At 49.4% G+C, this 71,419-nt stretch overlaps 1 long non-coding RNA gene across 1 annotated transcript; it reads right to left on the bottom strand.

Moving 5' to 3' along the window:
• Window positions 1-34,953: 34,953 nt before the first annotated feature.
• Window positions 34,954-44,677, bottom strand: LOC116581284. The gene is made up of 3 exons (XR_004281987.1): window positions 44,520-44,677; window positions 35,217-35,336; window positions 34,954-35,130 (listed from the first exon to the last, which is right to left on the bottom strand). It is a non-coding gene; the product is annotated as an uncharacterized LOC116581284 (long non-coding RNA).
• Window positions 44,678-71,419: the final 26,742 nt, after the last annotated feature.

The raw sequence follows: 71,419 nt of genomic DNA, 5'->3' as shown, positions 1-71,419 counted from the left end.
CAAGACGGGATGCTGCTGCTCCAAGCACCGGGTCCTCACTCTTCATGCTCAAGGCAGGACAAAGGGACAGTTGAAAGAGCAAAGGGTCTTCTTTACTCATGGAGGATAATCTTTCCATAGAGCCTCCCCTACACCTGTCTCTTTCATTTCATTACCCGTATGGGGCCTCGAGACTGCCCAGCAGAGAACACTAGGAGGTCATGTAGCTGGCAGCCAAGAATGGGACAACATTTATGGGCCTAAGCCGATCATAGTCCAGCTCTCAGAGCTCACATGTCACCCCATTTAAAGTTGGGGTGCTAGCAAGATGAGAGGAAGGATGGATGGCTATAGACTGGCCACTGGCTTCCGATAGCATACAGAGCCTTTCTCCTTGTCCAGATACTTGGAAGCTGGAACATATTATTTGCATAGTGGCTGCGTGGACTGTGGACAGCAGGTACCCCCAAGTCTCATCCACACAGCGACTTAAGACCCATCACTGACACTATAGAACCATTGGTAGAACGAATCCCAGCTCCTTCTAGCCACATTCATTTGCCATCCACCTTCTCCATGGCTATCGGGGACAATGGGTCTCTCTTCTGTGTGCCCAAGGGGTGTGGATGGGAGCCCCAGGGGACTGGCCAGATACACAGCCTCTGTGGAGGAGTTCCGGCGTAGAGCTAGGAGCTGATTTGCAGCCATGCATAGAGAATCTGCTGGAGGGACTTCTTCCCCCCGTGTTCTCTCAATAATAACAATAACAAAATGCTATGCCAGCTCCGTCCTGTGAGATGTCCTTATCTATTAATATATCTCTAATCGCAAGTTATATCGCATTGTATCCTCAGCGTCCGCATCATCAGCCTGACAAAGCATTGTCTGTAAGATGCGAATCGCTGACCCTCATATTGAGGCCTCTGGGGCAGATGCCTATTCTGGTCTCCATTTGATAATGGCCTTGGAGTCCTGCATTTTGTTTCTGCCCGAGGTGGCACTGCTTGGCAGGATGCACACGTTGACCTCAGTGTCTATTAAAAACCACGGCAAGGCGGAGGCTATTTTATTCTTTTTCCCCATCGAATCTTGAAGCATATGGAATTCTAGCAGCCATGAAGGATTTTCATATTTGGGCTGCAACGCCACAGGGGAACTCTGATTCAAGTGAAAACATTGCCTTTTCATCAGTGGAAGTTTTAATTGAAAAAGATGCTTTATCTGCAGCGTAGGTAGTATTAGGATATGCTGTGTATTTAACTTTTTTTTTTTTTGAAGCAGTTCTGTGCACTTGGGATTAATGAGGCAGAAGCAATACACTTCACAGCCATGTTTCTCTGTAACACGTACACACAATTGAACTTCATTGTCTACATCATTCGTAGTAGGGGCCGTCCCAGTTTGAGCCCAGCGATGCCTTTCTGGGACACATCTGAGGACATAGGAGACCTGGAGGTCGGGGTATGGCCAGATTTGTGTTCCAAGTGGGCAGTAAGATGGAAGGACGCAGGAGAGACACACCAAGAGCAGCAACAAGGGTCACGTGGGCAGCGTGGACAGGGAGCAGCTGGAGAGACGGGTAGCCATGAGGGAGAACAGGTACGGCATCAAGTTCATTGTCCAGTCCAGGTGTGGTGGGGACATGGCCGTCCCCTGCGCAGTCCTTTCAAGTGCTCTCTGTGCTTAGAAACTAAAGGAATAGATAAAAAGCGTGGATACAGGTAGACCAATGCGGAGGACAGGACAGAAGCCCCAGTAAGAAGTTAAAGATTTCTTTTACATTTTTTTTTTAAACTGGTTAGAATTTAAACCAAGAGGTGATAAGTCTGGTAAGAGTTAAATGGGTCAAACTAAATTAATTTTTTTCCTTTGATTGCTGACTCTGTTCTAATGTCCATCTCATCTCGATCCTCCCTCTCTTGTCTTGCCTTTTAAAATTTTTTTTTGCTATTATATTTCCTCCCCCGAGGGTATGCAGAGAATAAAATAAACTCTTGATAAATTAGGTGCTTTCCGCTTTAGGACAGTAATTTTCTCATTTAAAAAAAAAAAAAAGGGATATCTGGGTTTCCTTGAATAACCAAGGACAGCTTTGAACCCTTCCCCCCAACCCGACCCCATAAATGCATATAGGTGCCTATAAAACATTTGCATGCCCTAAGGGCGAGGCGCATTCAGGGACACTAAAAACCCCCTGTCCAGGGACTCAGGTCAGAAGCTTGTGTCCGGTCTGAAGGAATGTGGACCAGGTCATCCGCGGGCAGACATCTTTGGGGCTCCTCCCCGCCTGGGATATGTGTGCGGGCTGGTGCCCGGCACAGAATGTTCCACAAGCAACGGCAGGAATAAGTAGAGCAAGGCGAGTGCCAGGGCTTCTGTCATCTCAGCTCAGGGAAACGGCACCATCCCGAAAGCCTGAAGGTGGCCCAATTAGCATACAGTAATTAGAATCGCTGCAATAATGCTGCCTCTTCATTTTCTTTTGCGGGCACCATGGAGGTAACTGCGTTCCGGACTGGGTGGTGAGAGGCAGCAGATACAGCAGACTGTCCGCACCCCTTCCCCAGCCGACGCAGGGAGAGAGCCGAGCTCCGTCCTTGTGAGGACAGGGGAGGAGGCAAGCAGCAAATCCAAGCGGGGGAGGACTGAGTCCAGCACGTGGGGGGCGCTGCCCCCCTCTCCTCGGCAAGCAACCAACAACCCTAGCCTCCTTTCCTTGGTGAGGCTGTGTGATCCCCAAGAGGAGGGGAGTGTGTGGTGCAGGGCGGGGGATTGAGGTTGGGGTTGAGGGGGTGTCCCAGAGGTGGGAGACTGTGTATAGATGGGGCCTTGGGCATCTCCATTCTGGAAAGGCATCCTTGCCTACCTGGAAGGGAACAAGTGTCCCTTGGAGTTGGCGCAGAGTCTAAGTGACATTGCCACGAGAACGGATAGCCGGGTACGTGCACGCAGGCACCAGGGGCCCCAGAGCAGACACCTCCCAGAAGGAATGAAAATTACAAAAGCTGCTGCTCTAGGATGTGGCCTAGATGGCCTGCATCCGAATGCCCTGACCCCAATTGGGTCCTGCACATGATGCTTCTCAGCTGCGGTTTGCAAAAGCTTGCAGGTCAGGGCTGAACGGGCTGCCCTGCGGGTGAAGCCCAGGGTGGGCTCACCTTGGCTGCTCCCCACTTTTATTGCCCACCTGCCGGCAGGCTGGCTGGAGGCCCTCTGGGACCCCAGCCTCACTTTCTTCCTTGGACCTTCAGAGTTGGCCTGCTTTGCTTTCACCTCCCAGCCGGTGGCTCAGCAAGTTTCGTAAATTGGGGGAGCCCGTGGCTGATGAGGGAGCATCTCCAGATCTAGTACTTCTAACATGTTGTCTTCAGGGAAGACTTAGTGCCTTATCCCTTAAAACACAAAGCCTTGTCCAGGCACCTCTGCTAAAACAAAACCAGGGAATAAAGCCCTTGGGTGTGTCCTATTGGTTTGTGCGTGATGGACTCCCACTTCCTCAATAGGACATTTGAGAGCCTCTGTGATGACCATGAGGCCTGTTCCCCGCTTCTGTTCTCTATGACATCACACCCGCCCCACACTCCAGCTGCCGAGAGGTCCCTGGTGCTTCGTACATCCTCTCGTTCCATCTTTGGTCACAGTGTCTCCTGCGGGCAAGGCCCTTCTCCTCTAGCTACTGAGATCCTACTTTGCCGTGAAGGTAGACTCCAGATAGCTCCCCTTCCATGAGGATTTCTGGATATTGCATCCTTGTCCCACGTGTTAGTGGTGAGTTTTTCCTCTCTCACTTTTATTGGTGTTATTTCTTGTAATGCCTCCTGTATCCATCCAACCATCCGTCTAAACACTCATTCATTCATTCAACCCTCCCTACCCCTATACATCCCTCCACCCACTGACCCATCCATCCCTCCCTCCTCCATGCATCCAACCATCCATCCATCTACCCACCTATCCATCCCTCCCCCTATCTGTGCATCCATCTATCCACTCACCCACCCACTTATCCATATGTCCATGCGTCCATCCATCCATCCATCCACCCACCCATCCATATGTCCATGCGTCCATCCATCCATCCATCCACCCACCCATCCATACGTCCATGCGTCCATCCATCCATCCATCCACATGTCCATGCGTCCATCCATCCATCCATCCACCCACCCATCCATATGTCCATGCGTCCATCCATCCATCCATCCATCCATCCATACATCCATACATCCATCCATTTAAACGTTTGTTCATCCATCCATCCATCCATCCATCCATCCACCCACCCATCCATATGTCCATGCGTCCATCCATCCATCCATCCATCCATCCATCCATCCATACATACATACATTTAAACGTTTGTTCATCCATCCATTCATCCACCTACCCATCCATCCTTCCCTGTATCCATGCACCCATGCACCCATGCACCCACCTACCCATCCATCCATCCACCCATCTGTCCACTTAAACATTCATCCTCTCACCCCTCCCTACCTCCATCCAGCTTCCATCCACCCATTCACCCATCCGTCCATTCTTCCTCCATCCATCCCTTCACCTATCCATCTAAACATTCACTCATCCTCTCACCCTCCCTACCCCTATACATCCGTCTACCCACTCACCCATCCAGCCAGCCAACCATCCACCGTCCACCCATCTGTTCATCCTTCCCTCTATCCCTGAATCCATCGACCCACTTACCCATCCACCCATCCCCTCCGACCTCTGTCTGTCCATGCATCCATTCAGTCCAGTGGTTCAGAAAGTAAATGCCATGGCCTAAGCTGGGATCTGGGCACAAGCATACAGCCACACACAGCTCCTGCCCCCACATCGAGCTTACAGTCCAGGGGGAGTGAGGCAAGAGGAAGAGGAAGCAACCAGAGGATCATGCAAAGACTTCATATTTAAAATTGAAGATACAGAAACAATGAAACTGTGTCTTTGACCTGGAAGAGCTCTCAGTCTGATGGAAGAGACAGACACATAGATAATGATCTCTCAGACAATATTCTTACTCCCATCGATAAAGTATGGATAAAACGTCATGGATTTGCAGATGAGGAAATGATTACTTCTGCCTGGAGATCCAAGAAAGTCCATGAAAGAGAAAATCTATGAGCTTGTCTTAATGCGAAGAGGAGCAGCTTTTAGGGTGGGCCGGGAGGGAAAAGATCGAAGCCTTCCATGCAGAAGAAACAGAAGGGCCAGTGTGTCTGGGAGACAAGCCAGTGGTTTGTTGTGGCTGGGGGATGGGATGTGTGGGCACAAATGCCTTTTTCATAGGTCGACCCTCAGCCAGCATGTCTCCTTCAGACCGTGCCCCAATTTGTCCTGACATCTGTCTGTGCTGCCTGGGGCCCTGCATGGGGTGGGCAGCCTTCTCCAGCCAGGGGTATGTTCCCTTGCTTGGAGATCGCCTGGGTCCTTCCCATGCACCAGAGGCACTGAGCCGTGATCCCACAGCTCTCTGACCTCCACGCAATCCCTGTGGTGGCCCGCCTGGGGAGCCACAAGTCTAGACAATAGGAACAGCTTTTAATGGGCACGAATGTCCGTTGGCTGCTTTTCTCCATGGGCCTTCCCCACCCCCATTTTTTTTTTTTAAAGATAAGAAAACAGAGTTGCTTCTCCTTAAAATGTGAGATCCAAGAAGCTGGGTGGATTCTGGCCCGTGTGCCTTGGAAGGCTGAGCCATCTGTTGGGGTCCTGCAGTTTGGAGGGCCCGTCCCCAGTTGGCTGCCCCCATCCCAAATGGCCTAATTCAGGCAGGAGGTACAGCAGAGAGCTTTTAACTACAAGTCAGTGTGGAGAGATTTTCACACCAAATGATTCTCTCTTCCAGGGAATGTGCGATTGTTTAAAGGGTGAGAGTCAGAAATTCTTTCATAGTAATCTGGGCCTCGCCTCCACCCAGCAAAAGAGCAGTCTGGGAAGGAATCTGATGCATTATCCCACAGCGAGGCTAGCTGTTTTGTTTTTGCTTTTCCAAATAGCTGGCCTGAAATTAGTCCCGGGAAGAAATCTCTGTTTTCACTCTCATCCCTTTCTGCCTCTTGAAGGCAGGAACCCTGGCTTAGAATGACCAAGAGATTACTGTGTTCAGACACCAGGCTAAGCATTTACATACATTATCTCACGTGGCCATTCTAGCAATGCACGGGGGAAGGGCTGATGTGGTTCCATTTATAGCGGTTGGTGCAGGAGGTCAAGTTGCTTGCACGAGATGTGCACCGACTTGCCTGATATTTTCCATCTCATCTGATCCTCTGTCACTTACAGAATGAGGCGGATTTCTCTTCCATCACAAGGTTGAAGACAGACATCCCAGGCCTGCCTCACCTCACTTCTTCTTACAGGTTGTTTTTGTCTTTGTCACTTGAGCCAAATAGTTCAAAGTTAGCTAGGTCCGTCCCTTTTCTGTGGATGTGTCCTGGAAGAGCATTATTCTTGGTTGGGTATGGTATTTCAAGTACGTTTAGAAACACAGTAAAGTAACTGTCCTCCCTTATTCTGGACATTGTGCTCCTATTAATGTGGCCATCCCAGCATTTGAGGAGTCTGTTACAAACAGGGCAGGGCTTCGACAGAGGTGGTGCCCCCAGGAGGAGAGCTCATGGCTGCCAGGAGCCCATCAGGAGTACCGTTGACTGGCTGGTGTCTGGCTAGAGTCCATCGTCTCCTGACTTTCCTGGGGAAGTCTGTGGGCTGTGGACTGGGCCAGATCTGAGTGGTTCTACCCGTTACTCGACTCTGAACTTGGGTGGGTTGAAGCCTCAGTTTCTTCCTTTGGCCAGTCTTGGGCCAGGTTTAGTAGTGACCGATCACCGCGGGGGAAGCGGGAATCAGACGAAGTATGGACATCGCTATCGTTAATTCCTTCTGTGGATTGGCATAGGGGAGAAGTAGCTGATCTCTGACTGCTGGGCTACCGCGGCAAGTGGCGTGGTGCTTGGTGACTCGTCACCAAGTACAGTGAAGTCAGCGCTGTCTCGCGGCGGTCCTGCTCAGTCCCGTGTGGTGAGGGCAGCTGAGCAAGGCCGATTCGCCTGGAGGGGTTGTGAACAGTCACTGCCATTTCTGCCAGCAGTGCAAGGCACAGAAGCCCACGATGCCACAGAGGGGAATGCAAATGAGGGAGTAGACGCAAAAGTGCTTTGTAAACTGTAAAGTGCAGGGCACGTGTTGATTGTTATTTGCACGCGACGCATTCTGTCTGTGTCGTCCGTGAACCTATTAGATCAACATTTAAGACTGTCTTGGAGAAGGCTACCATATGCTGGCCAGGCTGCTGGAAGCACTTGTAGCATATTTCTCAGAAACAAATGGCTGAAAGCCCACGGTCTTTACTGATTTACATCCGCAAGCCGTAACTCCTTATCTCTTTTATGCGCCTAATATCATGATGTCCGTTTGTGTAATATATTAGCCTGGCTCATCTTGATGCCGGGTCCTAAACGACTAGAGAGGGAGTGTTGACTTGTGTCCGGAGAGCCCATTGGGAATCCAGGTTGGTGGGCTCAGTCTTACCTGTTCCCCGGCCCTGCAGAGAGAGAGAGAGAGAGAGAGAGAGCCCCGCTCTGCTTCTCTGTAGGGTCCCAAGGATGAATCATTTATGCTATCAAAGTTCTTTGCGATCCTTGGATACTACATAAACGTGCAGAATAATCATTATGAATTATAAGTGAAGCAGACGGAGGTTTTAAATTAAATAGCACCATTGTGTTATTTTTCATCAGGATTCAGAGCAGCCGACCTTCCCAGCAGAAGTAACTTAGATAATTTGATTCTCTCACTTAACCAGGACTGATCACTGCAGGGATAGAAATTAATTTCTTGAAAAACAGCTGCGGGTTTTCCTTCCCACCAGCCTCTCTCAAAGCTTTGCAGACGTGGTCATAATGGAACCGTGGGACAGGTTCCACTGGGTGACTTGTTAATCCCGCGAAAGCTCCAATAACTGCTTCTGCAATCTTTGGTTTGCATGGAAGACGGTCAGGACACATGAGTGTCCCCTGGGCAGCGGCCATCGTGGTCCCATCCACCCACATCAACTTGAATGTTTAGCAGGACATTAAGCCAAACCAAATGGCTTGGGGCTTTAGGAAAAGGAGAGTCTGTCTAGCTGATCCTTTGTTTGAATTCAAGCTTTCCAGATAACCCCAGAATGGGATACAGTTGGCCTCGCCAGGATCCACGATTTGTCTGCTTGCTGGGGAAATGAACAGGAGGGTGACATGTGAGTTGAATTCAACCTTTAGGGGTCTGTTGACGGATTCTGCAGAATGCGGTAGAGCGACAGCTTGGTGTTGCGAAACTGGACAGAGACTGGCTATCGGGAGGATAGGAAGGAGGAGGTACAATCAGGACAGAGAAGCCTAGGCAGACCCGGGGGGAGATGGACACTGGTATTGACTGAGCACATCCCATGCCCGTGCTCATGCTTGGGTTCTGCCACTCTTTGGCTGTGTGATCTCAGGAAAGTTACCTAACTCCTCTGAGCCTCACATTTGTCATGTGTCAAAGGCAGTGGAGTAGGTTCTCTTGAAGATCCCTTCTTCACCAGGTTCCCTGAGGCGATCTGCAGGTCGACGCATAGGAAAGAAGAAGATCCGAAGTTCCTCCGAAGAGGATGGGCCTTTAAGGGACATCAGTCAGCCTCCGTTCTTGCTAGCATTGCACCGTATTAAAATAAGGCCTCTATAGGGTGTCTTGGTGGCTCGGTCAGTTAAGCTTCTGACTCTCAGTTTTGACTCAGGTCATGATCACAGGGTCAATGAGCTCGAACCCTGTGTCAGCCTCCACCTTCAGCACACAGCCTGCTTCAGATTCCCTCTCCCTCTCTCTCTACCCCTCCTTCCACTCCTGTTCTTTTCTGTCTAAAATAAATACGTCTTAAAAAAAAAAAAAAGGCCTCCTTGCATATTCCCTTAATGTTCCTCCCTCTTGATTCTTAGCCCTCAGCTCTCCAAGCCTTCAGCGAGAACTCGGGTGTTCTGAAGCAGGAGTGAGCCTGCAAAGTAGAAGGGAAAATGGCATCTGTGGGTCAGTGAATGGAGAATATTCCCAAAACTTCAGAATTTGGGTCTCTCTTTGCTTCTGGCATCGAAGAAGTATGTCAGGAAGGCGGCGTGTAAAGAGGATGGCTCTATCCATTATAGGCTTGAGGACAGTCCCATAAAAACATTGCACATCAAGGTTAATTAACTCCTATTCCTTTAATCCATCTCTAGCTACCCCGATCCAATCCTGTATGGAGTCCTTCTGTGGCTTCTTTCCCATCTTTGAGGTTGCCTTGAAGTTAGCATCCCTGGTTTTGATTCTATTTCAGTATGACATCTTGGTTACAGTTTTGAAGAGGGCAGGAGAGGGTAGAGCATTTGTGGCCAGGATGGTTAGCTTTTCCACCAACACTGGTGTTTCCTCTGCCATAAGTGACTTCCCAGCAAAGGCTACATCGCCTAGCCATGGCGTCCAAGTGAGACACAAAGTAGAAAGAGCCTGGCTCCCTGAATCACTGCATGGAGGAAAGCCTTGGAGGTCTGACTACCCAGAGACGCTCCTGCTGGAGAGGCCACAGGCTAGAGTTTGGGTCACCAGCCCCAGGGAGCAGTCAGCATCAGTCATTAGCCATGTGCGTGCACCATCTTGAATGTCCCACGTAATCAAGCCTTTACCTGCATGCAGCCCCAGCCGCATCGGATGGCAACCACATGTGCCAGAAATTTCTAGGTGAGCCTTTCCCAGGTTTGCAATCCCCCAAACTGTGAGCAAAATAAATTGACTGTTTGAAGCTGCTAAATTTTGGGGGTGATTTGTTACTCGGCAGCAGTCATCAGGACTTGGAATGTGATATTGAGTATTGTAATGGTGACAAAGAGCCCTTAGGTAGGATGGCTGTACTCTGAGATGGCTCACGGGGGAGGAGGGTGTTCTCGGTATGACAGGGGATTCGGTGTTCAATGTACTGTCCATGCTTAGCGGGCGTGAGAGCCCTGGCCTCCCATCAGAGTGACTTTGGCAGCGGTGACTCAAATTTCTCTATCGACACCTACACTGACTTGAGGTGAAATTTCAGGGCTTTGATTGACATCTTGTTTCTTTCCACTACAAAATAAGCTAATTTCTTCAGTCTCACACACAATTTCTCTGAAAAAAGTTATTGATTGTCACAGCGCTCTGGACTGGGCGATCGATGCACACCAGTTCAGAGAAAAAGGCATGATGGATGGGAATCCCATTGAGTGCTATTCTACTTCATGATATGCTGTGATAATTCAGCTTTCGGAAAGTGGTGCTTGTCTAAGAAGCCAAATGCAAAAACATGAGGGGATTGAGCGTCGTGATACGTGGTCATGTGTTTGTGGGTTGACATTGAGGCTTCCTGTAATAAGAGGCATCAGCAAACAAAAGACTGTCGTGTCAGAGAAAACCCAGGTTTTCTCAGAGAAAACCCATCTCGGACAAGACACTTAACCTCTCTGAGCTAATTTTTCCCCCCGATGGTTGATGATAAGCCAAGGATAAAATAAGGAAGAGCATATTGGCATTCTAGAATATCTAAGTGGGAAGGCACATCTGATCAGAGCAGGCAACTGTACAAGAAGAGTCCAACATTAGAGTGGCTTAAACAAACTAGAACCTTCTGTCTTGCGAGTAGAGTAAAGGCAGTCTGGATATGGTCATCTGGGGCTAGAACAGCAGCTTCTTGAAATTATTAGGCTTGTGTATGACCCATGCCTCATGTTCCCAGATAGCGGCTAGAGCTCCGGATATCACGTGTGCGTTCCAGATGATGCAATGAGAACTTCAGTTCTTAAGAAGGAGAAAGGAGAGAAGGGTTTGTGGGAGAAAACCAGGAGCTTCTGCCACCAGGAAACACCGGAGAGCCAAATACATCCAGTTTGATGAGCAAGTTACATCTGAGAAATCTTAAAACATTGAATGTCTGGGACTCAGAGAAGGGGGTGGGAAAGTTATCTGGTATACTACTAGCTGAACCCTGGAAATGTAGATGCTCCTGAAAAATAAGCTTTCTTTTGAAAGGTTCAATTCAGTTAACATGATCAAGAGACTTTTTAAAAAATAGCAACCGAATAAATTCAGAATGCTGGCGACCCACTAAGCTCATTTTCAAAAGTCGTTTCAGACCAAGCAAGTTCAACTGTTTTCCTTCAAACCGATCTGTGCAGGTTGATACAACTCAGGTTAACTTCCATTCTGACCTTCACAGGAAGGAAGCGTGGGCTCACTCCTTGTTGGTTAATAAAGATCCTCGGCATGATTCTAGAGTAATGAACTTGGTAGTTTGGGTGTAGGAGGCTGGGGAAGGTTTGCAGAGAATGACTCAGAATCACTAACACATTTTTACAAATTGTGACCCTATCTGTGTCAGTTTCCCAAACTGGGTTGTATTAGAAATAATGGGGGTAGAGAGCATGCATAGTTTAGGGAAAACATTTTCTGGAAGAATCCCACCCAGACCTTTGTGTTCCTGCCCCAACTCTGCATAAAATCTGCTGAGGTAGGATAAAGTAATCATCATTTGTAGCATCAAAATCACATTAAGACCGTAATGGTTCTCACCAGACTGAGATGCCCTCACAGCTGCTGCCTAAAAACGGGGAGTAAGTAGCAGGAGAAGGTAATCTTGGGTTCAATGGCTCTGGGACCCCACAGAGCAATCAGATGGTTCTTTCTGGATAGTTGTTATTCTGGTCACCTAAACCAGGGCACGCAGCAATGGAGGGTCCGTGGCCCTTCAGAAGAATATCAGTCTACCAGGACACCTGGGTGGCCCGGTTGGTTAAGCGTCTGCCTTCAGCTCAGGTCGTGATCTCAGGGTCCTGGGATCAAGCCCTGTGTTGGGCGTCACGATCAACAGGGAGTCTGCCTCTCCCTCTCCCTCTGCTCGTTCTCTCTCTCTTATAGAAATGAAATCCTTTTTTAAAAAAAGAATATCAATCTACCAGTGAAAATTTTATTAAGGTCGATAGCGAGGAAGAGGAGAATTGGGGCAGAGCCCCTGCCCCCAGGAAGCTTCCAGCCCCAACCGAAGCAGGTGCAGCAGGAGTTAACCAGAGCTGGGACTGACCCTGCACAGCTCAAGATTAATTCAGAAACATATTCTACGTGGATTAAGTCCATAAGGGGTCCTAAGGAAGAGCATGAGAGCACAGCTTCTGGAGAGAGCACTTGGTCCCTGCTTCTGCGTGTGGGTGAGGCACAGACATGATTTGCTCACCAAAATCCCTGCTCCCTCTTCCGTGTCCTCGAGGCAGGGTTTGCCTTTCGCTGAGAGTGGGTGACCAGATCTCCCTGTACTTTTCCTGCCTGGAAACTTACAAGGTGGGAGGTAGGAGGCGAGGACTCTCTGAACATTGGCTTTGGAGAAATGGCTGAGTATGTCAAAACTCCCCGCCCCCTCCCAGTTCCCTTGGGGCTTTGTTAGAATGTTCCATGAACTCATTTGTTCTGTAAAGAGGGAAAAAAAAATATCCACGTTGGCGAAATTGCCCTAGTTAGCGGAGTCAACAGCTTGATCCCAAAATGGGAGCACCCCTGGGCGCCCCTCTCCCTGTGGGGGGGGCCTGGTCAGAGGCCCAGAGGCTAGCTTGGCTCTGGGGTCCCATGGCCCTCCTTTTCACCCTGGCCCTGCTCCATAATTAAGAGCGATCTGTTGCTTAACCTCTCCACCCCTCGGTTTACTCATCTGCAAAATTGGAGTGGTATTAATACCAAGTCATAGATCTGTGGGGCGCCATGTTTCTTAGGTCAGTGCCTGGTGCTCAATAAATTTAAATCGCCCCATTATTAGGTTTCTAGCTGGGTGCTTGCGTAATGCTCTGAATGGTGCTAAAAAAAAAGAGTGTGGAAAATGGGATTGGGAGGTAGGGAAGGTCAGTATTGAGTTTGGGTGTTTATTTTTTTTAAGTTTTTGTTTGTTTGTTCCTTTGTCTTTTTGTGGTTCACCTAAGAAAGGCCATAGACTTCATGATGGGAGGTAATGAGTGAGGGGGAAACGGAGTACTGTGTGTTCATAGCAACTGTTCTACGCTGATGTGGTTGTAGAAGGTGGGTTTCAAGATGGTCCGCCACGCTTCCCACTTTCTGGGGCATAATTCCCTCCTTTTGAATGTGGTCAGGACCTGAGTGTGATGGGATAGCACTTCCGTGATGATGCTCATTTGTACGGCAAAAGGAATTCTGCGGATGTAATTCAGACGCCAAAGCCGTTGACTTTAAGTGGTCGGGAGGTTATCTGGGTGGGCCTGGCCTAATCAGGTGAGCCCCTTCAAGGCTCTGAGCCCTTTCTGAACTGAGAGCGACTCCATGCAGGTCCACGTCTCTGTTGCTGGCTGAGATGAAAGAGTCACATGGCCAGGGATGCATGCAGCTCGTAGGAGCTGAGAGTGACCCGCGCTGACAGCCAGGAAGGAAATGAGAAGCTCCGTCCTACACCTGCCGGGAACTGAAAGTCAGCCAACAACCAGAAGGTACTGGATGGGAGATTCCTCCCCAGGGCCTCCAGCCAGGCACACAGCCAGCCAACACCTTGATTTTGGCCTTGTGAGATCCTGGGCAGAGAACCCACCCGTGCCGTATCCAGACATCCGACCTAAAAAACAAACCACTGAGAACTCATAAAATCATGCAGTTTCGAGGCTGCCGGGTTGGCGGGAACCCGTTACGAAGTCCTAGAAGACGAACAGTGGTCATAATGAACACAACAAGACTTCAGACTTCCACAGCGCTATTAGCGTCTTATGGCTACTGTCACAAATCACACAGGCTTAATAGCTTAAAACAACATGAATTTATTATTTTAACATTGTGGAGGTCAGAAGTCTGGAATGGGTCTTCAATCACAGTGTCAGGAGGGCTGCGTTCCTTCTGGAGGCTCTAGGGGAGAGTTTTCTTGCCTTTCCCGGATTTCAGAGACCGCCCGTGCCCCTCGGCTTGTGTTCCCTGCCCCCATCCCCGAGTCGGCAAGGGTTGGCTGAGTCTCCTTCCGTCACCCGTCACAGCACCCCAACGTTGACCCTTCTGCCTCCCCTTCCACATCTCAGGGCCCTTGTGATTACAGAGGAGCTGACTACCAACCTTAATTCCACCTGCTGCCTCAGTTTCCCTTTGCCACGGGGACTCACACAGGTGTCAGGCATTAGGATGGAACTATCTTTGAGGGCATTGTTCTGGCTGGTATGTCAGTCATGGGTTCAAAACTCCATTTGGCTATCTCCTGACTGTGCAACCCAGGGCAAGTGGCTCGACCTCTCTGTGCCTCCTTTCCTCATCTGTAAAAGTAGCTCAGTAAAAGTTAACTGTGTGCAGAGGGTTAGAGAGCCAGGGGCGCAGGCTGGTTCATAGTGATTAAGGGGCTACTCCGGCCATCCCTCAGTTTTCTGTGACAGCAGGTAACTTTCGATAATCATTCTTCATTGATTCTACTGTTTTATCTGTTTTAGTTGTGTGTGTCTGTGGTTTTTTTTTTTTTTTTTAAATGATGTATGACCCCAAGTGATCACATTATTTAGGGAAGTTTTTACTGTTCCTCTGTATGGTTCTACATGCGGTTAGTCAAACAGCCATATAAAAACCCCTCTCTTTATGTCTTTCTGGTTTCCCTCCAAGCCCTCCCCCTGGCTCACAGGGACAATCCACTGGGTGTCCAGTCCAAGTTACAGCCCGAATGCTCTGGTGTGTGGGGCAGCTGCCTCGCCTGTTAATTCGGGCTCGGGACGGAGAACACTGGTGACGTTGTTCAGGTTAATGATGGAGGGTTAGGCACCAGGGAACGGGAATGCCATAAGGGCGGTGTTGATCACTTCTGTGGTGAACGTGGCTGGGACTCGGGAGTGAGGGCGAGCCGCTCCAAGGTGTTGCTTTGTGTCTCCTCGGTGAAAGTGGGGGCTGGAGTTGGGAAATACTGTCAGTTTGTTGAAAAAACGATGGCGAGGCTTCTCCAGAGGTCTGCCTTGGTGAAGAGGTCAGATTTACAGTGCGTGACACCGAGACACGTCCTAGCTCTGTCGATCATGAGACACCGCGTGTTCATGTGTGCATGCATGTGGGCACACGTTAGCAAGTGGGAAGCAGGAGGTCATCACGTGCTAACGGAGGGCAGTCTCACCAGCTGTCTGGTGAGTCAGACTCAGACGAGTGTTTTGTAGTTGGCCCTTTTAATGATGGCAGCTTACTGTAGGAGACACCTGCATGGAAAGTCCAGCTGTGGAGAGCGAGGTCCTCATGACTCGCCATCAACCTGATGTCCTCGATGTCTGGTACCTGGCTCCAGACCCTGCCTTTCAAGTCCTGCTTCTGGCCCCGTGTGTTTTAGGAGCCCATTTAAACATCCCTTTCTGGCTTCCTTAACGAGGACCTTGGATTATTTCTGCTTGTTTCTCTGGTTTTGTTTTTTTCCTTTTTTTTTTTTTTCTCTTTCCTGCGATTTTCTGTAAAAAGTTCCCTATCTTAGCTTGGGCTCTGGTCCCACACTGCCCGCACTAGCCTTAACCTTATTCTAGAAGGGGACGATGACTTGGTCCTGCCTTTAGAATTGAGTGTCTTCATCAGGCAAGGCTGGCACTAGAGAACAACATCCATTGACAGTCACAGGGAGGAAACCAGTTCCACGGATGGAGCATGAAGGGGGTGTGGCAACAGACACATTAGGGTAGCTGAGTCCAATGACTCTGGTCGCAAACTGAGGGTGTTCTAAATAAGTGGCTAAGAAAACAGACGGGAGGTCTAATAGCAAGAATTCTAAGTGATCTAAACAGCGACCCTCTGGTAACTTATCCACATCATGTCATATTAGTCAATCGAGGTGCATGTTTTTTGCTCATTTGTTAATTTTTCACTTACTCATTACTTTTGATTTTCAGCATGGGATTCTGCTCCTAGTTAGGACTGGAGTAGAAGACTGGCCAAGTGGGAAGGAACAAGGCTGACCCATGCTTGAAGGAGTGAGTTATTGGATGGTTTATGAGAAGGACATAGAAATTTAAGGCGGGGAACACTTCTTGGGGTGCAGGTTGGGAGGGGCTTTGAGTGCCTGCAGACTCCCTCCCTGTGTCTCTGGCTGAGATTTCTTCTAGAGCCTGGGGTATATGTGGTCTTCTAGTGATGGCCAGTCAGACTCTACCGTGGGAAGGGTCAAATAGGGGCATTTGGCTGGGCCTGACGAAGAGAGAATGTGGGAATCCCATGCTGGATTCTATTATGTCAGCAACGATGTGTTAGGACAAAACCTTCCCAACCTTCACCCCACTGTCATTCAATGGGGTGAATTTGTCTGTCCACAGAAGTGAAATGGCACTAAACGGGTCTTGTTAGGGATTTTGAGACTACGGCAACAGCCCTGGAGAGTCTTTGAGATGAGCGTCTTTGCAGGGTCTTCATTTATAAGGATGAGTTACCTTGATTCCAGTTATGTTGAAGTCAAGGCAGGAATCGGGGGCTGGGGGGGTTGGAGTTGAGGGAAGTAGTAACCCTGGGGTGGGGTTGTGGCTTTGTAGGTTGATGGACTTCACAGGAGAGGCTCAGGGGACTGGCATCTCCATGGGGATAGACCCGTTCTTTGTTCACTGCTGGACCCGGAGGGTCTGTAATAAGCCAGATGAAATGTAGCCATCCCGGAAGGGCCCCACCTTACCCACCACAGACCCCAGCTGTATCCACAGAACACCAAAGCAAACCCTTGAAATGTGAAGAATTTACTCAAGCTCGATTTTTTTTTGATGGGGGGGGCGGATAGTGTGGAATACAACGGATGAAATCACCGAAAAGAAAACCCTTTTCTTTGAAACACGAGTTACCGTGCGTGTGTGTGTGCGTGTGCATGTGTGTGTGCGTGTGCGTGTGTGTGTGTGTGTGTGTGTCAGGTCTAGATGAACAGCAGTGGCAGAGGGAGAAATTGGCTTACACCGTTGATCGTCGGAGGTGGGGGAGATAACGGAATCGTCTCGGAGGCTTTGATAAACTTCACATTCCCCTAAGGTATTTGCTGGGAATTTTGCGCTTTCTGTGGTGGGGGTGGGCGTGTGTGGGAAGGTGGAGGGGGAAGGGGAGGCCAGAGTGGGTGTGACCTCGCCCCCCCACCCCCGACATTCAGCTTGGCCAGCCCTGAACTGGGAGGCTCAAGCCACAGACATTGGCTGCTCACGGTTCTGGAGGCTGAAGTCCAAGATCAAGGTGTCGGCCCATTCCGTTCTCGACGGGGGCTCTCTCCCCCGCGGGTAGATCCGCCGTGTCCTCACAGGCTGAAGAGAGAGGGAGCTGAGGGTCTCTCTCTCTTCTTTTAAGGGCACCACCTTCGTGACCTGATCTAAAACACAACCACCTCCCAAAAGCCCCACCTCCAGATGGCCTCACATTGGAGGTCAAGGCTTTCATATGTACATTCTGGGGGGACCCAGATAGCCGGTCCATAACACCCTCCACGTTGTGAACCACCGTTCCTCATGGTGTGTGTGTGTAGGGGGGCGAAGTGCTTTCCATTTTTGTGCAGAATTGATGAAACCCTCGGTCGTTTTGCCAAAGGGAACGCAGGGTGCGTGCTCACCTCCCAGGGACGGCGAGGCACCCACTGAAGAGATTCCTGGCAATGATTCCCGCAGGGAAACTGGGAAACATTATTTACCATTCAGCATAGGCAATGAGTATTAGAAGCTGACTTCTAAATTTAGAGATGATTCATGTAATTTGGAACAGCACTGTTTCAAATCGCATTAAAAAACCACAGCAGGTGGCCCCGAGTGTTAAAACATTGTTTGCATTTTTCTGGAAGGAGACAGAACTTGGGAACCCTGGCTGCCGGTTCAGGGCAGTACAAGGACACGGGAGCTGGAAGAGATGATGTGGGTTTAGGAGAACTGCGCCAGCTGACCTTGACCTCCACAGGCTTTTTTTTTTTTCTTCTCTGTTGTTTCAGGGGGTCTCTTGAGACCATAGAGGATTCTGCTCATCTGTACAGCATGATTCTGTTAATCTCTTATTCTGTTATGATAACGAAGACACCCAAAGAGAGGAAAAGGTCTGTAGGACAATGAGACAGAGGGTTCATCTGACTTTTCGTGGTAGTAGGGGGCGGGTTTGGGGGGGACTGTTGATTAAAGCCGCCTGTGTTCTTGGGTCTGTTTTCATTTACTGTTTCTAGGTCCTTTTCCGTGTTGTTGAGCGGTTGTGGTTTTTGGATATTTGAGATGTTAGGGGTGGGGCAGGGAAACATCGCTGCGGCTTTCTGGCAGGACAAAAGGTCTGGGACCTGAGCAGCTAGAACTGAGTTTCAGTGCCAGTATTGTCTTCCCATTTAAGAGAGCGCTGTGTTCCTTTTCAGCGGTGTCTCCACGGTCGGGGACCAGACAGCCCTTGTTTAGGGAGGGGTCCTGAATAATGGGGCCTTTAAACATCCTCAGGAGAGTGTTTCCCAAGATTCTTACACCTGTCACACCCTTAAAGATCTGGATGCAGTGTTTTGAGGACCTGGGCACATGTCTCTTGACATGTTGTCTCTTTTTTTTTTTTTTTTTAAGATTTTATTTATTTATTTGACAGATCACAAGCAGGCAGAGAGACAGGCAGGGAGAGAGGAGGAAGCAGACTCCCCATTGAGCAGAGACCCCAATGCGGGGCTCGATCCCAGGACCCTGAGATCATGACCTGAGCCGCAGGCAGAGGCCCAGAACGCTGAACCACCCAGGCGTCCCTGACGTGTTGTCTCTTGACAGCTCTTCAGCCAGGTGATTCTGGTCCACACCCCGGGCCAAAATACACATCCGTAAAGGACTGGCTTCTGGAGGCAGAATTTGCTGTAATCTGAGATGCTGTCATTGCCCAGAATGATGTGGATGGTGGCCGAGAGTTGGCTTCACCGAACTCTTTACTTGAAAAGTAAATTCTGTCTCTCACATCACTGCTACGGGGTCATCTAACGTCTGTGTCAGTCTGTGCCGAGAGGGAGGGAATTGAGTGACTCCGGGTGAGAGAAGAAACTGTTCTCCGTACGGATCGGGAATCGGCAGCTCGTACCTTCCGTCCACTGGCAGGACGGGCTACACCGTGTGCAAAATGAAAACGGCGGGGTGGGGGGGGTTCCCTTGTTCAAAAGTTTGGGGTCTCAAGACAGCAGAGCGTTCTGCCAAGTGGCCAAGTTCAGGGTCGTCTTGATGGCGGTGCCCTGTGTGACTCCGTAGCAGGCACGGCCATGAAGCTAGTCCTGTCCACTGGTCCTTTTCATCTTCTGGATCCAGGTTCTCTCCTTCTCTGACACAAACCTTGTTCACGTAGTACCAGGGATTCACAAAACAACTGGTCGTTTCCATTGTGGGAGGCAGAAGTCGTAGCTAGAGCCCCGTCGCTTGTAAGGTAGAACATGGCTGTGGGAACACGTGTGGAGCTGGGGCGACTTTGGCTAACGCATCGGTAGCACACATCGCAGAGGAAGCTTTCGACAAACGTCAGCTGATTTTGCTCGACGGGAACGGTCACTTTGGAGGAAGAACAGTCTCTGCAGTTGTAATTGAATTAAGGACATTGCGAGGAGCTCGCCCTCACTACCCGGATGGCGTTAAATGTCCTTATAACAGCGGGATGGAGAAAAGTTAGATAGAGGGAGGAGGCAGAAGCAGCGGGAAGGCAGAGCCCACAGAGAGATGCGGCCACAAGCCGGAGGACGCCTTCCTGGAGACGCCGGAGCTGGGGGAGGAGGGAGGCTTTCTCTCGTGAACCTTCAGGCGGAGCGTGGTCCCCACCAGCACCCGGGTGTTCAGACTTCTGGCCCCCAGGGCTGTGAGAGAATAGATGCCAGTTGTTTGCGGCCATTTGGAATGGCAGCCGTAGGAAACCAAAAGTCTCGGAGATCGCTTCCGGAGGAAATGGTCTAAGAACCAGTGACCCCAGGGTAGGCGGTGGGAGATGCTGACACTGTGCCTCGTGTCCGTCCCGCTCCACTCTGAGTCCCCTGAAGTGACACAGAGAGTTCCTGTGTGTGATGGTGGAAACCCCTCCCCCCGCCCCGCCCGCCCCAGCCCGACACTCACAGGCCTTGCTCAGCTCCCCGGGGGGCCTTCTCTGGGGTCCTGGGGACTTGCCCCGCCTGGGGCTGGGGCAGCCCATGCATGGGGTGGGGAGATAAGTCGATGTGTATCCCTTGAGGGACTCAGTCTAAGGAGTGTTCCATAAGACAACTTGGAAAGTCATGGCTGGTGGCCCTCCAAGGTCACAAGCTCATACTGTCCCCTTCCTTGACTTCTCTCCCCTTGCTGCCTCCCTGTCCCCTCCCTTCCCCACTCGGCCGTTCCCTGAGAACACCTTCCAAGTGAAGGGTCTGTCTCCAAACCCTTATTTCAAAATCTTCTTCTGTGGAGGGGAATCCAGCCTAAGACACAAAGCAACAGAACTCTTAGTGATCGTGGTTAAGGTGCATGTTCATGAACACGCATGTGATCATGTTATCAGGCACCATGGAGGGCGGGAGACAAGAATAACCGTGTAGACGGTCTGGTAGCTTCATTCCCTTCTCGCGGCCCCGGTGAGTGCGGCTCTGATCGGGGAAACACTGAGCATCCCATCTGAATTCCAGGAACATGATCCGAATCAAGACCCCTTTGGCAGAAAAGTTAACGCTTGTTGCCAAAATGCAAGTAATGGAAACTTTGAGCCTTCAAACAACCAAACAAAGTTTCATTTGATAACGAACTTTCCCAAGTGCCCATCTAGTTAATTTATGTGGTTTGGGGTTGGTGGGGGAATGATAGGCTTCAAATATAAACTGAGAGAACCAGAGAGAGCCTCTGGAGACATTTGTGAAAATCTGCTAACTTGAATATCCCGTCAGTTGTCCTGTTAGCGGCCCTGGCAAGGTCTGAGAGCCCACGTGTTGCACAAATGTACTCTTTTAGGGTGATCTAGATGTGTCCCCAGAGGGAAAGGTGCCTCCCTGGTGGGATGGTGGACAAAAGTGCCAACTTGTTGAGGGCAACAAATGGGTGAATTAGTTTCTAAGTAGAGACTTACCATCAGTCACCCCCCCCCGCCCCCGCCGCCAGCTGATCTTAAAATAGGCAGCAAACCTCACCAAGTCTCTATGGACATCTTTTTTGGTTTATTCACAAAGGCGCTTCATTTTGAGTTGAGAAACAAGAATTCTCCCAACTTTCACTGATGGTTTGTTTTCCTTCCTATTTGAATAGCTTCCATGTTGTGCATGTAAGATGCTAAGCCAAATCACTGCATGCAGGGAGTAAATGTGCCCCTGCACACCAGGCAGCCCCTTGATCCTGCCTGACCTGAAGCAGGCCTGTCACCTTGCGCCTGGAGCTCTGCAGAAGCCCCTGCCTGCCTCCAAATCTGGCAGCGGGACATCTCCATGAGGATATTTGCTTTGCTAAAAGCTGGGTTTTCACCTTCGAGATGCAGCTCTCTTAACCTCTCCGCACCTGTGACTCCCACCTGGCAGGGAGGACCTTCCTACAGATGTGCACATTCAATCAGGGAATAGTTCCACGGTGGTTTGGGAACAAGCAAAGCACCATATCCGTGTCAGAGACTCGCTTAAGTCTTTTATTTTCATTCTGAGGATTTCTTTCTGCGGTTGCTGTTGCTGCTGGTGTAATCTGAGAGTGCTTGGGGGATGCCTGCGTTCGCGTGCGATGTGGCCATGCGCGGAAGTTCCCGTCTTTTCCTGCTCATTGCATGGTGTGAAAACAAAACAAAACGAAATGAAACATTGTATTTAACTTCTTAGGCATTTTCAAGGTGTGACAGAGTGAAATGTGGGCTAACTTAACAATGCACTCTTTTCTTGGAAATTGAGTTCTGACTAGGCAGGCAGCTGGTCACTAGTCACATGTAAAAATCAATAAGCTGGACCAGGATAAGTGGGTTGGGAAGAAGCGTTTCGTGTTCCCTAGGTTGACTGGCCTGGCGACTTGCATTTAGGGGGTTGCTGCTGATGGAAATGTTCCTCCTCTCACTCCTACCCAGCTCCCAGGGGACGTCCCCTTTTCTGCCTGGAGTAGTCCCTTTTCCTGACCCAGGTATCCAGGTCCAACGCCTTCTTTCTCCTCCAAGCTCCTCTCCGGAAAAGACGGGACCAGCACGCTTTATGCTGAGATGCGAAGCTGGCCCAGCTAACTGCGTCCGGTCCTAAAGACGACGAGCATTTTAGAAAGATCACCGTCCAGGTGGAAATATTGGATGACCACTGAAGTAAGTTCAGATACAGCCTTGGAGACTTTTGCTTTGGGCTGGTCTGTGCTGCTGGGGAGGCAGACTTGGAGCCCATCACAGAGGGGGCTCTTGACCCCCGTGGCCTGTGGCTGCTTGGTTCAGCAGCGAGCGGGGTCTTGCTTTCTCATCACAGCCGCGCCCAGGGACCTACATCCTCTGTGGGCTCTTTCCTGGGCACGTCCGGTCCACAGGGGGAATCCCCAGTTACCACGCCAGTTTCATCTGGGGCTGCCTGGAGCCTAGCAAAGACAGGGACTGAACTATGTCACTGTCTGGAAACTCCCGGAAGCCTGACTCCTTGTCATAATTCAGTGTGCCTTGTTGGCAGTTCCGTAGTTCAGATGATGGGGGTGGGGGCGTGGGGGGTGGGGAGGCTAAGCAGGCGGGAAGCAGCTGTTCTGGACTTAACAAAGATGAACGGGGATTCGACTGAGGACGAAGAGGTGATGGGAACCCGGGGCCGAGGGGTGACCAGGCTGCCACGTCGTTTGTAATATCAGAACCAGGAAGGCCCCTGCCAGGGCTGTTACATGGCAGGCTGGGGAAAGCAGTTTTCCAGAAACCTTAAGAAATGACAGGTGTGAGTGAATGACCAAAATTCCTGGAACAGGGGTGCCTGGGTGGCTCAGTCGTTGATTGTCTGCCTTCGGCTCGGGTCATGGTCCCAGGATCCTGAGATCAAGCCCCGCATCGGGCTCCCTGCTTGGCGGGAAGTTTACTTCTCCCTCTCCCAACTCCCCCTGCTTGTGCTCCCTCTCTTGCTGTGTCTCTCTCTGTCAAATAAATTAATAAAATCTTAAAAAAGAAAAAAAGAAAAAAAAAAGAATCCCTGAAACAGGTTCTCGGTTCTCACCGAGGGGATTCCTCCTTCAGAGTGGGAAGTGGAGCCATCTTTTAACACGATTGATGATTTTTTTCTGGTTGCTTCTCCATTGTTCAACTATCTGCCCGTTCCTTTCAGCTAGCAAATACTCAGCTGATGAGTACATCTATGTACGTGTCAGGTCTCCTTCTGCAAATAGGGTCTGACTGGGGTAATCGGGGGATTGTAGACCCCAGTGGCCACACACTTCATAGATGCAGAAGAAACTAAAATGCAAAGGCGTGATGATAATGGGTTCTTTACTGCCAAGATCCCTGAGACGTTCTTGGCTCAATGGAACCTGGGGCTCAAAGTAAATACGTGGCTCTTCCGTGGCAAAGTAGCTGGGGACCTCAAAACCTGTGTGTCAGGAGTCCCATCAGTTAATTTCTGGCACGCAGTGTCTGAGGGTGAGCCGTGGCCAGCAGGAAGAAGCTGCCCTTGCTTCAGCCAAGCCCCTGGGGCTGTGGGTCTAGCTGATGTGGTCCCTGTGTCCTTGGCTACCTGTTTCCCTGGTTCTGTTAGGGTGGCTGCTGCCTGTTGCTGCCACACACTCCCCTGGTCCCCAGTGCCTCAGCTCCCCCTGTCAGGCCCCAGCCATGCCCAGTGGGCCGGCAGCCCCCCGTGTTACTCTAAACAACTTTAGATACCGTGACACATGTACCAGCACTACATGCCTGTTAAGAGCACAAGTTATGAAATCTGGAAGATGCCGTTTTGTATCCTGAGTCTGCTGCTCCAAGTTGTGTGACTTTGTGCAAGTGACTGAACCACTCTGAGCCTCAAAAGCTTTTTTTTTTTTTTAAATGTGCAAAATGCGTTTGACCCCAGAACATACCTCACGGGGTTGTCGAGACGATTAAAGGAGATCACGCATGTACAGATGTTAGAACGGTATCCACTTCCTAGTAAAGGCTCAATCCGTGTAAGCTGTTATCACATCATCAGTGTGGTCGATGATCTAGAATTCCCCATCTGTGTTGCAGACACAGAAGACCAGAGACACATTTCAGATCCCTGAGAGATGAGTGGACAGGATGAAGAGATTCTGTAGCCTGTCGTGGGGAACTTTGGGAATATGCAGAAGAAATTACTTCAATCGGATTGATAATAATAAATGTGATCTTCAACACCTGACTTTTTCTTGCCGTTCCTCGGGACTGAGTCTGAACCATGGAGAAGCCATAGAAAAGCAATTCTGAGTCAACAAGCACTTCAAGATAATAGCTGACCTTGTTGAACAGAGATAACAATGGGCCCTGGCTCATGGGATTTTTTTTCAGGGACTTAGTAACAGATATTATGCTCTTGGCATGGTGCCTGGCACTTGGGTATCGCTCAGGAAATGTTAGCTGCTGTGATAATTATTATATGTAGCATGCTTTACAGTTTACAAAATGCCTTTGTATCCTGAAGTGAGGGGCTGGGTGAAGCAATGATGCTTCAGGACCATGAAGATGGTTGGCCCAACAATGTCTCCCAAGGTTTCACAGGTAGGTTTTTTTGCCATAGTTTTTTTTTTTTTTTTTGGGAGAAACCATTGGGTTCCCATGGGTTTTTTTTTTTTTTTCTTTTTATGGATTTTTTCTCTTATTTCCTCCTCACAATAGCAAAGTGGAAGATCTTTCACTCCAGAAGAATCGGACCCATGTCCCCAGATAGTGGGAAACACAGGACTGGCGTGTAATTTCCAGCCAGAGAGGGCTGAAGGTGCCATGGTCTGGTTGGCACTGCCCCCCCACTGCACCTTTCTGGAAGTCAGGGCAAAGATCGGTGTGTTCTGCATATTCTAGAGACATCTAGAGGCCCCGATGCGGGTTGTAGCTTGGAGCTGGATTAAAAGGAACCTGGCTGGAAGGACACAGGGGTCCTCATAATGAGAATCTGAGAGGCGGCAGCCAGAAGTCAAGAACCTGGCGGAGAGAACCAGAAGCTGCCAGCAGGAAATGCTTTGACTCTGAGGAGGGAGCTAAAGTGTTCCATGGGAGCAACTTTGAGAAAACCCACTAAGCTGCCCCGTAAGGCAAGAGTCAGCTCTGGACAGCCTCCACCGGCAGAGAAGCAATACAGTATCACAATTGGACCTGCCTCGCAAGCTTTCCAGAACTTTCTCTCTGCTGGACACCACAGGGGTTGGAAGTAGGGAGACCGTATCCCTGACTGTGCAAAGCAGAACATTGTTGGAGGGAAAGAAAGCACTCTTAGTAACCCTGGTGGGCAAGTGGCATAAACCGGATGCTTCTGGGCAAACCGTGCGGCCATCCTGAAGGGGGAGGGGGCGGAGGTGGAGAGAGCTGGTCCCTGGGGTTCCAGCCGCTTCCCTCCCCCGCCATGCATCTGAGTTTAAAACAAGCGCCCACCCTCCCCAGGGAGGAGGAGGGGAGAAGCTGCCGTTGAATGAAATCTGGAGCTTTCTTACGCTCAACTGATACTCTTCTCCGGACTGATACTGGCCAGTCCAGAAAAGCTCCGGAACCTCTGAAGATTTCACACAGTGACAGCAAGAGAGTGACTCCAACAGGCAACACATTGCAAGGGAGCATCGCGCAAAAGCGCAAAAGCAAAGGTACTTTAGGAGTCCATCTGGTAAAGAGTAGCCCTTTCACTGGAACACTGGGGGGTCCGAGGTCCATAATAATGGGGCCCATTTAATAGGCGAGGGTACCGCGTGAGAGCCCGTGCTCTTTCTGCCACCCATGTGGGGTTCCTATCATTCCATCCTGCCGTTGAGCATGCATTTCTGTGCATTGGCACGGTCCAGGGCACTGGGGTAGGTACCGGGAGCCCCTCAGAAGGGTTGCCCTGGAGACAAGCCCCGCCCCAGGCAGAAGGCTGGCTGAGACAACCTATGCTAATGTTGCCGTCCCTGGGTGATTCTCATTGGGTGAAGCGCTGATGTCATCCCCTGTTCTCCAGAAGCCCGTATTAGCGTGATTTTTAAATTAGGAAATCTGTGGTCTTTTCCTTCCTTGGCGAGGCCTCTCAAGACACAATTCTAGAGCTTCTGCTCATTTCTGTGAATGTGGTTTGGAGGGAGGCGTTTCTCCGGTGCTCACTGTTCTGTTGCCCTGGACCACGTGTTGAAACTTGAACGCCAATGGTCTTTGTCACCCCAGGGAAGTTAGGCAGCTGGGACCGCTTTGGAGGGTGGGGGGGCCACGTGTCACGTCGTTCGTTTTGTTAACGAGCCTGCTGTGTTCAAGGGGCTGCTTCATTCTGACATAATGGGCCAGAGATTGAAATTGATTTCCAACCCAGCATGGTCCGGGAACATCTCCGAGCTGCCTTTTGGGATCTAATCTCTCTGCCCACTTGTGCAGAGAGGTTGGATGTCGTTTAAATGGATGTCAACGTGTTTGTCCTTGACGGATAAGCTGACTTAACGAAAGCTTCAAGCTCAGCATAGACCACCGGGCGATCGGCTCCCGGAGAAACCCATACCACTCTGGCAACATTAATAGGAGCGCAGAGCCCATCCAGGGAGGTGATGGGCTCCAAGACTCGTCAGCCGGCTTTAGCTTGTGCCCACTCGGGGATGTAAACAAGATAATGTCCATTTAGAAGAGGGAAAGGAGCCCTGGGAAGGATCTGGGGTTTGAGCGGTGGGGGGAACGTTTGAGAGGCAGGTACCGAGGCTTCATCTAGCCGGAAGGGAGAACAAGAATGATATCTTTGAAGTTTAGAAGGCCTGTTTGAAGCTGAGGGTGTAGGTTTTATTCAGTGTGTCTTTGGGAGGCTATGGGTAGGAATCATGGGAAGGAAGATGTTGTTTTCATATGAGGAAAAGGGTTCTAACTGTCATTGGAGTATTTGGCTTGAAGGGGTCTGAGGCCTTCATGCCTGGGGTCTGTGTTGAGCCCCCTTCTTTGCACTGCCCTACACAAGGACACACAACAGAGGGAGGGTCTTTGGCTCAGGGAATTCACCTGGGCCTCATCTATCTACACCCGCTCTGGCCGTCCTTGGGCACCAGCCCCCTTCATTCTCAACAGTCTCATCTTGGCTCCTTCTCAGCCCCTATTATAGGCATCTCCTTTGTAGTAGGTCAATGAGTTCCAGAGGTGGGCCACTGAGGGCTGCTGCCACCACCTCAAAGCCATCAGGGATACAAGCATTCATCCTTCTGCCCCAACAGCCTCAGAGCCTGATTTCTACCTCATGGTCGAAGATGGATCCTTGAGGTTCCAGCCATCACATCTCCATCCCAGGCAGCAGAAAAGATGAGCTGACAGTTTCCTTATACTTTTGTTCTATCCCATTAACCAAATCTTAGGCCGGAGAAAAGAATTTTTTAGTCCGAGGTACATTGCAAAGAAATGAGAACAAAAAGGAGACATCTCCAAATGTGGAGACGGGCAACTGACATACACCTGCTGTGATTCCCGAATGGCCCAGACCCCTCTCCTGAGCTCTAGCCTGGTGTCCGTTGTTCCCCATGGAAGCTCCACCTGGATATCTCACCGACATCCCAGAGCCTCCCCACCAGGCTTCTCTCTTAGGTACCTCCAACTCCCTGTTATGCAGACCACACCCCGTTGTCATGGCGATGCTTCCCTCACTCTTCCCAAAACCAAATCACTCATCCAGCCCCAGACATGTCCCGGATCCATCCTCTTCTCCCCGTGTTTCCTGCTTTAGTCCACACCACCACCACCTATAGCCTGATGTATGGGAAAAACCTGAATGGGACCCTCCCTGCTTAAACAGCGCTTTGTACTAGATTCTCTGCCATCGGCCCGCCCTGCAGGGTGCCTCGTGAGCACGCCTCTGCCGACCCTTCCACGGGGATCTCCACCCTTCCCTGCTCCTCCTTCTCTTGAGCTGCCAGGACCCAACCTCGAGTCTTGTCTCTGAACATTGTCACTTGCGTTTCTTTTGCGTGTCACACCTCTTCCTCCTGCCCCTTTCTGCTGTTGATCTGACTCAGCCCTCTTACTCATTTGTTAGGTCTCCCAGTGAAAGTCACTTTCTATTTTTTCCTAGGCTACCATGGATTTTTTTTTTTTTTAAGAAAGAGAGAAAGGGAATGAGCACAGATGACAGTGGGGAGGGGCAGAGGGAGGGAGAGAGAGAGAGAGAGAGAGAATCTCTCGATGGGGCTCGATCTCCCTGGGGATCCATCTCATGACCCTGAGATCAAGACCTGAGCTGAAACTGAGAGTCAGATGCTTAACCCATGGAACGACCCAGGAGCCCCTAGGCTAACGTGTATTTAACACGGTGGGGTGGTTAGCATCTCTATGGCTTATCCCATTTTATTTTTCTTTAGGACCCCAAGAAGTGAAAAACTCTAACTGTTCATATTTTGCATAGACGGAAATTTGGGGTGTAGGTGACGTACGAGCTAAGTAGCGCATCCAGGAGTCAAACCCGGTATTTTGCCATCAGAGCTCTGACCTTAGCACATGGACATTTATGTGCCTCGCAGGAAAGCTCCTGCTCCTTCTCCTGTCACAGACTCTGCTAAGGGCTTGTGACACGGTCCCGAGGCACCCTCCCCCACCGCCCCCTCCATCACATGCCTTTACACTCCTTGGCACCTTCGTGGCTCCTCCTGTCCCTGAAAGCCCGCCTCGCTGTCTGCTCGGGATTCCCGAAGCATCCCCCATCTAGGACTCGGTGCCTGGGTGCAGTTACAGAGCTGATTTGGGGGATCAGACAGCCTTAATCTTATCTGCATCTCACCACTCCTGATGATCTGGGGCTGTGACTTAACCTTTCTGTGCCTGTGTAAAATGTGTACAGAGTATGAAGCAGACGCTAGAGGTGCCTTCTTCAGATACGTTATGGAGAAGGAGCAGGCGATGTTATATGCTAAATGTTTGTGATTCCTTCCCCCCCACACACACCTCCCCTGAGCCCACCACATCATATGTTGAAAGCCTCACCCCCAAAATGATGATATTTGGAGATGGAGGTGATTAGGTCCCTAGGGTAGAGCCCTCCCAAATGAGATTAGTGCCCTTCTAGGAGAAACGAGCACTGTTTCCCTACGCTCTGCCGTTTGATGCTCCAGCCAGAGGGTGACTGTCGATGAACTAGGATACGGGTTCTCACCAGACTTTAGATCTGCTTGCTCCTTGGTCTTGGACTTCTCAGCCCTCAGATCTGTGAGAAATAAATGTCTCTGTTCCAGCCACCCCATCCGTGGTGTTCTGCTGTAGCAGCCTGAGCTGAAGACAGGTCCTCCATGTAGAACACCTGCTACACTGCCGGGCACTTGGTACTCTCTCCAAGGCCAGTGGTTCCTCTTCTCCTTGCCATTGCTGTGGTCATGCATACATCGTGCCGTCTCTGCTGCTCTGTCGCACTTAGAATCCACATGCCGGACTCTCGTCCTAGAGTGGTGGTTTCTTGAAGGCAGATGCCATCTTGGGCCATCGTTGGGTCTCAACTCTGGAGAGCTGCCCAGAGCATAGCCCTACTTTACAGAAATTGGGGTAAGAAGGGGATGGTGACTTGTCTTCCCTGAAAGCCTTTCTAAAGAAGCAGCATCAGAAAGATTGTTGAGTGGAAGCTGGTGACACAGATGGGTTTGTCTTGGGAAAGGTCACAGCTGGAAAGCCCAGCCTCCTGGGCCTCTCTGGTGGGCAGCTGGTTCTGCGTTTGCTCAGATTTCCAGATTAAGAGATGAGCGACTTCTTTCCAGAAATGGTCTCGGAGGGTGTACAGGCCATTACACTGAGAGGCAGAGATGAAGGTGTAAATTGCATTTTCCATGTCTGAGCCATTTCCAGTTGTCCAGGAGAGCCATCCACAAGGAGGCTCAAGACGTAGTAGCAGAGAGGAGGTGCCCCAGAAGCAGATAGCCCTGGGTCCGGTCTGAATTCCACTGTGAACCCCACCATGTGGCAGGGGGCCAGCGATATAGCAATACCAAGCCTCAGTTTCCTCCATTAAATAGGGCTAAATATTACTATTGGGACTGTTGATAACGCCGTTCATGCAGGCGCTCTACGAATTGAAAGAAATACATGAAAAGAACTTGATACAATTTTGAGCAGGCAATATCTGTTAAATGACTATTAGGTTTTTTGTTTTGTTTTGTTTTTTGAGAGAGAGAGAGAGAGAGAGAGAGAAAATGCACGTGTGAGCACGGGAAGGGGCAGAAGGAGGAGAGAGAATCCCAACCAGATTCCACGCTCAGTGTGGAGTCCTCCCTGTGTGGGGCTCGATCAGGACCCTGAGATCATGACCTGAGCTGAAACCAAGAGTCGGACGACTAACCGACTGAGCCCCCCAGGTGCCCCAGTTTTTCTTTTCAAGTTTTATTTTTATTTAAGTAATTTCCACACCCAACATGGGGCTCGAACTCACGACCCCAAGATCAAGCGTTATAGGCTCTTCCAACTGAGCAGGCCAGAAGCCCCAGACTGTTACTTACTTTTTTTTTTTTTTTTTTTTATTACTGTTAACTTCCCCTTCGAAGAGCTTGGCAGTCTGTATCTCAGGGCACAGCCCGAGAGGTGACCTTCGGCGTCCTGGGTAGCTCTTTCTGGTATTAATCAGTTACTCACTGATTGCAGAGTCTGATGCTAACCTCTTCAGGGGTAGGGCTGAGACAGGAATTGAGCCCTCCATGAGCGGCTGCTTTTGCCTTAAGAAGACAAGGCAGTTTCATACATTGGAGCAGAGGGCTTCACCTTGCTGGGCCTCAGTTGTCTCACTGGTAACATGGGAGGTTACGGGCAAGAGCGCGAACTCGTTGAACAGAGCTACAGCCTTCTGAGGACGCAGAGAACAGCGGACAGATGGTTAGAACGGGGATGGTTTGATGCCCACGACGTACTGTTCTGATGTGGAAATTACTGGAAGGTAGCAGAGAAGTTCTCCAACCTGAGAACTGAACCTTTCACACTGTGCTGATGCTGTGCCCCCCAGAAGGGGAATATGACCCCGTTCGTCCTGCCCCTTTTGACTGAAGAACGTCTGTTTACCCTACAGGACTCACCCCAGGCATTCCTTCCATTGGGAAGGTCTCCCAGGATCTGCCTCTCCTTTTATTTCCCTTGGCCACTTACTCATACCCCGATTACAGAAGTTACTCTAGTCCAGTGCTTTGTCTGCGAACCCGAAACCTGAATCCTTCCGGGCTACCCTGCCTTTTCTGTTAGTTCTTCCCAATGCCTGGCATACAAGCATTTTGTAGGTTAATGAATGGTTAGACCTCATTTAAATGAATATGGAAAGGGCTGAATGCAGTGTCCCTAGCCCACCGTTACCGCCTCTTTACTGGAGGAGCGGATATATGCTTCAGGAGCTTCCAGAACCAGTTTCTCCTTCTCTTCATGACACCATGCCGTTTCCGTTTGCATGCATGGTGGGGACCCACCGATCCATATGGTGGCCCATGGCATCCTGGAGAAAATGGCACCACTGTCCTCCTGCTCAGTTACACAGTACAGTCCGCCCCTAGGAACAGAGGATTGTCTGAGGAAGAGACCTGAGACTAGAATTTGGTCTAATCAGACCAAAGCCCAGGACACGTGTTCTAAGAGGGAGAGAGAAAAGCTCTTCCCACTGGAAGGGGAAGGAACCAGGAATTCCATTTCTGCCAGAAATAGTCCCATCTGTCCTCTTGGTTTCTGTCTGCATGTTTGCTTTCTCTTCTCTCAGATCAGTTTTCTTTCTTTCTTTTTTTAAGATTTTATTTATTTATTTGACAGAGAGATCACAAGTAGGCAGAGAGGCAGGCAGAGAGAGAGGAAGGGAAGCAGGCTCCCTGCGGAGCAGAGAGCCCGATGTGGGGCTCGATCCCAGGACCCGAGCTGAAGGCAGATGCTTAGCCCTCTGAGGCACCCAGGCACCCCACAGGTCTGCTTTCTTCACACATCAGAAGACATGGTGACCACAGATCCTGGGCCTCTCACCCAGGAGAAGGAATTCTGATGTTGGTCTCCAGTCTTACAGGGGCAGGGGTGGGTGATTAGCATGAAGGCCGTGTGCTTGTTCTGGAGGAGGGTGGAGGTATGGATTAACTCGAGGGCTTGGTTAGCCCTGTAAGCTTGTTAAAATTGCAACCACTGGGCACAGAAAAGCTGAGCATATAATTTCTAAGTAGTAGAGGGACATAAAAGCATAAAGGAAAACTAATTTAAGGATGCAGAACTGGAAACATTAAAAAGCATAAAAATAACGGTGAGAAAGCACAGAATAGAATAGTGAAAAATGAATACGTAAAAATCAGTTTGCTCATTCACTGTGCGTGGACTCATCAGTCGAGAGGCAGACGATGAGAGAATGAAAGAAACAAGAGAAATCCATCCGAGGGCACGATACAGGAGACGTACCCCAAACCTGAAGACACAGAGACGTTGGCAGTATTTAGATGGAAAAGATAGACAAGCCATCTACCTCGTGAGAGGAAGCTGCCACCTTCACACTGGACAAGTGCTTTCTAAGGCAAAGGGAAGAATTAGGCATACTGATGTGATCTACACGATGTTAAATGCAACATTTCTTTAGAAATCTAAAACACCTTCAAACTCAAAATGCTAAAATAGTCTCAAAAAATATAAAGGAAAAACTTGATTGAGTTATACGGAGAATTGAACAAAACCATCATGATTCTGGGAGATTTCTGCATCACTCTCGATATCAGATACAACAGACCGAAACACAGAAGGTCATAGATTATTTAAATATCTTCTGAAACTCTCCAAGGTACAAAAGACATTCTCCATGCCCAGTAATTAGTGAATATATATTCATTTCTACTGTACAGGACAGGTTTGCAAAAATTGACCATTGAGGAAACCATAAAGCAAAAGTCTGAAAATATCAAAGAATAACATAGAGGCAGCATTTTACTATCTACAATCAATTAAACCAGATATCATAAAAAATAAGTTGCAGAAATATCTATATTTGAACTTAAAATTTTACTTGTTTCTCGTGGGACAAAGAAGAAATCTTAGGGGATATAGGGATATATTTAGAACTGACTAATGGCACAATTATTACATGGAAAATCTTGTTCAACTGGGAGAAAATGGTGCAGGGTACATGGGGCCCCTCTGTGCTATTTTTGTGACTTCTTGTTCCTCCATAATTATTTCATAATAAAAAGCTCAGGAGTAAGAACACGTGTGCTCCTTGCCCCCCTCCTCTGGATGAAGCACTTTCGTGGGATATTAAATCTGCATTTCTAACCCAAGTGTGCGGCATCGCAGGTCCCTGACTTGACAGTGGCAGAAGGAGCAAGAAGGGGGTGGCGCAAAGTGGAGGGACATCGGGGCCCAAGTCCCGTATTGTGAACCGAGATCTTTTACCAAATATCAGAGACCTGGGTGAGGCCAGTGCGTGACCTTCCACAGCTCCCTAACTTCCCTGAGACTCAGAATCCTCAGCTGTCCCACAGAGATGACACGGCTTGACTCACCTGGTTGTTGGTAGGTCTGAAAAGAACAAGGTTTTAAACACATATCCGGTACACAGTAGATGCTTAATGCACTTGACCCTGCCGTGACCTTACTGGATCCTGGATTACCGGTGTGCTTTTCCTACTCTGTTGTAGGTGTATCGCTGCCCCCTCTTTTTGGAGTAGATAGACATTGTCAAGGATGTCGCAACAGATATGGCTTTGGGGGGGGATTGCTCGCTTTATGCTGACTCGGAAGAAAGTGGAAGGGAAGCCAGGCAGCCCCGTGCGGCTCTGAGGCAGACATGAGGAGTCCGCGGAAGTCTAGAGGTAACCCCCAATAAGGAATTGGAGGAAATAGGAAGTTTAGAGAGCTGGTAGGTGTGAAGAATCCAGTCATGGAAGACTCTAGAAACTAAGGTCTGTTGGATTTATCCTGAGAACCTACATGAGCATCTGTGGTCTGGAGAGAGAGGACTTGTGTCTTTTGGAGAGATCGGGCCCAAAGAAACCGGCAGTTGTATGTGCCCAAGAAGGCACGAGGTCCTGATATTTGAGTCATTTGATAAAGCCACGTGCAAGTCCCACACAGTTACCTGGGTTTGAGAATGTGGGTTACTCGTTGTGGAGGACAGCTGCACGTCGTTTGGGAGTAAGGAGCACGTGTGTTCTAAGACCACCACCCAGAAGGAGGCTCCTTTCTGAAGCTGGTGTAGTGATCGTGGGCAAGCATAGAGTGTTCTCGCTCTGGTGGGTGATTTCTTGATGTTGGTGCCAACAACAGTGTCCCCACAACTTGGCTGGACCAGGTCCATGCTGGTGTCTCCTCGGGAGCGGATCACTGCCGTTCCCTTCCTAAAGGGAGTCCAGAAGGAGGAGGAGGAAGACAAGGCAGAAGGCCACACTATCACTTGAGGGAGGAAGGAAGAGCTGAGATTAAAACAAAACAAAACAAAACAAACAAAACAAAAAACACCCAGGGCCCATGAATTCCCACATTGTTCCTGCCCTTGTACTATCAAAGCCCAATTAGGAGCCATACCCCAAATGCATAAACCCACTGAGTTAAATTTGCGGAAAATAGGCAACTGTTGAGTTTGTGCAGAACAAGTCATCTGAAAGTATAAAGCCTCCAGACCAAACTGATGACGTGTTTTTCCCGGGTTACCAAGCTTCCTGGCATCATTTGGAAGGAATCGGCATGTGCCTGGACACCATGTGGGAAACACAGCCAGGCTCCCTCTGGCCGCCCTGGGGCGTGACGCGTGACGTGTGACTTATCATGAACTCACTCTCGTTTTCCTCTGGGGATGGGACGGGCAACGCCGTGTGGCTGCTCGAAGGCCCAGGACCTTCTAGAAAAACATGAAAACCTTGAGCCACTTCCCTTACCCAGCCTACGTGAATCCAAATAATTATGGCAGAGAGGTTTTGAAGATGAAACCTTATTTTAACTCCTCATGTAAAGATGCTTTATTTCCAGGCGAAATATTACCCATTACTATGCGCCGGCTAACATGCTCCGAGAAGATATGTTCCCGAAAAAATGAAGCTTTGAGATCCTAGTCGTAATTTGTGCGTGCGTAACAATGCACTCTCTTTACAGCCTCGCATTTTCTTTAAGCATGGGGGTGCTTCGCGTGCATAAATCTCGGTGGCCGGGCAGGTCCGGGAGCTTTGCTGGGTTTTCCTAGAGCTCAGGGAGAGGAAAAATGATTTATTTGATCATGGATGAAGCCAAATATTTGCACACCTTGCAATTCGCCTATTGCTCACCTGGCGGTTTGGCCATGAAGGAGAAAGCCTGCCGCCCATGGGGAGTAGATGAGCTGTGCTGGCCTGGGGAGCGAGTTCAACCTTCCACCGCTGTTTAAACATCTCTGACCTCAGGGGGCCCTGGAGAGATTAATGGAAGTCAGCAGAGATCACTTCACCACGCCTGATGCTTGTGTGGCTGCTGGGCCCGACGGACGGCTGCTGGCGCCCTTCCTGTCCAGTCTGTGGAACAGCTGTCACGGTGTTGTAGGTAGTTCCTGGCCGTGGCCACCCTGCGGGGAGGGCGGGAGCGTGATCAGCCCTCCGGAGCGGGTATCTTGGGGATCCCGGAGGTGAAAGGACCCCTGTATTTCTGGCAGGTTCTACTACTTACGTTGGGATTCAGGAATACAGGCGGTCGGTCATTCTGCTGACTGCAGACTGGCACCCCAGGTTGGAAATGAGGTTTTCTTTGGGAAGGGTCAAAGCCACATGGAAGTCTAGAGTTCTATAGAAGCATAGGATTTTAGAGCAGAGAGGACCGTGAAATGCAGGCCCTTGGGCAAGGTCAAAGCTAGTGTTCACGGCCCAGCTCAGGTCCTCACATGGTGCCCTCTCTTCTATGTCCCTGTCCTCCAGAGTCACTGAAAATCGCCAAGTGTTGCTGTTAGTAACTAGGCCAACCTGGGGACTTCCAGATCTTACCCTTGGCTAGGGATGCCTGACTAGGGAAATCTGAAGCTTTCCTTCAATTTCTTGACTTCTCTAAGACTTCAAATCTCTGGGTCCCCTCTGGCTCCTGACTCAGGCCTGGGAGGGTGTTTCTGTACCTAAAACTCAGCCTCTGAGTAATAAAAAGAAAAAGGAAAATCCACCTAGGCCAAGGATGTTTCAATTTCAGGATACGTTAATAAGTCTTGGTGGGAGAGGGTTGGGAGGCAGAAAGAAGAGGGTTTATCTGCAACAATGCAAACAAATATTTAAAAGAAGCAATATCTGGGTGACCTGGGTGGCACAGTCATTTGAGTGTCTGGCTCTTGATTTTGGCTCAGGTCATGACCTCAGGGCCATGGGATCAAGCCCCGCATCGGGCTCCCTGCTCAGCATGGAGTCTGCTTCTCCCTGTCTCTCTGCTTCTTCCCCCAACCCCTGTCTCTCTTTCTCAAATAAATAAATAAATAAATAAATAAATAAATAAGCACTATCTGTATCTATTCTTTTTTCCTTTTGGACAGACCTGATTTTTTTTAGAGCAGTCTTATGTTTATTGCAAAACTGAGCATAAAGCCAGGGTTCTCATAAACTCCCAATCTCCCACCCCCACCCCTGGGTCCCCCACTGTGAACACCCTGCACCAGAGTCCTACATTTATAGCAACTGATGGACCTGCAGGGACACACTATCAACACCCAAGCCCATGGCCACCACTATGGTCCATTGTGGACATTGCACATTCTGTGGGTTTGGGCCAACAGTGGGCCAACAGTTTGGGCCAACAGGTGGACATGTATCCACTGCTGTAATATGGTGAGACTAGTTTCACTGGCCTTAAAACCCTCTGTGGTCTGCCTCTTCACGCCTCCCGACACCCAGTGCCTGGCAACTGCTAATCTTGTTTCCTGCCTCCATTGTGTAGCCTTTTCCAGAATGTCATGTAGCTGGAATCGGGTAGTATGTAGCCCTTCCAGATTGGCTTCCCCCCTGGGTAATATGCCTCTAAGATTTCTCCATGTGAGGACAATTCCTAAAATGTCCTCATCCTCCAGCCCCAGGATCAGGCTTCCTCCTGCTTATAGATTCTTTCTCTCATTCCCACTCCCATTTTGGGACCTCAGTTTCTCTGTCCACTTGCCCCCACGAACTGCTCATTCTCTTTTCTCTGTTGTGCAGAGCAGCTTCTGTCCAGCCTCTGATTCCTTTCCACACACTCATGCGTATTCTCTGCACACCTCCCCTCCCCACTGTGGGCTCACGAAGGTCTGCCCGAAGACAGAGCTGCGCTCCTGAGAGGGATTCTGTGAACACAGAACTCGCATCTCTGCCCCCAGTAAAGCTGCTCTATGGAGTGAAAAGGTGGGAACTCACATTTGAGCTAGAGCAGGGCTAACCCTGTCAAGAGTGGGCAGTGGGGTTGCCTTTCCTGCATGGCTTCCCACCCGCCACCCAGACTGGCCACAGAGGAGTGCCTGGGTTACATTGAAAACTCATTACTGGTATTTAACCCAGGAACCATGATCTGTTCTGGAATCCCTTTGCTGCCTTGGTGCTGACTTTCTGGCCATGGGCCCATACGCCTTCTGCTTCCAGTCCATTCCACAAATGGAGATTCATGTGGCTTTCCTTCTCTCGAAACACTCATTTTCGTCCAAATGTGTTCAACCCCACTGCTTCTGCTGCCACTTCTCTAGGCTCAGCCCCACTCCCCTTGTGAATCCGGGCTTAAACACTTGTCCCTGTCATCCCCAAAGCGTTGGAAACTCAATGTCTAGCAAACCAAATTCATGCTCGTCCCACCCAAACCCAGCCTTTGGTCTGCCTTCTCCTTGTCCCTGTCTCCAGTCATCAAGGTTTTGGTTCTTTGTCCCTTTCTTGTGTTTCTTGCCTTCTCTATGTCATGAGAGCCCAGTCCCATTGATTACCCCTCTTGTGATTCTCTCCCCCTTCCCCTGACTACTCCGTGAGTCTCCGATCTCATTATCTGTCACCAGTTCCCTCAAAGACATCAGTGAGCCTGCTGCCTGCTTCCCATGCTTCTGCTTCAGTCCTCGCAAAGGTGGCTCCTGGATTACACTTCCTGTGGAGATTGTCTGACCTCCCCTTGCTCTGTCCTTGCCCCATGACCGTCAATAGCTCTCTCTCATCTATTGGGGGAAAAAAACACCACCAACAAAAAACACCAGAAAACCCCAAAACCACCTTAGTTAGGCTTCCCAGGCATCCGTGATAGAGTTTCAAGCAGACTTGCTAACCTCTTTCATTGTTCCTTTCTGTGATTGCTCTTGGTTTCCGACACCTGCTGGATGCCTCCTCGCTCGGTATTTTCGCTTATGCTTTTCTTCCTCTGATGCTCTTTATGTCTCCCATCATTGCCTATCAGACGCTAGCTACACCTGGGGTACCGCTCCAGTGCCCTGTTTCCACAAAGCCTTCCCTCCTTGCTTCAAGGAGCAGTGCACTTTCCCTTTTCAGAAAGAAATGTTATTTTATTTTTGTTTCTGTACTTGGTGTGTTCCAATTTATAATTGTGTGTTAGGATCCCCTGCCTTTCAGATTGAAGGCTCCCGTGGTGAGCGCCTATGTCTTGTTCAACTTTGTATCTTTTAAAGCAAGTAATATGTATTTAAATGAATCAGTTCATAAGAGGGGCAGAAAGCACACTGGGTCCCAGAGGAGTGGAAGAAAAGGAAGGTGGATTTGGAGGCTCTTGGGGGAGCAGGAAGTAGTTAGAGTGTTGGCGCTGGTGGGGGGTGTCAAGGTACGTGAATAATACATTTATCTGGGGCAGGGGGCACTGCCAGGGGAAGACGGGATGTTGACAGCATCCCTCTCCAGCTTCACAATGTTGCCTCTGGCTGGCCCCTGAGTATGGACCTGGGCAGGACTCAGACAGTGGAGGTATTGTGTTGGATTATTCATTACACTCAGAACAATAGGGAATTCTGCTGGGGAGGGTGGCAGAATTTGCAGGAAGCCTGTGTTAGAGCTCATAATATTACATCCAAGTCTTCTGTGTAATGTAACCATTACCATATCCCCCGGGTGGCTTAAAGTCACAGAATCATGGAATGGTAGAATTGCAAGGAAATTCAAAGAGGAGCTGGCCAAATCCCCTAGTTTTATGGGTCCGGAAATTCAGGCCAAGGAAGGTTAAAGAACTCTCCCAAGGTTACACAGAGGTAAATAGCAGAGTCAGGATGGGAACTCAAGAGAGAAAAGAGGAACCGTTCATCAAGTGCCTAGTCCATACTGGGGCCGGTAGCTAACTGCCCCACCCCCTGCCCTCAAGCAAGGCGAATCTCACCTTTCCCATTTGGGGACAAGGTGGTGGTAGATCAGGAAGCTGACATTTAACAGGTTAAGTCATGGATCTGTGAATCTGAATGACATCAAAGAGGTGGTCTTTCTATGGTTTGGGGCCACTTCTTTAAAGAAAAGTCGGGGAGAAGGGCACGTGTGGCACTTGGGAGGGCCTTTGCAAGGACAGGCCAGTTACTCTGCACGAGGACCCCATGAGGCAGGGAGGATTTTGTGCTCAGTCTGCTGAGTAGTAAGTAAAGTCAGAGAGGCAGTCCTTCAAGGTAGCCCAGCTCATACCAGGTGCAGTGAGGGTGACGACTGCGGCCATTTCTAGTCACGCTAGACTTGAGTGTTTTCATTATAAAAATAAGGAAGACATCCCCCATGGTGATGTCCCACAGAATTCTACTCCTCCTTTGAGGCCCAGTGCCAGACACTTGTCTGCTTTTAAGCTTCCAGTAACCAAAATCGAAGATGAACACCCACAGGTTGCCTAGAGCTTGGTAGGCATGGACTGTCTTGCACTATGCGCGTTGTCTTTGAAAATCTGTGTGGGAAGACGGTAGAAGCATTGCTGGGAACCATGATGTCTGTCTTCGGTAGGAAACCGAGGACCGGGAGGTGGTGTTTGCAAGGATTCTTTCCCAGATGCTGGGCCCCAGCAGGAAAGAAAAGAGGATATTCTTCTTGTCTGGGCCAATGGTACCCGTGACCATGACTTGGGCTTACGGCCCATTCTGAAGGCCTCTGGGCTTGGCATGGAGAACATTCCCTAAGGATGGGCATATCCAGGGGAGCTGCAGAAGGCAGCATTAAAATGACGTGTACGGGGGGATGGAAAAGCCACCGTGAATCTTATTCCCATGGAAACAGTAATTGTGGCCTTGGATCTTGAGCAGAGCATAGGTAATTAAGTGAATCAGAGATGAAAATAGAGCGACTCATGGATCAATTTAATGGGTAGGAAGGGGCTCGGAATCAGAGTGTGGTCGTGGCCTGAGACAGCCTCAGAAAGAAATAGCTGTGTGAACTGGGTGAGCTTGGAAGCCACTTTGAAAGTCAAGGCTTCAGAAATCCTGACCTGGATCCTCCCGTCTCTCCCAACAGACCTATAACCCGACTGTGCTTGTGAGGAGGACACTGTCTGAGTTTGACCAGACTCCCCATTTATCCGCCGAGGAGCACGGAGTATCCCTGGTTTTTCACACTCTACCTGCCCACTGATAACTGGAGGACAGATCATTTTCAGTCCCTCCAAACTGGACAGTACCAATATCTAGAACCTTCGGTTTGATTTACAATAGCTTCTTCGTTGGGGTCTGGGCCATCGTCCTGTATCTGCCCTCAGTGCTACTTCCCAGTAGAAAGTCCTAAACTCTGGGTCTCTACCTTCAAACCAAACACGTAATGAAAAACCTAAATCCTTGCTGTGAAACATTCACCCATTAAAAAAAATAAACTATATATATGTTTTTATATAATTTGGACTTTGAACTCGGGGGCATAAAGCAGCTTTCAGTCAAATGACCCAATTAGAACGGTAACTAGAAATCATCAGATTCTAGTTCTAACTATGCTAAATCATGCCAACTGAAAATAAAAAAAACACCCAAAAGAGATTTTGGTGGGTCTGAATAAATCCACAAGCAAAATGAGAGCAAATTCTCCTTACCTGCACTGCCATTTTGGAAAACAGAATGATTCATTTGTCTATCCTGCATAAAAACAAGGACCTTGATTGTGGTACGGGAAACATTTCTCATAAAAAGAAGGGGAAATTAGATCATCACTAAAGAACCCAGATGATATTGGTTTGACGGAAAGAATGGAGTGGAAATCAAATGTGTATTCCCATTTAATTAATATCACAAACCATTAGAGGATTTTATTACCAAATGCTATTTGTGGAAACGTGTATAAAAGAAAACAACTTTCTTGATCTCCAAGGGGTGTTTTTGAGATTCTTGTATTTCCCGATTTTCAGACAGTCTTTCTGGAAGGGAAAAAAAAAATGTAAGAAAGAAACTGGATTTTTTTTTTTCCATTTTAATGCAGCTTGACGCTCTCGGAGCTTTAGCATGGGTGTCCCGGATATTTGCGCTGAAAGCTGACAGGTGTGTTTTTGTTAGAGACGCTGAGCCCCTTTCCCCATTATCTCTCCGTCCCTCCGCACGATTTTTGGCTCCCTGTCCACCCACCCCGCTTTCCTTTTTATTAGAGTGTTACCTACAGCTCTCAGAGACTCTTTCTTAACCACATTTACATACTCCTTTCAAAGGAGAGTTGCTTCTAAATTCAGACCAAAACACAAGCCACTCCACTTTCTTGATGTCGTAATGGCAGCCGAGGACAGAAGCCCCCCCCGACATGATCAGGCTCCCCGCTTTCCCTGCACGTCAGCCAAGTCAGGTGCTCAGAGCGCTTGTCTGCGTGGCTCCCGGGGCCTGCCTTCACGATGCGCTCGGCCGTGTTTTGTGTGTTTGGGCCTGGCCCTGTCTTAGACCTTGGGATACATCATGGCAGATTCTAGATCCAAGACCTGTCTTCCAGACACCTGAAGATTTGGGAACTTGAAGCCGTGTCCCTGTGTGGCGACCTGCTGTTCTCGAGAGCTTCACGCATCCTGACTGTTCTAGCCCAGTGGTTCTCAGAGCATCCCCTGGGCCCTGGCAGCTATGGGGCATTTGACAGACGTGCTGATTCCCAGGCCCTGCCCCAAACCAGCTGAGTCAGCCTCTCCGGGGTAGGGCCCCACAGCCTGTATTTCCACAAACCCTCCAGGTGATGCATGTCTGGGTTGGAGGGTAGCTGTCCTCCTATGCTCTTGCCTGCCTGGGCCCCTGAGGGTTTGTCCCCTTCAGTGGATGTGGGTTTTTCACCCTCACACCTCCCCAGGACAGGTGTCACTTTCCCACTGGGCCATTTGGCTCCTAACACGTCAGGGACTTTCATACCCACAGTGGGAAGCGTTTGGAACCACCGTGCTGCCTCTGCTTTTGAGATCAAAGCCCTGGGGTGGCACAGGGGTGTGTTTGCCCCCCCCATTTCTAGTATTATTTCTGCACCTTCTTTACCTGCTGACTTAGGGCTCACCATGGTTAGGGCATTGGCCAGACCAAGCCTTGCTCGTGTTAAGCCATTTATTTCATCCTTACGACAATCTCATTCTAACAGTGAGGAAGACGAGGCACAGAAGTGTCCAGAGGCTCCAGAGTCGGTGGGGGAGCTGGGACGGCAGGTCAGGCAGGTCACCTGGAGTCTGCTGTTCCTAAGCACTCCTCTGGAATGTCTCTCTGGCGACCAGGCGCCCGTGGGGGCCGGGACACTGTATTTGGCCTCACCAGGGTTGGCCTCATGGCTCCTGGTGTCTGGTTCCTGTTCGCCTTCTGGATTGCTCAGTTACAAGAAATGCGGGATAACCTGTCACCTTTTCTATCCCCAACAAGGTCCAGGAGGGAGGCTTGGATGCCCGTTCTGTGGGCATCTTCCTTGAGGTAAAAGCTGGCTAACGACACGACCTTGGCCGTGCACCTGCCACACAATCCTGGCCCGGTTGGGGATTTCTGCTTGCCAAGATCGCAGTCTCTCCCTTATCCCTGCTGTTTGAGTCTGAGTCACCCGTGTTTCCCGGCTCTTGACTTATGGGGAGGCTAGGATGTGTGCTGAGCCCACACACGATTCCCTCCTGCGTTATCCTTCAGCCGAGAGAGAGTGTGTGCCGTGGCGTGCTGTCTCTCACCCGCACCTGTGGTTCTCAGCCTTCCATTTCCATGCAGGTGAGGGTCATGGTGCAACGAGGCAGACTCTGAGAGCCAAGTGGCTGGATGCACGTCCCAGCTTGTGTGACCTTGGGAATCTTCTTTAACCTCTCTGTGACTCGGTTTCCTCATCTGTAAAGTGGGTTGATATCAGCAACACGTTCGCTAAGACCCGGATCCTGAGTTGTCCCCAGTCGTGCTGACCCCTGTGTCCACCTCCCTGGCCTGTGTTTAGGAGTCATTCTTTTTTCCTCCTCTTAGTCCATCCAGGTTGTGACTTAAGGGACCATGTGCGGAACACACAGAGCGCCATGGAAATCTCACTTCCCACTGACCTCGCGGGACAAAGGGGAAAGGGTGCTTCTTGCGCCCTCTGTGTCTCCGAGTTAGTTTTGTCTGACCATGAACCGCCACTGCGTGCAGGGGGCAGGCTGAGACCCACAGGCTGGGGTAAAGGAGGCAGATGTTGACAGAATTCGCCTAGAAGGTGGCCGGCACCAGTTCGAGTTTGTGTTTGAAGACCGGGCTCCAGCAGCCCCCGGGTCTGCCTCACACATCCTCGCTTCCACCGTCTCTACTAATAAGACAACACAGGGGGCTCGCCGTGTGCCAGGCTTTGGTCCCTAAGCTCCGAAGCCTCAGCAGCACAGGTGAATCTCCTGTGCTGCCTCCCCTGCACAGGGGGAAGGTGTCGTGGAAGAGAAGGGAAGCCAGCAGAAAGGAGCCACCAGAAATGAGCCGACCCTGACACTGAGCTTCTTGGACGGTGCATGTGGCCTCCATAGCAGCTGAGACTCTGGCTAAGCGTGTGCAACAGCTCTGGGGGCTGCCTGACTCCCAGGAGGGTCTGTTTTTGTCTTGTCTCGCTGGGATGGACAGGGTCCACCAGATCTTCCAAATCTGTCCCTTCCTGGTCTGAACCTTCTCCTCCTCCCTGGTCCTCCTCAACCCTCCTCACAGGTGTCGGGCACCGTGGGGGCTCTGACCCGCACTTCCGTGTGCTTGGCACAGAATCAGCGCCTGCCCCAGTCCTGTTTCAGGGGAGCTTGCCCTTGTCCCCCAGTCCCTTGCTGGAGAGGAGACCAGCCTCATCCCTTCCCATCAGAGTCTGCTGGAAAGTCCCACCCTTGAAACCCCCCCCACCCTGGGTCTCCTGAGCCCCCTGCCCCTCCCTAGCCTGGCCCCGAGCCCCCAGTAGAGCAAGGACAGGAATCGGATTAAGTACGTCACGGCTGTAGCCGGGCAATCAGGTGTTTCATTATCTCGTGACGCCGGGAGCACCGAAATGGAACATTCCCATATTTTAAACGTGCAGAGAATTGTGCCTTAATATAATTATTTTTGAAAGATTCTTCATCACAAAGGTTAATAAGAGCAATACAGGTTAATAACGGCACCAAGGAAGCAGACCACCTCCGGTAATTGACCTTATTGATATGCAAAGTGCCCTGTCCCTTCACCTTGGGGTGGGTGGCCACTTTCCCAGTCAGTTAGGGTCATGGACCACCCCCCCAATCACGCACACACCCGTCCTCTGCTGGCTGCTTACCTGTCAGGTCCAGCGGTTCCCTCTACCCTCCCTGGAAAAGAGCACACCCACCCCGAACTCTCACAAGCCCGAGCCCAGCTTTGCTTCTTGAATCAGGACAGTAGGAAAACAGAGCAAAGGCTGGTGACATTATTCAAGCCCAGGTCCCACCTGCTGGGCCCCAGGCTGGCTCTTATGCTTGGATCTCTTGATCAGCCTTTAGGAGGGGCCTGGCTCCTCCCATTTTATAGCCAGGGAGGTGGAGGTTGTGAGAGGTTAAGTGACAGGGGCGTGGTCACAGTTATGAGTGACATTGTAGTTGGCTGGTGTTTCCCTCTCAGGTCCTGCTGAGACCACTGTCCCTGCCCCGCGCAGGTGTTAGTGCCTCAGGGACACCCCAGGGGGCACAGAGCAGGCGCTGGAGACAGGAGTCTCGGTTTGCGTTTGTGTCCTCATCATGTAATGGGGTTCAGGGTGGTGCATCTCTAAGCCGGTGAGGGGCAGGAGGGAAGGGGCAGGGACGGGCTGGCAGGGGAGGCAGCCGCACAGATGCCGGGCTGGCTGCTGGTTCTCCAGAGGGTCCTTTCCCAGCTGAAAGTTGTCCGTGGAAATCCACCCAGAATCAGGTCTTCTGCTTGACTTATTACCCCTTTGGCCTTGAATCTGATCTTCCTTTGAATGCTGGTGCTGACAGCTTAATGGGTCCCATGTGGCTGGCATGGTCCAGTTAATAAACCCTATAGAAAGCAGGGTACACGGCAAAACCATGCCACTGAGCCAAAGTCTGCATGTTAGCTACTTCTGCTCTGGTTCTGCCTCAGAAATCAGTCTCAGAGACCCCTGCACTATTGATAACCCAGACCTTGCTAATGGGTTTCCTGTAAGCTTTGTCTGGGACACCCCATCCCCAGCCCGCTCCCCTGGTAGGTAGCAAGTCCCGCCAAAGGGTTGACCAGGGCTGTCAGACCCCTCTGTCCCGGGCTTCTGGGAGAGAGATTTGGGGCCAGGTTGGGCATGTGAGACACAGTACTGACCCTCCATCACCGTTTCTGGACTTAGCAGAAGTCTGAGAGATCACCATGTCTCAGGTCATGGGAAAGGGGAGGAGCTATTGTTACCGATTTAAACATCTCCGGGGCATCCGGGTGGCTCAGCTGGTAAAGCATCCGCCTGTGCCTCAGGTCATGATCCCCGGCCCCTGGGTTCCAGCCCTGTGGCGGGCTCCCTGCTCAGAGGGGAGCCTGCTTCTCTCTCTGTCCCTCCCCTCTGGCCGTGCTCTCTCTCTCTAAAAAAAATAAATAAAATCTTTTTTTAAAAAATAAACATTTCAGAGTCCATTGAGATGACCCAAATGACCCGTACTCTTGGGGAGTAGGATGGGTTTGAAGGAAGAGGGGTGGTTCTTAGGAGCCACGCGGCTATTTTCTCGTTTTCTGAAATTGCCAATGGCTTGTAGCTAGCCTGGGCCATTCCTCTGGTCTTGTGATCAGCGGGTTTTTCAGCGTTTACTTAGCACCCACGTTAGCAAGAAGTGGGGAGACATCACAAAAGGGGAGACAGGTGTATGGGAAGCACGCTAGACAGGGCATGCGGACCCCCGGGATTTCATCCTGGGTGGCACAAACATCTGCTTTGCGGGCTTGTTGCAGAGGTTAAATAGGGCAGTTAAAGTGAATACATCCGGTGTCAAATGAGGGCTTGGCAATATGGGCTAAATAAGCTCCTTGCTTTTGAGAGATTTCTAATTTCTGAGTTGGAGAAATAATCTAATTAAGAACCTCATTTCCTCTCAGATCCACTTATTCAAGGTCTTAGCGAAAAAGGCAGAGCTACATCGGTTCAGAGCAACGTTGCGCTTGAGGAAGCGGCTAGGATGGAATGGGTGGTTTGTAGAATGTAATCCTGATAGACTTCCCGGGAGAGGTGACTTTTAGAAAAGTGGATAGAAGCATGGATTGGAGAAGCGGATGGGGTTTCTGGGAAGGCATTTTGGGTGCATTCCCCTCGGGTTTTCCCAGGGAGAAGTTGTTTCTACAGACTGTGTTGTTAGTCCCACAAGAGCCTTTGTGTGTCTGAGGTGGGACAGAGCAGAGTGGCTGCGCTCTACACGGGCAATCTGAGCGTGGTTCCAAAGTGCCAGGCCCTGCCTCTCCCCACACCCCCACGCCTGACCCTCAGCCTCGGGCATGTCTCCTCATACCTCACTTAGAGCGGAAATGCTCCAGCAGGGGTCACATGTTAAATTGGGGCTATTTTCTTTTTCTTTCTTTCTTTCTTTATTTATTTTTTAAGATTTTACTTATTTATTTGACAGAGATCACAAGTAGGCAGAGAGGCAGGCAGAGAGAGAGGAAGCAGGCTCCCTGCTGAGCAGATGCGGGACTCGATCCCAGGACCCTGAGATCATGAGCTGAGCCCAAGGCAGAGGCTTTAACCCACTGAGCCACCCAGGTGCCCGCAAATTGAGGCTATTTTCAACTAGATGGCCTGATTTGGTGCAAATTAGAACGTGGCATGAAAATTTGGAAAAATGGGTTTGGAGGTTACTGCCACGGGGGCCCTGATTGGTCTGAGTGCTTCTGGAAAGGGAAAACCGGAGGACGGGGAAGGAAGGGCCTTTCCAGTTCACTCAGATATGCCTTTCTCTGACCGGCACAGGGGATTGGGGACACGTGAAATGCAGCCAGGCAAGGTGCGCTATCTCTGGGGCTCAGAAGATCCACGCTGCCCTCCAGCTTGGCGGGTACCCCCTGCACGGAATGCTCTGTGTCTGCACCGCTGCGGTTCGCCATATGGGCACCCCCCCGGCTCTCACTGACTCGCTCTGTGATTGCCATGAAGGGGTAGACTCTCGGCTGTGGGTCTGGTTCGGTTGCACAGGTGGAGGGTCTGCCTTCGTCCTGTGCCTGATAGCGTAGCTGCTGATTCGTCCTTCCTGCTTCATCCCCCCGGGGCTTCCAGCCCCAGGAGAGTGTCCCACGCTGGCCTTGATAATGAGAGGGGGGAGGTGCCCCCGTCCATAATTTGTCCCGAAGTCCGTGGTAGCTGTGCGGGGCGAGAGAGGCTTGTGCCCAAGATCAACATGGCTTATCAGCTTCATCTCTCTGCTGGAGGACCTGTGCAGACCAGGCCGGAGGAGGCTCTCTGGAAGGTTTTGTTGGTCCAGCAGTGACAGTGGGGAGTTGTAACAGAATAGGCGGTCTTTGCCGCCGGTTCCTGGCACATAGCTCCTGAGTGTCCGCAGCGTGGGGGGTAAGAGCATCCTTTGTTATAACATTTGCTTTTTGTCCCTGGTTCTTGCCACAAGAACTGCTAAGACCCTTGGAATCTCTCCAGTGACAAGAGTGTCTTTTGTATGCTAAAGAGATGACCAGAGGCAGAGGTCTCTCGATAGCTTCAGGATGAGGGCTGGTCACCGAACAGACCAGGGCTTGATTAGAAGAGTGGGACTTTCAGCCCCTCATCCCCAGGAGAGGAGAGGGGCCAGAGACTGAGTCAGTCACCAGTAGTCAATGATTTAATCGATTATGACTAAATGAGGGGATTCGGAGAGCTTCTGGGATGGGGAGCCCATCGAGGTACTGGGACGGTGGTACATCTTAAGGGGCATGGAGCTCCCACATACCACCCCCTCCCCGGCAATGCCTGTCCCTATATGTCTCTTCCATGCACCTGTTCCTGAGCCGTGGCCTTTAGAATAAACTAGCATTCGTATATAAAGTGTTCCTCTGAATTTTATGGGCATTTATAGCAAATTATTGAGCCTGAGTTGGGGATTCATGGCAGTCCCTGATTTGCAGTGGAGCTGGGCAGAAGCGTGGCTGTAACCTGGGGACCCACTCCTTGCGATTATAGTGGGTGCAGCCTTGAGGGGCTGAGCCCCTAACCCACAGAGTCTGCACTGACTCCGAGTAGTTAGTGTTAGAATCGCTAATGTAGGGGCGGATCCCACACATGCGCCCTCAGAAATATTGTCAATAGAAGAAGTACGTCTCCTCTGAGCAGTCAAGAGAGAGAGGCACATGGCCTCCAAGAGACTCTTGCATTAAATGCTTTGCATTTTCTGTTCCATCGCCTGGAATTCTCTTTCTCAGTGTTTGGGACCGAGCCCAGATGTCACCTCCTCAGAGAGGGCTTCCCCAACCCCCTTAACCCATGCCACCCCACCTGCCACCATCTGGCACATTATTCTGGTTCACTGTTGAGAGCAAGCTTCACTCTTCAAGAGTATTTGCTTGCTCTAAGCTTACTGTCTGTGTCTCCGGTTCAGTGACAGTCTCCCTTCTAGAATGGGAGCCCCATGAGATCAGGGACTTGTACTCATCAACCCACTACCAACTTTTTCATTGTTTCTGTTTTTCTGCAAGCTGGTCTGAACTGGTGTGGGGACTGGACGGGGTGAGGAGAGAGAGATGTCTGTGCTGATACCCCAGTTACCTTCCCGCGCTTTCTGTGGTGTTTGAGCGGACTTCTTAAAGCCCACCTTGTAGGCAAAGGGGCAGTGCAGTGAACATTCGAGCTGCTACCATGATTTTTTAAAAATAGAATTATGGCTTCTTAGAACAAAGGATCGAATGCCCCATCCCCTTCCCCCCGACGCACACACGCTCACACCGCTATTGTGAAATAACCGTCAATTCAGTTGAACCAGTTTTAAGACATTTTCATACATCATCATAATAATAATCCTGATAGTAATATCAGGTTATGGGTTAATGTTTTTAAGAGCTTCCCATGTGTCAAGCACCATACTAAGGACAAATCCCAAAGGGAATGTTTCTAGGGGCTGGGGCGGCTTTCTGGAAGTCAAACCAGCAAGAGAGTTGGGTCAGTCCTGTTCTCACTAATAACAAATGAAATTTTGGCTTTCCAGCATCCTATGCCTTCAAGTTAGTGTGAGGGAGGGATGAGTTCAAGCAAGAAAATGGTAGGGGGTGAGCAGATTTTGTTGTGAATCCCGAGAGGTCCCCAATGTGCGTAAGAGGACAGATTCAACCATGAGCTGTTTTCAGAGACTGGCCTTGCCCACTGAAGGGAGATCACGAGGCCTTACAGGCCATTTTAGCATAAGTCAAGAAGTGATGCTCCTTACGTGATCAAGGCATTTGGAAATTAGACTTTGGACTGACAACCCAAGGTTCCAAGGTTTGGAAGCAGATGGTATCCTTCTGGAGTGGACAAATATCGGAACCCTGAAGAACGAAACACGAGTTCTGTTTTCCAACAGTGGCAGCTTAGGGGACCCACGGCCTTTGCCAAACAAGGTGGCTGAACACGGCCAATCGTGAGGGATGTGTGGAATCAGAGAGCACCGGGATGTAGTGGGAGGCATGCTGCCTTTGAAGGTGGACGGGCAGAATTCAAACAATGTGGGGTTGGGATGATCCCTTCTTGGCCCCAGTAAGCATGGTGCCTGGTATTACCTGTGTGCTCAGTTGGTTTGGAAAGCCCCATGGGACCGCTGAGGTCGACCTTTGGGGCCGAGCTCCACCTCAGTTCCTGACTTTGACTCTGCTGCTGCAGGCGCCGTCGGAGACTCTAGCTCTCCCAAGACTTGATGCTTGAACTGGGATCTTACTTCCTGGGGAGGTCAACCAGAGCTTCCAGAGCCAGAATAATGAGTACACTAACGTGGAAAACCAGGGCATGGTGAAGGCGTGTGTTCGGGAGACTGTGCGGATGGGTCCTGAGCGCTAAGCCCAGACACGGGTGAGCTAGAGCCAGGACCAGGCTTGGAAGGACATATCAAGCTTAAGCAAGCATGAGTGCGGCAGTCAGAGAGGTAGTCAGATTCTAGAACAAAGCCCATGGACAGTTAACAGGAAGGGTTTGGGAGAAAGAACCTGTGGATTTGCACCACGAAGTGAGTTGCATTCAGAAGGCTGAGGACCTATTTACAGACTCCTTTGGGTGAATCCTCAAGGCACCTTCTGTAGGCCCCAGAGGGAGGATGGAGATGTAGCCATCAGTTCACTTCTGGAAGTCCCTTCTACCTCTGAATTCTGAAGCTCCGTGAGCTTGGGACTTGGAAGTATTCATACGGCCGAATCCGGCTCCATGCTAACATGGACACTCTGCAGCTGCCTTGTTCTGTAATAAATGGGACACATTACCCAGAAATTCTTAGATGCTGCCTGGGGGTCCCTGGGGATCTGCCTCGCTGTGCTTCCAGCTTCAGTCCCGGGCATGGGAAAGATGAGCCGGGGGCTGCAGAAAAGCAGGAGTTGTTCACTTTGTTGCTTTCAATGTGTATTTGGTCGTGCGGGTGCCTTGAGAGTTTAAAACATTAGCTACCTTTAAATCAAGTTGGGCACCTTATAAATCAAAGTGATAAATGATTGATAAATAAACTGTCATTGCTACAATTAGATTTTCCATTATACTTGTATGCTATAATTTAAAATGTAATTTCCCCTGAAGCTCATAAAGGCAGTGTAGTAATAGGGTGTCACAATGCATTAGGGGCATGTGCTGACGTCGTGGCTGGGCACGCACCTTGATGAAGGGCAGGATTGAGCTGTAGGGTTGAATGCAAAAGCCCGTGTTCGGCTGTGGGTCGAGGGGCCCACGAGATCCCATTCAAGCAACCGGGTGTTGCATCTAGCCAAACAGCAGATTTAAGAGAAAGGCGAAAAAAAAAATGGGTTAGCAAGGCCGCCAACGTGGGACTGGCTGCTGAATATTTCTGTCCCATTGGGAACTTAGGCTCCGAGAGCTGCACCATTCCGTGTGTGTCTATCCTGCCTTTCCCAAGAATAATTAATTTACTTTTAATTATTTTAAATGGTTCATTTATTTGAGAGAGGGAGCGAGTGCATGTGCGCGTGCATAAGCAGGAGGCAGGGGACAGACGGAGATGGGCAAACTCCCCACTGAGCGGTGAGCCTGATGTGGGGCCCGATCCCAGGACCCCGAGATCATGACCTGAGCTAAAGTCAGATGCACGGCCTAATGAGCCACCCAGGCGCCCCCAAGAAGAATTTAATGTGATTTTTCATGACGTGGAAATGTATTTTTTCCGTAACTCTGTTTCCCCACTGAGCAGTGAAAAGACTGAAGTATCGGTAACTTGCTAAACTAACATATTTAGGAATGCAAGTTAGGTCACTGGTGAGAAATGTATAATAAATGATAATCATAGATGACTTAATAAACAAACGATTCGGATGCCACCGCATGGACGGCAGGCTTCAGACCCTTGGTGGCAAACAGCATAATGGTTTATAATCTTCGCACGGGATCCACAAAGGCAAGGCTCAGTGACATCTGACTGGTCACCCAGGTGCGTGTGGCTAACTGACTTCATATTTGAAATCCACGTGAGCACCTAGTCTTGACTTGGAGACAGATTTTTTTTCCCTCCACTCAAAACAGTTGAGGCTCCCTTTCCCCCTTCCCAGCGAGAATTCACACCTGCCGTGTTCCGTTACGAGAGGCCATCCATCGGCCAGAACAGTTCTACGTTCTACTTCCTCGGGCGCTTCCCCGGATCCCTTCTGACAAAATTCCTGCCAGGATGACTCCCGGTCCTCATGGATGACCATCTCTGTCATGTCTTCCCTAATCGTGACCCAGCCGAACACCTGGAGAGTTGTGTCTAGAATAGGATAGAGGTTCTGGAATTGAAAAGAGAGCCCTGGGCTGTCAGAGGAGGGTCAGGTCTCCACAAACACTTTGAGTCCTGGTTTCCCTCCTCCTAGCTCATTAGTGCCGTATCTCCACAGGGCAAGTCTGTCCACAGGCTGAGCAGAATGGATGTCACCGGGCTGGTGTTAAATCAAGAGTCCCCGTGCTCACAGAGCCCCTTTGACCCGCACTTTGGGGAAGGACCTGAGATCATTACAGACTCAGCCGAGTGTGGCTGCGAGGGTCTGTTTGGTGTCAGAAACCCTGATGCCTATTTATAATTCCTCATGTAACTCTTTCCTTGTCCCCAAATTGGCCATCAAGGGGTTCAATTGACCTTGAAACGTAGATTGTAAATTGTGACTTGGAGAAAGTGGAGAATCCAAAGGGATTCCCCACCCCCCACCCCGCTCCGTATCATGCCTTTTTCTTGCCTATTTTTAGTTTTCTAAGGATTTTTTTTTTTTCCTGCTCAGAAGAACGCACGCCACCTCACTCGGGCAAGGTCTTTTTAGCAAGATTGTTCCAGCGATTTATTAAAATTAATGAATCTAGCTTCCTAGACCTTGATTAGAAGTTCACACAATGGAAGGGAACGTTTATCAGAAGTGCTCTTGGAGTGGGGAGAGATTCCCCAACTTCTCTCTCCCTGGTTGTAGGAATACCTATGGGGAACTCTTTTCCGTAAGATTCCCCAGAAGGTTTGATGGTACGTTTCAGACAAGTGAACCTTGGACCGCACATTAGTGAACACTGGGACGGAGGTCAAGCTGGGTTTATGATTTCCAGTAGACTGTCCCCTTCACCACGCCCTGCCTCCTCTGCTTTGATTCAAGAATTAGAAGAATTGGGGGTGTCTGGGTGACTCGGTCTTTAAGCATCTGCCTTCTGCTCAGGTCATGATCCCGGCGTCCCAGGATCGAGTCCCATATTCGGCTCCTTGCTCGGCGGGAAGCCTGCTTCTCCCTCTCCCACTCCCCCTGCTTGTGTTCCCTCTCTCGGTGTCTCCCTCTGTCAAATAAATAAACAAAATCTTCAAAAAACAAAAAACAAAAAACAAAACAAAACTTCAAGAATTAGAAGCATTAGATCAGTTGTCTTCTGAGGCTGCCTTCTCTGCTGTCCCCCGGATGGAAATGCCCCTTCTCTCTGCCTCTGTCCACCCTCCTGACTCCGTGTCAGCTTCCAGAAGCCGCCTCGAAACTATATTCATCTCTGTCTCACTTGCACTCAGAGCCTGGGAGGTAAATTTTCCTCAGTGGAAATGCATACATCTTTTTTGGTGCACCCTGTTCTTCGGAATCCATCCCAGGGGAGGAAAATCACAGAGAAGCACGTGAAGACTAATTCTGGTTCATGCACCTGGGAGATCCGGAGAGGAAATCCAGGCTGACCTTACCACGTTATAGGTAAAGCAGGTGACGCGTACAGGGGAGGTGTGATTGGCCCGAGGCCGCGCGGGTGGGTGCTGAGACTGTCGCCAAGGCTCTCCATTCCTTCTCTCTCCATCTTTTAATTTCACGAAGGAATCCTGTGCCGTTGTGATTTGAGCCCCAAAGCGCCGGAGTTTATAAATTCCGGCAACTTCTCATTCAACAGAGATATTGGAAAAATCCCGTTATGGTTGTACTTCATTTTGCCCGAGAGAAGCTGGGTATCAATCTAATCACATTTGAAAAATAGAAGGAAATTGTTCTACTTAAATGAACCTTGTAGTCAAATCTTCCATAAAGCTAGGGATCTTTGTCTTGCGTGAATAATAGCAGCGGAATTAGTCTATCTGTATTTCTAGGGTCTGGGAAGTGGAGCCCTGCCGCCCTGAACGTAAGGGCCCTGACATTGGCTGAGATCAGAGGCCACGGAGGGCTGGTTTAAGACGTTCAGATACAGTTTTAATGGTCTGGCATGGGATTAGGATATTTATTTGGATTCCCCCCCCCCACCCCTTCTCTCTCCCTACCACCTCTCTATTCAGCGCCCCCAGCCCTCTATTCAGGGGAGGGACAAGGAAGGGCGAAGGACCCAGGCAGCCCACACTGGGCAAAGTGCCAGGCTCCCTGGGAGTACTCAGCAAATGCTTATTAGTGCTGCTGCAGCTGCTGATGCAGAAAGCTCACACCCACCTCCAGAAAATTCCAGAACCCCCATCTAGGACCCACCTCTTGAGGCTGGAGGCTTTGCTGAGGGCCTTATGACTCCATCCCCTCCTGGGGCCCGCAAATTCTCCTGAGCACGCGCGTCTGGCTTCATCACCAGGGACCTGGACACGCTCGGGCCACGTGTGCGTGGGGAGGAGCGCTCACCCCAAGGGGGCGGCCGAAGAGAAAGCGTGAACTGCAGAGCTGGACATAAAATTCTTAGGGGTTCTCTTCGCGGCTGCCGTAGCCCCAGACTTCCAGCGGCTTCCTATCAAACTGTCCCCTTCTATCACGCCAGCGTCTCCTGGCTCTTTCCCCCCAGCGTCCCCGATCTCTCTGCTCCTCTGCAGCCTCTGGCTTCTCCTGTGACCCAGCCAGCCTCCTGCTCCACGACACCCACGTGAGGGGATGCAGAATCACAGGTCCTTCAAGTCTGCAGGTGAGCCGGGCCTGGATGCCGACCCCCAGGGGCCGAGCCCTTCAAGCCATTCCGCAGCATCCAGGCCTGGGGAGTGGATGCTCCCCGGGGAACGAGGGGCACGTTAGGAAGCCCAAAATGGTCTCTGGGGGCCCAGTCGTCATGGAAAGATTGCAGTCAGGGAGCCAGCTGATGGGAGCCGGGGCCTGAACAATGGAGGGCTGGCTCTATCTTACACGCCTAGTAACAAGCTGCGTTCCCACTCCTTGGGGCCTCTGTGCGCTCGCTGCTGGGTTTTCTCCAGTTGCTAAGTGTGGTTCAGTGTGCAGCCTGCTGGCAATCACGCCTGTGCTAATTGCTCTATCACTTGAGAATTCAATTGTTTCTCTTATTCATTAACAGCTTATTCATTAAAGGACAAAGAGTGTCCTTTGATCTCTTGGAGGACCTGTGGACTCAATTGCTTTCCTAAAAGCAGAACCTTTCTGTGACTTGACTTGCATTTTTAAGTGACCTGGCACAGAGGGTTCCCTGCCCTGGGCTGGTAATGCATATGCAAATGACTGAGGCCTCAGACCTTTCCGCCCCAGCCTGTGGGTTCATGTAGTTCTTCCTCATCTCTTTTGCTCTGGTACCTGCTAGGGAGCACCACTAAGCGTGGCTCTACAGCGGGATGCAAACCTCCTAGAACATTCCATAGGAATATTTTTTTTTTTTTTCTTGGATGGTGTAACAGAGATTCTCAAATCCCTTTGTCGGGCCCTTAGAGAATACTAATCTTTTAAAGGTGCTGCAAGTGTGGAAACCTGCCTTTTCTCAGAAGCAGGTTCTGAAGGCTGGGGTCCAAGCCTGGGTGGGGTTGTCAGCCTCTGCAGGGATACGGAGGGAGGTAGGGAGGGCACCAGGCGGAGCCTCAGGGACAAAGATTTGAAGCCAAACTTAGATCCTGGAGGGAACTGGAGAGGACTGAGCAGGACTCTTGTGGGGACAAATTGGGGCCCTGGGGATTTTGAAGGCGGGACCCCAGGCAGGCTGGCGGGCAGAGGCCTGGGATCAATGGCAAGCTGTCGCCTCCTGCAGGTGTGGACTGTGTTTCAGGAGCGACTAGATCCACAGGGACGAGATGCTCAGCTACCGTACCACGCTCGGATCCCCTGTGTTTCCAATGACCCCGAGAGCAGGCCACTGACTTCTTGAGTGTGTTTGTGACCCTGAGTATGTATGTATCTTAGAGATTTTACTTTTAAAGATTTTATTTATTTATTTGACAGACAGATCACAAGTAGGCAGAGAGGCAGGCAGAGAGAGAGAGAGAGAAAGGAGGAAGCAGGCTCCCTGCTGAGCAGAGAGCCCGACGTGGGGCTCGATCTTAAGAACCCAGGAGCTTAACGCCCTTCCCTTTGATAGGCAGGAGCTTAACCCATTGAGCCACCCAGGTGCCCCTGAAAATATCTTAAATACTTGTCCTTGTCTACTCTTCTACTCTTGCAAAGACCTGCGAGCCTCGTGTTATCATTCCTGTGGCCGAAATAAGGAGACCAGGGCTCGGAGCAGCCAGGCGACTTAAGATCATAGACTGTTTGCGCGGAGTCGTGTTGGAATGTGCTTTTCAACCTCTCATTCTTGCAAACCTTGCAACAAACAGTACCAACAACTAATAACGGTCCTAGTAATAGTAAAGACAGTAGAATTAACATGTCAAGGCCATGTTGTTTTTTCGGTAATTGTAATTTTTTTTTGTAATTTGTAATTGTAATGACAATTCGTGACATTTATTGAGCACATAGAATATTCTAGAAATTGTGCCAACTGCTTTATATGCTCTATTTAATTTGCTCCTAATACAACCAAAAAAGACAAGTTTCTTCTTCTTTCTCCTCCTCCTCCTCCTCTCTCTCTCTTCCCTGTGGATGGAAAATGTGAATACAAGGGATGTAAAATATCTTGCCCAGGGCCTCAGCCAGGAAGGGGGAGAACCAGAATTTGAAGCGAAACATGACTTAGGAGCTCAGACTCCTAACCGCCGTGTAATAAGCAGACATTTATTATGTGTCTACTATGGAGAATACGAAGATTAACTCACCATTCCTGCTGTTGGGAGCTTACAGCCTATCAAAGGGAAGGGCATGCAAAATGTTACAATGTTATCCTTTTCCATATGACTCTCCAGGGTTCTGATGTCACTTACTTACAAAGCCATATTTTCCACAGAGGTTTCAGATGGGACTTTATCATCTACAGAATTTCCATATGTAGCTGGGTCCATTTTTAGGCTTTTTGTTCTGGTTCACTGATCTATCTGTGTATTCATTTGCAAGGATCCACTTTTTTTTTTTTTTTAAGATTTCATTTATTCATTTGAGACAGAGAGAGAGTGGGCAGGAGCAGAGGAGGGACAGAGAGGCAGGCAGAGAGTGAGAGAGAGGAGGAAGCAGGCTCCCCGCTGAGCAGGGAGCCCATGAGGGACTCGATCCCAGGATACTGGGATCATGACCTGAGCTGAAGGCAGAGGCTTAACCCACTGAGCCACCGAAGTGCCCCAGACCCCACTGTTCTAATCATACAATCTTTACATCATGCTTTCATCTTTGGTGGAGTTAGTCCTTTCAGCTAAAGTTACACTAGGTGTGATTAGGGAAGGCACCTCCAAGGAGGGTGTTATTTCAATTATATTATGAATAGCAAGACAGAGTGAGTCAGTTGAAGAATATTCTGTGCAGGGGGAAGTGCAAAGACAGGAAAAAGAGAAAAGGGTTGGGTATGAGAGCGGGGTTGAAGCCACAGACATATTGCAGGGGGACTTGGAGACCAGGCTCGTGAGTTTGGATTTTATTTCAAATTCGATAGGAAGCCCCTGGAGGGTTTTAAATAAAGGGAGTCAGGATTGGGGGCGGGGGCGGAGGGGAAGTGAGAAGCGACTCACTCTGGTTAACATTTTAAAAAGCTCCCTTCGGTTGAACACTGGGGCTCCGAGGACGTCTTCCAGGTTCTGGTAGAGCATTAGGGAAGAGGAAAGGAAGAGCCGATTTGAAGATGAGACCCAGGAGTTCTGTCTTGGTCGTGGTAACGCTGAGATTCCCTCTGCAAATGGGAGCAGCAACGACCAGCAGGCCACGGGGAGCCCGTGTCTGAAATCTAAAAGAGGGATCTTGAACGTATTAATTTGGGAGTCGCTGTCATGTAAATGATATTTGAATCGGGGGGACGGGGTGGGTTTCCTTAGGGAGACTTTAGTCGTTGGTATCTGTTTTAACCCCTTTGCTGATGAGAGCCCAAGACCACTTACACAGAACGGTGCCCTCATTCATTCACCATCATTCCGTGTATTTTGATGGGGGTATAGTTTTCCTTTTTTTTTTTTTTTCCCTGCAAATATTTATTGAAAGCCTGCTTCTCAGGAAATAATCCCTTCCTATGGGTCTGAAGCTCTGTTGGCCTCTGAAAATAGGAGGAAGGATGAAGACACACAAATAATTTGAATGTGCATCCCTGACCGTAGGAGTCTCTGTTCTGTTTAAAGACTCGAGAAGACGTGAGAAGGCTCGGTAACGTATTTTATGTGTAATTTCAGCCTTCAAGAAAAAAAGAAAGGTGTAATAGGTTCTAGAAATAGGGGAACATGATGTCTTTCCTGGAGTCTTCTTGGATTTGCCTAGGGGAGGTCGCACATGCAGACTCCCAGGGCAACCATGCGGTCGAGGGTCTTGGGAGTAGCTGCCGGTCCTGGGTCCCTGAGCTCCCCTGAGCCAGGGGGTCCAGGCAAACAGCGTTGGGCCTGGCAGTGGCAGTGGGGGTAGAAGTAAGAGTTGGAATGAGTCAAATGAGTGTGTGCCAACATGTAGACTAAGCAGTGCTGAGTTTCGAGACCAAACACCGAGTCACACCATCCTGTGCTTGGTTCCATGTCCTCGACTCCCTTTGTGATCTTTTTTTTTTTTTTTTAAGGATTTTATTTATTTATTTGAGAGACAGTGAGAGAGAGTGTGAGTGAGGAGAAGGTCAGAGGGAGAAGCAGACTCTCCGTGGAGCTGGGAGCCCAATGCAGGACTCGATCCTGCGACTCCAGGATCATGACCTGAGCTGAAGGCAGTCGTCCAACCAACTGAGCCACCCAGGCGCCCCTCCCTTTGTGATCTTGATGCACTGTCGTGGTTTTGATTGCTTTACACACAAAGGATTCCCAAATGTGAATAGCATCCCACTTGTGTCTGAACTTAGAGCTTATCGAAGAGCTCTCTCCAGAACCTATTTACTCAAAAACCACGTGGGCCTCTGCAGTGAGCATCTTCTGTGTGACTCAATTAATCATCTCCTTCCAAATGAATGGACAGATGATTCGCACCTAAGCTCCAAGCTTCAGTTTACAGAGGCAGCAGCTGCTTCTCTGTCCTGGAAGCCTGGAGTCCTGTCCCTTCCGCCCCACCTCTGGTGAAGCACCAAGGTCTGCCAACTCTTCCCTCCTAAGCATTTCTCGAGTTTCTGGATTCCATAGCTTACTCTGCATTTCCGAACACTGCTCTAATGTAGGCCTTTATTAATGTAGGCTTGTGGTTGTTGCACTGCCTATATGATTTCCTGATATTAATTTTACTGCCTTTAAATCCATCCCTCTGGGGCGCCTGGGTGGCTCAGTGGGTTAAGCCTCTGCCTTCAGCTCAGGTCATGATCCCAGGGTCCTGGGATGGAATCCTTGAAAAGGGCTTCTTGCTCAGCGGGGAGCCTGCTTCTCCTTCTCCTCTGCCTGACTCTCTGCCTCCTTGTGCACTCTCTCCCTCTCTCTGTCAAATAAATAAAACCTTAAAAAACAAAACAAAACAAAAAAAAAATCCTTCCCACTGCAGCCAGAGTCAAGGGTCTCAATGTCAATTTTGACCATGCTTCTTGCCCCTCGGTGTCTTCTGTGACTGTCCGTTTTGCACAAGATCATCGCCAGTCTCCTTGGAATGGCTTTCAAGAGCTCACTGATGGGCTCCTGCTTACCCATGCCCGTCCATCTTTGGTCCCTTCAGAGTTATACCAAATTGTTTGCCGACTGTCTCGAACACTTCATGAATTGATGTAAGGCGACCCTCATCCTGAAGGAGTGATATGTCCAAATGACAGGGACAACCTGCGTTCCATCTTCCCTCTGTGCTCTTCCTGGTCCTTTGACACTAGATGGGACAGGGAGGGGACACTTCCGGGGAGTCTTCCTGGAGCTCCTGGACTTGCCTTGTTATCCTTGTATCTTAGCCATTTGCCAAGCCATGTGTTGAAATCTGCCTTTTTTATGCCCCTTGGACACCTCAAGACCTGTGTGTCCAAAAGAATTATCGTGTCTACCTCATAGGTAATCTTAAATGGTCTAGTAACCACATTTTATTTTTCTAAAATATTTTATTTATTTATTCAGTTAGTTGAGAGAGAGAGAGACACAGCGAGAGAGGGAACACAAGCAGAGGGAGTGGGAGAGGGAGAAGCAGGCTTCTGGCTGAGCAGGGAGCCCGATGTGGGGCTCGATCCCAGGACCGTGGGATCGTGACCTGAGCCAAAGGCAGACACTTAATGACCGAGCCACCCAGGTGCCCCTGGCAGCCACATTTTAAAAGTGAAAAAGAAAAAGGTAGAATTATTTTTAATGATCTATTTTATTTAATCTGATATATCCAAATATCATTTCAGCGTGTGCCACTGTCTACATTTCAAGAGCGCAGTAGCCAGCTGGGGCTCGCTGCTCCAGTGTCAGATGTTGTGGCTCTAGATAGAAAACTTGCAAAGGCTTGGACGCATGCTGGTCATCGTAATGTCCCAGATTCTAGGGTAACGTTTCCCAAATTGTGCTCCCCTGACAACCTGCTTCAGGATCACCTGGCTCTCACTCAGCTTCCTGAATGATTAAACAGGCTGACGCGTGTGTCTGAGCCCAGAGCTCTGAATCTAAGGCCCTAGAAACGAGGTATGGGGACCTACCTTTTAAACTAGTCATTCAAGATCTTCTTCACAAGCCCTGCGAGCAGGGATGGAAAACCATAGAAGGGCTGGAGAACCAAACCTGGTCCGAGCCACCTGTTGATATGTCGGAGTTCTTCCATGGCTGTTTGCTAGATGGTGGACTTTGAGTTTGTCCACTTGTCCAGTTTCCGTAAGCGGGAAGGATGGCATTTTCCCAGCTTATCTCAAGAGATGATTCTGAGGATTATCTGAGGCAGACAGATATGACAGCTCTTCGTGTCGTAGAAGGTACTCCTCAGAAGTTAGTTCCTAAGAGACCGCCAGCTCCCAGGGGCCACTTATCAATATCCAGGTAGATGGCACCTTCTGTTTGCTTACCTTGTGCATGAACCCTGTTGAGAGATTAATGGAGGAGAAGGATGGGGAGTGGGTGGCATTCTGCGCACCAGCTCTCCCTAAAGGATCTTTCCGGAAGTCTCTGGGAGGATCCATCTCTTAGGACCCTTTGGTCCCCATTGGCCCCGGTGGGCTGTCCTTAGCCAGCAGTTGTTGTCTTGGGACCTTGCAAGGTTGGTCAGGTCCTCTATGGCACTGAATGGCCTCCCCTGAGCCCAGAGGCTCTGCCACATGTGACGGTGGCCCTCACCATGGAGACAAGAGACACTGAGCTGCCGCCTGGGTGACAAGCTCGGTGCTGAGCAGCGCGTAGCTGGGCTGGCAGGCTGCCAGTTCCTGGTTCTCTCTGTTTTGTGTTCCTCACTCATAACTGTTTATTGTGACAGGTAAACACTTGTTTTGAAAGCTTGCAGGCATACTATTAAAACACAAGTGTTCTTGACACAGTCAAGCTGGGCTGTAAAATGTTTATCTTCTTGAATGACAAACGCTGGTGTTTCTTCTTCCTTGGCTCCCTTCTCTTTTCTGTTTCCCCGATTCCCTTCCTTTCTCTGCTTGACCTGTTCCCTTCTCCCCCTTCTGTGCCTTCCTGCCTGCCGAAGGGGTGGCCACAGGCTGCACGCTGGGGAGAGGGTGGAAGAGAAAGGGACAGAGTGAGAGGAAATAGCCGATGACTTGTCTTGACCCCAGGTGTCTGGGGCGTGGGTAAGTGTAACTGGGAATTGCATCGACAGGTTGTCAAAAGCTTCTGTGAGCATTCACTGAAAAATAAAGGAACTGAAAAGAAATAGATTTCAGTAAAATCAAGTTGCTTTTTTTAAAATGTATTATTTTTAAATAATGAGAGATTCACGGGAGGTTGCAAATGATTACACAGGGAGGTACTGTGTACCCTTCACCCAGGGTTCCCCAGTGGTGACTTCTTGCAGAACTACAGCATCAGAACCAGGAGATCGCCCCGCAACAATCAACAGGCCTCACCCAGATTTCACCTGTTTTAGATGCACTCCTGTGTGTGTGTGTGTGTGTGTGTGTGTGTGCGCGCGCGCACGCGCGCAAGGGTATAAGTTCAAGGGGTTCTCAAGAGCAGCTCCTCGTGGAAAGGAAGGGGATATGACACAATCTCCCTTTAGCCACAGATGAGACTTTGAAGGGAGAGCCTTCAACGGTTCCTTCTTATTGAGCATACTCCTTTCCCCAACACCTCCCACTTTGCATTCCCCCGTAAGCTGTATGGTTGGGTGTCCTGCTCTTCTGGGGGCTTGCTTTCTGCTTTCATGGGTGACAGCCAGTTTATGAAACTCACTAATCTCTGCAAATACGTGAGCAGGAGCTAATGCTCTGAAATGCTGTGCTTTCCCAATAATCATTAATGGGAACCTCCTATCTTGGCCCTGAATGAGAGAATGACAGGGACCTCAAGCAACACCGAAGGCCACTGGGGGTATATTTGAAGCAGGCAAGTCTTCATGAGACTCTCCGTCTCCTTTATATAGAGCCAAGTGGTCCATTGTCTCATGGTCTTCACTGATTTTAGCTTTAATTTCTGCAGATTGATTTAATCTCACTTCTCCACGACAGCTCTTGAAATATGAGCAGACAGTTCCAAAGCACCATTCACATCTCTGCTTCTCCAGATGAAATACTTCCTCACCAGTTCCTCATGGTGAGAAATCTTGTCATTCTCCTTGGTTTCAGCTTCTGCTAACTGATGTCCCTCTTACACGGCAGTGCCCTAAATTGAGGATAATGATTCTGTAGGTTGTAAAGAGTTTGGATATAAACAGGCCATAGCCTTTCTTGCTCTGAATGAGCTTTGTTCCACACAAGTCCTGGTGGCAACTGTCTCTTGCAGTGACCCCTGGGAGGCTTGTACTGCTAAAGCCCATGTGTGTGCACTTCATGTGTAGCCATGTTAAATTTTATCTTAAAAGATGCCACCCATGCTCCAATCTTTTGAAATGATTTTCCATTGTATTTAATGTCATTGCCTTATGGGAGTTCATGGTGGTAATAATTTCGGAAGTCATCAGTGAGCAATAATTTCATAGGACAGAAGTACACCATTATCTCCCTTACGTTGTGGAGCCAAGTGTTATTGTATGTATGTAGCTGACAACTGAGTCCATTTTTTTTTTTCTTTTGGGAGACAGAGAGAGAGAGCAGGGGGCAGAAGGGCAGAAGTAGAGGGAGAGAGAGAATCATGATGTGGGGCTTGATCCCACCACCCTGAGACCATGACCTGAGCCAAGATCATGACTTGACCTGAAATCAAGAGTTGGATGACCGACCATCTGAGCCACCCAGGTGCCCTGAGTCCACTTTTTTTTTTTTTTTTTAACTTAAAACAGTGGGAATGTATAATCTCATAGTTCTGGAGTCTAGAAGTCTGAAACTGAGATGTTCACAGGCCCATGTTCTCTCTGAAAGGTCTAGGGGAGTGTCTGTTCCTTTTCTTTCTCTTAGCTTCTGGTGTTGCCAGCAGCCCTTGGCATTCCTTGGCTTGCAGATGAATGACTCCAGTCTTTGCCTCCTTTGTCACATGGCCTTCTTGTCTATCTTGGAATCTCTTCTCCTTTTTTCCATGCAAAACAGGTCTTAACCCCTTTCATCTCAGAATGTGACCTTATTTGGAAGTCAAATCCTTGAAGATGTCTTTCGTTAAGACACAGTCTTACTGGAGTAGGATGGGCCAATATGGCTGGTGTCCTTATTCCTAAGGACAAAGAGTTCATAACTTTGAAAGCAAACTTAAATATCCTTCTGAGAAATAAGGAAAATTTCTAAAAATTCAGGTTTCATGGAAAGCAAACCCCTAATAATTTATTTTGAAATAATTATGTATTTTTAGGAAGTTGCAAAAAATAGTTCAGGGAGGTCCCGTGGACTGTGCACCCATTTCACCTGCAGTGTCAACATCTCGCATGACAAACACGCAGCATCTGATTGTCATCAGAAGAATCTGCAGGCCCCACTCAGATTCCACTCATTTTTCAAGCACTCATCTGCATACGTTTGTCTCAAGTCAAGTGCTTTGAACTCTTGAGATCAGGCCTTAGTGTCACATGTTTTAGATTCAAGGTCTGCTTGATTTGATGGCTTCAGGGCATCCAGACTCAAGAATGGGACTGAGAGTGGATGCCCCCGAGGGCTTTGCTTGTTCCTTCATCTGTAAAACAACTATGGTTACTTTCACTCTCGCTCTTCACAGAGTTGAGACCATGAGCAGATGAGTACTTCATAAAATGTAAAGCTCTATATCCAATTACTCCTTATTATTAGAATATTACTCTCTTAAAAGACATAGGCTTGGGTAAGGGTTGGCTCAGTTGGTTAAATATTTGGATTCTTCATTTTGGCTCAGGTCATGATCTCATGGGCTCTGCACTGGGCATGGAGCCTACTTAAGATTCTCTAGCTCTCCCTCTCCTTCTGTTCCTACCCTCTCCCTTCCACTGCCCATGCAGGCGCGTGCACTTGTGTTCTCTTTCTCTCTCTCTCTCAGGCTCTATTCACATCCAACATAATCCATTATACGTGTATTTCATGTAAGTAAGTTTGATACTCCTGAAAGCCGTGGAGTTTTCAGCCTGGTTTCCCATTTCCTCTGCCGATTAAAATAACACATAGAAGTGCCCTGTTAACATAAAAGAGTAGAACAAAGAAAGTTCAGGCAAAGCGGAGTGTTGAAACTCTCATCGAGGTGAAAGAAGATTCTCAGAGCAATTCTGGAGAGATTCTCAGAGCAATTGGACTGGAAGATCAACTCAGGTTCGATGGCCTCTCTAGGGGGAACAAAATAGGAAGGAGCATTCTTTCCAATATTGTGTTTTGGAGTCTTTGGTGTCAGTCCTCCCATGAGAGACTGGAAAAGTAAGAAATACGTCAGAAGTGACTGCTGCTGAAGGACCTGTTCTCAAGAATGGAGAAAGGCGGTCATGGAACATCTTCATAATGGAGGAAGGAGGCTCCAGTCAGAGTTCAGTCCAGGCCCCTTGAAGGTTCTGGCATTTTGAGGTTATGACTGGGCTCTGAGGGAGACCCACAGTGGAATTATTTGGATAAAGGATGTATACAATGGTCCAGACTACCTTCAAACTTGATTATCTTCTGAGAAACATGATAACTTCAGAGTTTGCAAATATAAAGAGCTTCAAGAAAAGATTTAGGTGAATTAATGAATGATTGATCTGCTGTGTTTTATGAAGGGGACATCAGGGATGTTCACAGGACTACATTTGAGGTTAACATCAAGAACGTCCATGTCCTCTCACAGCACATCTCTGCAGGGGTCAGGTTCTGTCAAATAGGGGGCACTAGATGGAGACCCAGTGTGTTGATTATGGAAACACTAGAGAGAACTTAAGATGCTGTTAAGGTTTACCATTTCAAATTTAGTCAGAATTGAGAACTATAAAAAAATCTGTAGATCTATGGATTTCTGTGCAGTGGGACACACTTTCTTCTAGTAATCTCTCAAGACCAGGTAGGAGACAAAGAAGGGGAAGATCAGGGTCCGGGAGGAGAAAGGGGGTCCAGATCTTTGTAGTGCTGAGATGCTGGGAGGCTGCTTTGTAAAGCGTCTGAGGATTTAAAGGCAGTTAATGCTCCTTGAACATTAGACCATGGCCAAGTGGGTTTGGTAGGTTACAGATTTCACATGCAGACCTGATAATGACAATTGGCAGATCTTAATTCTTGGGGAGCAAGAGGAGTCTCTCTGCCCATACCCACAACATATAAGACAATGAACAAACTAAACAGGAAAAGCAAATTATTTCCCAGTTTTTCCTCATCTCCAAAATGCTCTCCACGTTTATCCTCTTCTCCACCAAGATCAGAATCAGGGAAGACAGTGGTCCATGACGTCTGGCTCAGACCCAACGCTCTGGAGATGCACTGGCAGCGAGTGACACTTGGGACTGGCTTACTTTTTGGGAGAATGTAGTGGGAAGACATGGGTCAGGGATGAGTCAAAAAGAGGCAAGGACTGGGGAGATTAGAAGTGAGGGAGGCATGAGGAGACTTGGAGAGAACCCATGGAGAGACTGGCTGCCATACTAAGTCCTCTTTAATAGGACAGTCTAGAGACTTGGGGCCAGGAATCCATGCTGTTGGATAACGCAAGATAGACTAGGGTGAACCACACCTTTATGTTACTGCCTCCTCTCAATCCTATTTGACCTGGATTTTCTCTTTAGAGAGCTGGCACAGAGAAAGAACAAACATAGGGGTGAGAGAAATATCACCGAGTTTTCTAAAATTAAACACCTTCTCTCACAAGCTCCCATTCTGCCACAGGGAAGGGACAACATCTCACTCAGTTCATGGTCCTCTCAGACAGTTCTGGGGTGGGTGGGAGTGAGATTCAATGGTGCCAGCCCTGATGTTGGGGCCCTTGCTGGTTATCCATCTGAGTTGGCATCCTCTGAGACATCCCTTCCTCTGTCTGGACTTGGATATTCTTTCCCAGTAGGTCACACGTTGCAGGATGTTCCTGGTCCCTCAGCGTCGAGGATCCCCAAGTTCAGCCCAGGTTTGATGATTCGCTGGGAGGACTTGCAACAGTCAGCAATAGAGTTGAACTTGTGGTCATGGTTTATTACAGTAAAAGAATACAAAGCACCACCCTCAAGGTGAAAAGGCATGTGGCACGGAGTCTGTAGGAAGCTGGCTCAAGCTTCCATGAAGCCTTCCCCATTGGAGCCACACAAGACATGCTTGATTCCTCCAGCAAGGATTTGTGATGATGAATGTGGAATTCCCTCCACCAGGGAACCTCATTAGAGACTTCGTGTCAAGGTTTTTCCTGGGAGCTGGCCACATAGATACCCTCTGCTCAGAACATACCAAAATTTCAGATGCCCAGAAGCAAAGCAAGGGTTTAGCATAAACCACATTGTGAGAATAGTTACGGCACAGCAAGCCATTCTTACCAGCTACAGAATGGTGAGAATCCTTCCTGAACCGAGATTCTTGGATGTGTCAGTGCATGATGACCTTGCAAACAGGCCTTTCTAAGGAAAGCAGTCTCGGACCTACATAGCCTCTTGATCTCTGTGGCATTTTGTGCCAAGTCTGTGCTGTTGGTGGACGTCCAGGAAACCTGCCCTTCACCTGAGGGCATCTGAGCAGAAGGAAAGCCATGAGATCCCCTGGGACCCGGGAGCTAGATGGGTCATGTGCCCTGTTGTTCGCTAGAGTCTTGCTGCTTTTCGGAGCTCCTCTAGGATGGGATGGGGCAACCCAGGAGCCTCTGATCTGATTCTCCAAACCAACTTGCAGATTTTGTGGTTGGTCCTCCTCTTCCATTACTGGGATGTGGCCAAGGGAGGCAGGTTGCAGAGCTTTCTTCTGGGAACCCACCAGCATCTGAGGGAGCCTCGTGTCTCTCAGCCATGTTCTCTTTTCTCTGGTTAGAGACTTCTTCTTTCCCTCTTCCTCCCCCTTCCCCTCCCCCTCCTCTTCCTTTTTCTTCTAATTCCAGTTCTCCCTCTTTCTCCATTCTCCTCCTCCTCCTCTTCCTCTCTTTCCTCCCCCTCCCTCTTTCCTCTTCCCCACCTCTTCCTCCTTCTTTGTTCTTCCTCTTCTTCTTCCTCCTCCTCCTCCCCCTCTTCCTCCTTCCCGTGTCCCCCTCCTCCTCCTCTTTCTTCTTCCTCCTCCTCCTCCACTCCTGAGCTCCCCCTCCCCCCCTTCTTCTTCTTTCTCTTCTTCTTCTCCTTCTTAATCAAGGAGCAGCAATGGCTAAGATGATAAGGGGAGAATTAAGGAGGGTGTTCTCTCTCACCTCCTCCCCAACATCAAGCACCATGGGCAGCTCCATGTGGACCAGATGGGGCAGAAAACGTATCTGTGGAAGATGATGGGAAGGAAGAAACATTTTCCACATTCAGGGTTTCTCTAGTCTCCATCATCTTTGGAACCTCCTCTCCCATGCTTGAGTCTCTTTAAATACATTTTGAAATCCTCTGCCCTCATCCCTTTGTCTTCTGAGAGGGGGGTGATGGTAAGGAACATGACTTCCCTTTAAAACCCACAGCAGGAAATCAGCACATGGCATTGTGTGCTCAAGAAAAATAAAACAAAAAGCCCACTCTGTTCAGAGGGTGGACATGGCCTTGCCCTGGGGAATCCTCACCCAGGATTCAGAGCACTGTTATCTTTCCACTAGGACATCAGAAAGATACATAAATTAAAGCAGCTCACAGGTGAGGGCTTGAGTTTGCTCCTGGCATCCCACATGACTCCCCCAGTCCCCCCATGGCATGTACGTGATTTGGACAAGTAAAACTGGTGGGACTTGGTCCCATTTTAGTGAGCAGCAAGGTGCACAGTGATGCTGGTTCTACATTCACAGTGGTTGGGTTTGGGAGACACGGATGGAACTGTAACTCAACTTTAGAAATTCCGCTTGTGGGAACCCAGACAAAACACACATTAGCTCTGACCATGATAAAATACGATTTGGTAGGATTATGATGCATCTTTAATGTCACCATGTAAAAACAAACCCCTCAACCCATGGAAATGTGAATTTCAGGACACATGGGTCTTTAGAGTTCTTTCCCCTGTTTTAGATTGAATGTTGATTCTTCATTAAGTGGTATTTTTCCCAGTGCGTAAGCTCAGCCTCTCCATTTTTAAGGGAGCCTGCAGCAAGGGTAAATTGGATAATAGTTGCCAAGAAACCCAACAGCTGTGATTAATTCAACTTGGTTTGTTCAGGTACAGCGTATTCATCATCTCCATCAGGACTTAGGGGATCTCTTAGAAATATTTCAGCACGGATGAAACGAGCACCTCTTCCCTTGGGTGGGGCCAAGAGGCTGGCAGTGATTTAGAAGTGATAAGAATAAATCAAGGCTTTATCATCTAGTTGAGATAGAGTCAAGCTGTGTGATATCCTCTTTGTAGTATCTAGACCTTTCCGATTTGATAAATGCCAGAGCTGGTGTTTTTTAAACCATCATGTGGGTCAGATACTGCGTGGAGCAGTGGAGGAGAACGTTGACACTCGAGATGTTGAGTGCCAGTCCAAGGTCAATGGTGGGTGTCCTTCCCTAGAGGCTGTGCATTGGACGTGACCATAATCCACCTTCCCATGCCATCTCATTGCATGGAACAGGGGTCGGGTTCAAGGGCAACCATTTTACAGCTTAGCAGCTAAGTCAAAGACCAGTAGTAAGAGGGGCTCTGGGGCTATTGCTGGCCGGCAGATTGGCCATGGTGTTGAGACTTGAGAGCCAAATCAAGGCCATACCACGTCCAGAGGGAGTTTGGGGGCAGGCCTCTGTTGTGTATCATTCCAGCTACCTCCCTCTCCACCCTCGGGCATAATTCAGTCTGTTTAAAAGTTGCCCTTGTCTGAGAGAATGAGAACCACAGCTGATCTACGTGAGCAAGTGGTCGGGACACATCTACCTGTGTCCTCCTTTCTGCCCATGACAGTCCTTGCTCATCTCTATGAGCAGGTTAATGGGTTTTCTCTGAGCTGTTCATATGCCAACATGCGTTATGTGCGTGCACGTGTATATGCATGTGCGTTATCAGCTGGAGAAACACCTACTTAGCAATGGGAACAAGGAATACAACAAAGAAAGTGTACTCTCTGTAAAAAATATTTTTAATTGAAGCATGATTAACATACAATGTTATATTAGTTTCAGGTGTACCACATAATTCTGTCAACAATTCCATGCATTAAGGAAAGCCTAGTCTTCATGGCAATTTGTGACATCGAAACAATGGTCTCCGGTGGGTCCGAGCGATGTGGTGATTCTTCCCGATGGTGGTATACCTCTTCCCCCCACTTCAGATGCCCTAACGATTGAATGCAATTAGTTTGAACATCAGTATGACCTTCAGTCCCAAGGGGTGCCCACCATTTCCAAGGTAATGGTTAGCACCCCTTCTTTCTCTTTCACTCAAGAAAGCAAGTTGGAGAACTAAATGTGAAAAAAAAAATCCCAAGTTTCAAATTTATTAAAAATAATGAATCACGGGGCACCTGGGTGGCTCAGTGGGTTAAAGCCTCTGCCTTCTGCTCAGGTCATGATCCCAGGGTCCTGGGATCGAGCCCCACATCGGGCTCTCTGCTCAGCAGGGAGCCTGCTTCCTCCCCTCTCTCTCTCTGCCTGCCTCTCTGCCTACTTGTGATCTCTCTCTCTCTCTGTCATATAAATGAAATCTTAAAAAAAAAAAAAAAAAAGAATCACCTGCAGCTGAACTCACAGTTCATCGGGACACAGAAGAGTGTTTGGTGGTCCCCATGGAGACCCCATGGAGACCAAGCTGTGTCAGAGTGCGAAATGAAAGGGACCTCAGGTCCCATGATCCAGTTCCCAGTTCCACCTGTTGCTGGACATGAGTCTCTGGGCCTAAGGCTCCTCCCCCCTAAAATGGAAGGGTGGGACCCTTGAGCTTAAATTTTGCAAAAAAAGTCCAGGACTCTGGTAAGGACTGGAAGGACAGTATGTCATCCACATCTGTGTGTACACTGCCTTTTCTGTTTGCTGTAGATGGTATATCTCACTGCAGAGATCTTGTTTTGTTACCCTGGTCGTAGACCCTTATCCTGGCATGGATGGCAGCAGGTTGCCTCATAGGTGCTGGCCTTAAAGAAGAGCCCAGGCATATGTTCAGACTGTAGGTGAATTCTTTCCCTCCTTCCGGGGATCAGTCCTACCAAGGACCTGGCCCAGTTGGGTCTGCCAAAGTGATGGGTAGACCATGATCGTAGATCATTGCTAATGCCTTTAAGCAAAAGCAGATGCATTCTCCCTTAGGCAGCTGATGGGGCAATGTCATGGCCAAAGCTACAAGGCCAGAGCAGAAGCAAATTATGCCTCAGCAGTTCTGCCAGCATGCTGGGTTAATTGCCTTTGCAGACCTCTGTTGGATACGGAACGAAAAAGGAGAAAAAAAATGCTTTAGACTTTCAGTAATCTCTTGGGGGTGACGCCTTCAGCCACTTAAAGGGAATAAAAAAATTCTAGAAATTTAGGTCTCTTTTCAGATTCTTCGCAGGCTCACTCCATCTATCATCTGGGCTGAAACTGCTCTTATGATAGATTGTACAGGGAGGCTACACTACATCATCACACTTCTGACATTGCCACGGTTCTGTAGTAGGTTATAATGCAACGTAACAAATTACAATGGTGGACATTGACAAATTCAGTTTTGGGGGAGTTTAAATTAATTTTGAGCTGCTTCAAGTTGGTTTAGAAAGTAATTTTTAAATAAATCAGAGGTGGACGGGGGAAAAGGAGCTCCAAAGACTAACACGTGCGTGGGAAGTTCCGGGCCGGATCTGACTTTCATTTTTGAGAGGAGAGGGAACCTCCATGGACCCAGACTTCTTGCCTTCCATCCCGAGGATAGAGCCTGCTGAGAGGGAAAGGACTGACCTT

The sequence above is a fragment of the Mustela erminea genome, chromosome 20 (genome assembly GCF_009829155.1).
Source record: "Mustela erminea isolate mMusErm1 chromosome 20, mMusErm1.Pri, whole genome shotgun sequence".
Taxonomy (NCBI): Eukaryota; Metazoa; Chordata; class Mammalia; order Carnivora; family Mustelidae; genus Mustela; species Mustela erminea.
Note: the sequence above shows the minus strand (reverse complement) of the source record. Positions and strands in the feature narration are given on the sequence as shown.